Source organism: Ceratotherium simum, chromosome 25, assembly GCF_057802395.1.
Source record: "Ceratotherium simum simum isolate JZ-2026a chromosome 25, ASM5780239v1, whole genome shotgun sequence".
NCBI classification, from domain to species: domain Eukaryota; kingdom Metazoa; phylum Chordata; class Mammalia; order Perissodactyla; family Rhinocerotidae; genus Ceratotherium; species Ceratotherium simum.
This window is the reverse complement of record NC_141924.1, coordinates 36,182,062-36,254,150: the sequence shown is the minus strand read 5'-3', so window position 1 is coordinate 36,254,150 and position 72,089 is coordinate 36,182,062.

Below are 72,089 nucleotides of genomic sequence, written 5' to 3'. Positions count from 1 at the left end.
CTGCTCTCTTAAAAAGAAAACTCCAAACCTTACTGAAGTTTTCCTTAGCGATTGTGGTACACTATTATAATCATCAATTATTGTAACAGATTGAAATACTTTCAGGAATTCTCACTTCTTTGTGGCAAGGTAAATGTTCCAACACCGAATAACATCAATAGCAATTATCTTTGGCTTATTTTGCCGATTATAGATTATAACATACACTCATAAACAAGACATTGGAGATTACAGGAATGAAAGAAACTGAGAAAAAAGTCACTCATCATTCCACTATCTACAGCCATATTTCCTTTCTGATTTTGGTATTCACATGGTTAGAGTAATATTTCTGTAAAATTATACATTCTGTATTTTTCCCACAGCAATATCTTATAAGGACATCTCCATTAAAGGTCTAAAACTTCATTTTAATGAAATAACATCACATTCTATTGTGTTAAGGCACTTATTACTAGGTAATTGGGTGATCTATAGAGTTTTTTTTCTCCTCACTATAACGTGTGCTATATCTCTAGGACAATAAATATAAAAACATTTAGGTATGTCATGTAAATAGTAGTGTAGAGGAAGGAAGTTTACTGATTAAGTGACATCATGCTTCTGTGTCATTTTCTCAGAAATTCTCTTAATCTTTCCCTAATGGTTTCCAGGTGGCTGCAAAATCTCCAGGCTTCATTTTCTTGCACAACTCTATTCAAAGACAGAAAGTATAAGAGGTAACCAGAGAGATAAGAGACTTCTTACTATACCTTTTTCCTTCAGTCATGGAGGAAATAATCTTTCCAAGAGACCACTAGCAACATTCTCATGATTCATTGGCCAGAACTATATCACATGAGAACACTTAACTGCAGGAGAGAGATTGAGAACGAGGGATAAGGAATCAGAATTGGACTAGATTAATTGTGCTGCATCCCCTTGGTCTGGCATGTTGAAGCACTAAGAAAATCAGCTTTTAAATGGCAAAGTAGGCGTGGGTGTCACTGTTGGTTGGGCAAATAACTGTAGATTAAGAAAATCTCTGAATGCCTTGTTCGTTTCCTAAAAGATATTAGCAATTAATATAAGCACTAGTGGTACATGAGAATGTGTAGTTTCACTCTTGTTTAAAAAATATTGGTTAATTTGACAGGAACTTTCACTTTATTTTTTATTGTAATGCTGTAACTTTTTATGGTTCCAACGACTTTTATTTTCTGTTTTGGGAGTTGCTTTGTTCTAGAATTTTAAAACTCTTTTTTGATGTCTTCACCTGTCTCACACAAATTTGAGGTTGGTATATTGGTAGGATAGTAATAATTACACCATGATACAGTCAGCAAAATTGTGAGAACTTTTTCTAAGTTCTGAAGAGCTGAGAATTGAGTTGTCTTGGGGAACCTCCCTCTAGTGGTATTCCTTTTATTGGTTATTATTTGCAGATTCTAACATCTTGAATATTGGAAATCAATATAGGTGATTTTTAAAACTTTGTCTCTTAATTTTTATAATTTTCTAAACTTCTAGTGCTTTTCAGAAATTTTTAAAATATTTACTCTTGCATACTTAAGTATGTCCCATAGTTTTGAAGCTGCTGGGTAGGTAGTGTTTACATAAGGAAGATGCTACCTAGACATTCTGCTTTCTAGAAACAAGGGAGGGAAAACTAAGACAAGTCCATATTGTCCAGTTTCAAGTCCAGGGTTAAGGAATTTAAATGATAATATTAAAATGATAATGAAAACAGAGCCACCAGTGATTAGTGCATCAGACCTCAGGAACCCATGAACATCCTTCTGGAGTTATTATCATTTAAGAAGAGGTACTTCACCAAAAAATGCAGAGAAGGGAAGGTCGTATGGAATATGAGGTTGCATGCTTGATTGTAATGGAACAAATTCTGGCATGATTGGAGAAAAATCCCTCTCTTCAATGACTATAGAGGTTAGAAGGTACATGTAATAGGCCAAGCAGGACTAAAACATTGATGATATGAAGTGTGAGTATATAAAAAATCTTTCACAAAAATTTTAGTCTTATAGACTCATATTAAATACTGTCTGAAACTCTTTCTGATCAAGTTGACCAGAGGCCTAAGTAAGTCTCTACTTGTGCCTTTGGCCCTTTTTTCCCCAATTCTATTGATACTCAATGATAGCCACTTTATCTAAACCCGACCTCGCATTCCTTTGACTAATTTCTAGTTTAGTTTATATTTATAGTGATCTTGGAAATCTACATTTCTTAAGGACAATCATAAAGATTATTTCTCACATAATAAGAGTACTTTTTAAAAAATGTGTAATTTATTTGTATAACCCTGAAGCCTCTTTTCAGTAGGTGTATGCAGATCAATTGATTTGACCATAATTGAAACAATCACAGGTATAAACCAAATGGTGGATAATATTAGAACAGACATATAGAAATGATAAGTTCTAATTGAGGTGAACTACCAATGGTATTTTCAATTAATAATAGCAATGATAATGGTGATATGTTGATGATGATGATGATGGTAGGAGTTTTTGTGCTTACTACATACAGGCCTGGCTCTTAGAGTTATATTATAATTCACTATTAGTAGATGAGAAAATAGGCTATGGAAGCTTAAGGAAATTTGCTAAGACACCCAGCTATTAAGTAAAGGGGATTGTATTCAAACACATATCTGTTTGACCCCAGAATCTGAAGGTTAAACCCTGAAAAGAGAAAGGAAATATCATTAGATCTAAAATGACCAAATATGAAAGCAACTGATAGAAAAGGAAAAAAATTAGAACATAGAAATTTTTAAATTACAGCAAGCTCTACTAAGAATATTTTCTCACCTTTAAATGAATTCAAAATGCCAGATTTAAAAAATAAACTACACTAATTATAGAAACCATTGTTTTTATAAATATTCAACAAAATGTGTGGCTCATGAACTTGTAACACTATAATAATAAATGAATTCAAAATAACTAATTTAGTTATTCAAATATCTCACCACAGACTAATAGTCCATCTAACATTGAAACATTCCCATACCTTCATATTATATCCAACAATAATAATAACATCAGTTTTAAAGCTATTATATCTATTTTATTCCCTGTTTCATCAGAAAGTATAGATTTAGTCATATATACAAATATATACATATTAAATATATATATATATAAAGAGAGAGAGAGAGAGAAGAGAAATGAGATAAATAAGAGATTCCTCTACAACAAATTCCCTCTGCTAGTACCTCCCAGTAATCATTGGCTTTACTATCAACATTGAATCATGAATAGTTAACATGCTTTGGAAACAGTCCTAAGGATCCAAATTTTGGTTATTTTATTTACTATGAAGTCCTGTCAGTAAGCCTGACACCAGAACCTAAAAAATATTAGTACCTCTATGCTCATTTCTTTGAGTAAAGATCTCAACTATATGAAAAATTTGGCTTCCACTGTAAAAGTGGTAAACTAAACATAGCGTATGGTACAAAATGAAACCATGAGATGAAAATCACATACTTAGCCCCCAGATCACTTTAGAATACGGAAAGTAATTCAAACTCCATAAGAGATGTACATATTTTCACTTTGAAACAAAAATGTAATATGCTACTTTAATTGTTCTCATCTCATTCATATAAATATGCATAACAAAATTATAAATCTTGAAGGATATCCTCCTTTCCAAACTGTTTTCCAGTTCTCACTAATTGCCTATGCAGACAAAATTGATTTCACGTGTGCAGGAGATGGCAATTAAATTTTTCAATTTAAGGAGGTCAAAATCATAATGGCAAATGACATTATATTACAAATTGAATTATTCAATATAGAAATATAATGTAGTTTACAGTTGTCACTTTAGGTAGCTCTTTAAATGGATCCAGAAAGTATAAATTTGACCTACACCTAAATTCCAGTTCCTTATGTTTTGTGCCATTTTCTCAATTTCTGCAAATCCCTTCAATATCTGCCTGTGACTCCTTGTCTTCTCTCTCTGTCTTTCTACTCCTGTCTGCATTTGCTGTCCCTTTTCTGCTCTAGATACTTCCTTGGATTGCAAAATCTAGTCCTTTTGTTGACTTTCACAAGAACACTTTCAATCACATATTTCTTAGTAACTTTACTGAAGAACTGGACACTCAGCGAGTCACATAACAGCAATTGTCCTCTGCTCTTTCCACTCTACCTCTCTTCCCATTCTCTCTCGCTCTTGCGCTCTCTCTCTCTCACACACACACACACACACACACATGCACACACACACACAGTATATTCATCGTGTTGTCTCACTGAGATAAATTATTTAACTTGGGAATCTCAGGTCCTACTACCTACAGTTTGTCAAAGAACTCTTTCTTATAAATCCACTGTTATTCTTCAAGGACACACTGGTTTATATACAATATTGCCCATTTTGTTATGGAAATGCTGTATAGACCTTAATGAGATTGTAATATTTTTCTCTGGGCTTGAATCCAGTATGTGCCTATATAGAGAACTGCCCAGACGGAAGATGCCACTAGTGTGTCTAGGCTGGATCGTGCCTCCATTGGCAGTTGTGTTCATTTCTCACATGATGCTTGTATAAAGAAATAGAAGCTGTCAGTCATTAAAATGGAAAGCGTTCAGCTTGGTGCCTGTCTGAGGATAAAATTGGATTTCTCTGTCTGGGTTCTGCTGATTCCTTTGTATTCCACAAAGCAAATTGCTTTTCCAAGGTGTCAGTATTAACGGAAAAAGCCTTTGCTAAGACAGGTAGTACTAAAAGCTTATTAGGAGCAATACTTTGTATTCTCTACTGAGTATCATACCATTGGAAAATAGATTTACAAAATACAAAACTCATTTTCAAAGTCTTGTGCAATTTCACGTGTTTTACTATTTTTTTCTCTTTCATTCCCATTCGCTTCTCGTCTTGTTTGTGTCTAACAGATCACATTTTTCACATTTATTGACAGTACAATATTTCATTTTGGAAGCAACAGACAGCTTTAGCAAATGGCTACATTTGTGATGAAAAAAACGATAGAAATTTTAGCATCAAAAGTAAGATATAATTTTATAGCCTTTGGTGGGAAATTTGAGATGCCATTTCAAGCATGCTAATTTTTTGTGTAACATTTTTTGTAGAATTGATTGCCTTAAGTGTAAACCAGCAGTATTTTCCTATGGAATTACTCTGTTTTTCTAGTATAACATTTATTCAAACAAGGAAAATTACAATGCAGCACATATGTTTCAAACACATATAATTAAATCAAATTTGATTTAAACAAAAAGTTTGAGCACATATTATGTAACTTGATATCTTCATTATTCATGTTCACTGACAACACAGTAATTTCAAAAGGTTTGACGTTAATCAAGTTGAAAGTGAAGTAATTGGATCTTTTTTCCACTTATTTTATTTTTAATACCATTTAGAGGTAAACAATGATTTGCCATTGAGGTGAATGGGAATTAAAGTTTACTATGGCATTAGTAAATACCATAAAGGTATATATATCTCAACAAAAGTCATTCACGGTTCATCTATTCCTGCTGTGAGTCTGATTGACGGTAATTGTATAAAAAGCAAAGATTGGATAGCCAATTGGATTTTTAACTTTTGTAACCCTTGAATTTTATTTGAAGTGTTATTTAGAAATAAGAAATCACATGCCCCTTTTTAATGAATGGAAACAAAATTCCAATTATAAGCATAAAAGCTTCATTGCTTAAAATTATGTTTAAAACTATTTTAAAGATTAGTACTGATTTAGTAAAAATTAATAAACTTTTTTCAAATGTTACCTTGTAACATCATTTGAAAATTTTAACAACATATTGAGTACACAAAATAAATATCTCAACAAAAGTTATTACTGGCTCATCTTTTCCTGCTGACTCCAATTGAAAAAAAATAGGTAATAGTAATGTCTTGGCTAGCATCAAGTATTTCAAAAGAATGTATCTGATAAGGTCAACATAACAATTAATGACATGTCAAAATAATTATAAGTGGTTTGTTTGAAAATATGAAAGAATAACTGTGACAACAGGGCATTTCCAGTTGTCACTGCAATATTATTTTTTTGCTTGTTTCATCACAGCCTCTTTATTTTTATACTACATTTAAGTTAATTCATACATTCAATTTTTTCTTGACTACCTGCAACAGTATCATCCCTTCCTAGCACTTTCCTGTTATCTTAGTCTAATAAATTTCACTGTAATCATGTAAACCTGGTTATCTCCATTATATAAAATGTCTGGAAAAACCTGGAAAATTCAACTGTCAAACACTTCCAAATTTCTGCTAACACCCCATGTAAGAGGGGTCCTTTGTATACGTTACTGAATGTTGTGTTCCTGTTCAGATATAAGCATAGTATGTTATCTTAATTTTACTAGATGTATGCTTCGAATGATTTCTTGCTTTATATTTGTTTATTTTGGTTTTATTTTTAACAGCCTTATTGAGATACAATTGAAACAAAAAATATTCATATTTAAAATGTACAGTTTGAGAAAATTTTGACATAACCATAACCACAATCAAGATAATGGACACATCTATTATCCAAAATTCCTTCTTGTCCCTTTATAATCCCTCTCTTCTTCCTCTCCTTGTCCAACATTTATCCCCCTCACTACATAATCACAAATCTGCATTCCATCACTGTAGATTGGGTTCTAGAATTTTTATAAATGGAATCATACAATATATATTTCTTTTTGTCTGGCTTCTTTCACTTAGTATAATTATTGTGATATTTATCAATGTTTTGTGGGTATCAATAGTTCAATTCTTTTTATTGCTGGTACAGTTCTGTTGTATTGTATGGATATATCACAATTTGCTTATCCAACCTGTTGGTTGACATCTGGCTTATTTAGTTTTGGGCTATTGCAAAGTTGCTAAGAAATTCGTTATGTATTTATATGACATATACTTTCCTTTTTCTTGAGTAAATTCCTAAGAGTGTAATAGCTGGTACATGCAGTACGTTATTAAAAACTTTTTAAGAAAATTCCAAACTGATTTCTAAAATTATTGTACCATTTTGCATTCCCACAATCAGTATAAAAGAATTCCAGTTGCTCTATATCCTTGCAAAAGTGGGTGTGGTTGGTGATTTTAAATTTTAGCCTAACAGGTGTGAGGTAATATCTGGTGGTTTTAATTTGCATTTTCCCTAATGTCTACTCATACTAAGCATTAACATCAACAAAAAGATTTTCTTGTGCTTATTTGCAATTTGTATATCTTCTATGGTGAACTATCTATACCAATCTTCCAGCCATTTTAATTTTTTTTCTATTATTGAGTTTTGGAAATTCTTTATATATTGTGGACATAAGTCCTTTATCAGATACAAAATTGGCTAATATTTTCATTTCTTTTTCTTGCCTACATGTACAGTCTATCACCTCTACAACGATGATGAATAGAAGTGGTGAGGGTGGACATCCTTGTATTTTTCCTGTACTTAGGGGGGAGTATTTAGTTTTTCACTCTTACATATGATATTAGCCCTAGGTTTTTTGAAGAAGCATATATCAGGTAGACAGAATTATCCTCTTTGTCTACTTTTCTTAGAGTTTTTGTCATGAATGGGTGTTGGATGCTATCATTTGCTTTTTCTGCATCTAATGAGATTATTATATGGTTTTCCTCTTTTAGTTTGTTAATATGGTAGACCACGTGACTAGTTTTTGTATGTTAAACAAAGCTTACATTTCTGGGATAAACTCTACTTAGTCATAATGCATTATTCTTTTTATGTATTGTTGGATTTGATTTGCTAAAATTTTGTTTAGAATTTTTTAAATATATATCCAGGGAGGATGTGTATCTGTAGTTTTCATTTCTTATTATATGATTGTCTGATTTTGGTATCAGGATAATGCTATTATTATAGAATAATTTGGGATATATTTACTTCTTTTAAATTTTTGTAAAGAATTTGTGTAAAATTGGTTTTCATTATTTCTAAAATATTTTCACAGAATTCACCAGAACAGATCTGGGCTTGGAGTTTTCTTTGTGGTAATATTTTAAATTAAAATTAAATTGCTTTAATAAATACAGGGTTATTTAGGTTACTTATTTCTTCTTGAATGAGTTTTGGTAGATTATATCTTTCAATAAATTGATACATTTTATCAATATTATTAAATTTGCTGACATAAAGTTGTTCTAATACTTCCTCATTTTCCTTTTACTATCTGTAAAATCAGTAGTGATGTCATCTCTCTCATTCCAGACATTGGTTATTTGTGTTTTATTTATTTTTTTCCATAATCTGTCTATCTAGAGTTAATCAGTTTCATTGATCTTGTCAAAGAGACGTCTTTTGGTTTCATTAAATTTCTCTATTTTTACTCTGTTTTCTTTTTCATTATCTCCACTATGAACATTATTATCTATTTTTTTCATGTCCTTATTTGCTCCTATTTTTTTAGTTTCCTACTGTGAAAATTGAAGTCATTGAATCATGCTTTTCTTCTTTATAACAGAAGTATTTAGTGCTATAAATTTTCCCTAAGCATTACTTTAGTGACATCTGCAAATTTTGATATTCTATGCTTTCATATTCATTCAGTTCAAAACACATTTTATTTCTCATTTGTTTACTCTTTTAACATATGAGTTATTTAGAAGCATATTACCTAGAATAAATATGTATGAATTTTCCAGAGATTTTTCTGTTATTGATTTCTGATTTAATTTCGTTATAGTCAAGGGATGATTTAGTATGACGTTAACTCTTTCAAATTTTTAAGACTTCTTTTTTGGCCAGGAATATAGAATATCTAAGTAAATATTCCATGTGTACTTGAAAATAATGTGTATTCTGCTGTCCTCTGGTAGAATGTCCCATAAATGTCACTGTCAATTTGTAAGTTGATATTTGTTCAAATTTTCTATATTCTTATTTTCTCTTTTCTGGCTCTATAAATTATTCCCAGAGTAGTATATAAATCTCTGTCTATAATTTTAGATAAATTTTATTTTTCCTTGCAATTTTATCATGTTGTGATTCGTATATTCGGGAGCTTTGTCGTTAGGTACATAACAGTTTAGAATTGTTACGCCCTCACAATGAATTGGCCTCTTTATCATTATGAAATGATATTTTTTTTATCTCTGGTCATATTCTTTATTCTGAAATATACTTTGTCTAATATAAACAGCCATTCCAGATTTCTTTTGATTAGTGCTCTCATGGTATATATATTTCTACCCTTTTACTTTTAACATACTTGTGACTTGATAGTTGAAGTTTCTTTCTATAAGCAGCATATATTTGAGTCTTTTTTTGTTGTTCAATCTGAAAATGGATCTTTAGTAAGTGGGTTATTCAGATCATTTACGTTAAATGTGTTTATTGATATTTTACATTAAATAAATCATCTTTCTACTTGCTTGCTATTTGTTCCATGTGTTCTTTATTCCTTTTTTGCCTTTTTTTGTTTTTTTAAAATTATTTGATAATTTCATTATTTCATTTTATCTTCTTTGAAGTCTTACTAAGCATAGCCATTCATTTGCTACTTTAGTGGTTGTTTTAGGGTTATTTTAGTATTTACTTTTAACTTATCACAGTCTAGACGATATATAATATAAAAGGTGTGAATCTAGTTATATTTTTTCATATAAGTAATTGTTCCAGCACTATTTTTTCCCACTGATTTTTTCTCTCTTAAAGGAGTTTTATTATTATTGTGTGAAAGAAATAAAGGATTCCAGTCCTCTCACTTCTAAACTGTCTTTGGGTCTATATGTGAAGTGTCTTTCTTGTAAACAGCATCAGCCAGGTCTTGCTTTCTTATCCAACCTGAGTATCTCCACCCTTTAGTTGGACTGTTATATTTATGTTTAATTTAATTATTTATATGGCAATGTTTGTTTACCATTTTTCTATTTATTTTCTGTTTGTCTAACATGTTCTTTTTTCCTTGTTTCTCCTTTCCTATCTTCTTTTACTTTAATATGCAGTATTTTTGATGTGCTTCTTATTACCTCTATTGCTATGACTTCATATTTTTTACTAGTTGCTAGGAATTACAATATGCACTCTATCATAGCCTATCTTGAATTAATTATATACCACTTAACATTTAATTTAAGAACCATAAAACAGTATAATTTTATTTAGCCCTGTCTATCGTTTATGGTATTTTGTCATATATTTTGTTCTACGTGTTATAACCTTCCCCTAGTAAAATATAATTTTGTTTAAATGGTCAATTTTATTTCAAATAATTTAGGAAAATAAAAAAAAAACTTTTAAATTGACCCACATATTCATCAGTTCTGGTGTTCTTCATTCATTTGTGTACATCCAAATTTCCATGAGGATTTTTCTTCAGTTAAAAACTTCCTTTAACATTTTTTGAAGTGTGAATCTGTGGGTAACAAATTCTCTTAGCTTTGTTTTACATGAAAATTTCTTTTCATTTTCATTTTTGAAAGATATTTTCAATGAATATGGAATTCTTGATTACTTTTTTTCCCCTGACAGTGTACTGATTCATTGACTTTTTTTTTTTTTTCACTGAGGAAGATTCGCCCTGAGCTAACATCTATTGCCAATCTTCCTCTGTTTTTGCTGAGAAAGATTCAGCCAGAGCTAACATCTGTTGCCAGTTTTCCTCTATTTTGTATGTGAGCTCCTGTCACAGCCTGGCCACTGACAGATGAGTGGTGCATGTCTGCACCCAGGACCTGAACCCGGGCCACTGAAGCAGAGTATACGGAACTTAACCACTAGGCCACAGGGGCAAGCCCCAATCCATCAACTTCTACCATACACTTCTAATGAGAAGTCTGCTATAATTCTTATTTTTCTTTATGTAATATGTCTTTTGAGTTACTTGTAATTTTTCCCCTTAACTTTTGCGTTTTACCAGTTTGACTATGATGTATGTTTGATTTGAAATTATTCTTTTTAGATTTTATTGTTTTTCTTTATTGTTAATGTTTTAATTCAAACTCACAAAAAATTCATTCATTATTTCATGAACATTTGTTTCTTTCCCATTCCATCCCTCCTCTCCATCTGGATCTCCAATTATACAAATGGCAAACCACTTTATATTGCCATACATGTCTGAGAGGCTCTTTTAAAATTAAAGTTTTCTTCTTTTTGAATTTCAGCTTGGAAAAAATTTTATTTGATTTCATGTTTACTGGTCCTTTCTTCTGCAGTGTTTAATTTGTTAGTAACATCCAATGAATTTTTAATTTCAGATGTATTTTTCAGCTCTATAATTTCTATTTTTTCCTTTATAGAATTTTCATGTCTCTGCTGAATTCTTCAAATCTTCAGTTATCATATCCATCTTTCCCTATAAATTCTTTCCATGTTAAAATAGTTATTTAAGAGTCTTTATTTGCTGACTCAAACATCTGGGTAATCTATGGTCTGACCCTATTGATCATTTTATCTCTGGATTGTGTGTCCCATGTCCTTACTTTTTTGCATGGCCAGCAATTTTTTATTATAAACCAGATATTGCTGGTAATACATTAGGGTGACTCTCAACTCTGTAATTCGTTTAATGAATGTTGAGTTTAATTCTAGCGTACAGCTACGTTATCGGTAAGTCCTTTTGATCTGATTCAGACTTGGTGTTAGGCTAGTAGGGTGAATGTATTTAGTTTCCCAGGAAATAGAGTTCAAGGGTCTCCACCCATTTCTTTGTAGACACGGATTCATTTATTGCCACCAGAGTTTCATGGTACTGTTACATGCCCTGCTTTTTAGCTTATTAGCATGTCCTGTCTATCCCAAGCCTCAGAGTTGGCAGATTACTCAAGAGGAAACTGTGCCCATTATATCAGACTCTTCCTGTGTTGTTGTCTCTGGAATTCCATTTTTTTCTTTCAAAGCAAGCTGAGGAAGACTAGACTAGACTGTAGCTCTTTATGACCCATGCAGGGAATCAAAAAATGCCCCGAGGAGAAAAAAAAAAAGTGGCCAATATAGGGATCAACTTAACGCGTTTTGTTGTCTCAAGGTTCTTTCCTCCTCAAATCTTATCTCCCTTAGATGCTCTCCAATGCTTCAAACTGCTAAATTTTTATATTTTTTTCAAGTTTTTTATATAATCTCGGTGGGAGGCTTAGTCTGATACCAGTGACTCTGTCATCTCAGAATAAGGAAGTCCTCCCTTCTTCCTATTTTGTGTTTATTACTGCATTGATATGTAGTTGAAAAGATTTATTTATGTATCCAATAATTCATTTATTTCTTTCATCAACCATTCATTCAGCAAATAAAGATTATATATGAGGCATTGTGTTAATTACAGAGAGAACCGTTCAAACTAGCACAACTATAGTTCATAACTTCTTACTGAACACAAACTTCTGTGTTCACATCTATTATTTATTAAATACCTAAGCACTTAAGCACATGAGAGATACACACATGTGCATACACGTGCTTATCATTTTATTGTTATCTTTTGAATTATAAGTAAGTTGAGGCTTGATGTTCACACATTTAATAATGTATCTGTATTTTGGACCCAATCATATGCAACTTCACATAGCATGCACCTTTATTAGATTTTAAGCATAATGACACCAGTGAAAAGAACTGTTTTCAGAGATTTTCATAATACCTAGTACAAAACAGGCATGCTGGAAATAATTGCTTAATTTACAAATGATTTAATATCTAGAATAAAACATTCTACTTATACAGAAACTGAATCTAAAATCTTGGCATTATTTATACAACATTCCTACTAATTAAATGATTGGCTACTTCACGCTCCTCATTTTGCCTGAAAACCCCCTTCTCTCCTTTCCCACATACACGCACCATATTTAACGAGGATAGACCATAATTATTGGAGCTAAATTCAAAGCACTCGAAAATATCCTACCATGCTTATGGAAAGAGTTCCTCATTTGTATTTCATTTGCACCCTGTGATACTTTTATGCTAAAATTTATGAACCAGATTATATATACCATTCTGTGCTTTTTTTGTTGATTAAATATAGAATTATGTGAACCAACTATATATTAAACAATTAGGGATTGATTTTAACCAAAACTAGAGTTACTAGGCTTTAAGAATATATACAGGAATAAAAAACATGCTTTGCCTATAGTGAAGTCTAGAAAAGGAGTCTATCTATAATTTTGGATCACATCCTGATTAATTAGAGGTAAATATTTTGGTTACATTTGCTTTCTCTAACCTTCATGGAACTCTGACTACTTGTACAAATCTATAGTATTGAAATTATTAACTTAACTTTCGTACTACCCAAAATTATATGAACACATCATCCTTTCTGCTCTTTTATTGTGTGTGTGAGGAAGATTAGCCATGAGCTAACACCTGTTGCCAATCTTCCACTTTTGCTGAGGAAGAGTGGCTCTGGGCTAACATCTGTGAACATCTTTCTCTACTCTATACGTGGGATGCCTGCCACAGCATGGCTTGATAAGCGGTGCATAAGTCCACGCCCGGGATCTGAACCCGTGAACCCTGGGATGCTAAAGCAGAGTGCACAATCTTAACTGCTACTCCACTGAGCCGGCCCCTCTGCTCTTTTTATTAGGTAATATATCTCATGATTTTACCATTATTAGCTTTCTACTGAGAGTTTTAACATTATGTAAATTATTCACCTCTTGAGACTGTTGAATTACTTATCTGATTTTTAACATGGAGGAATCTCCAGTATCTAAAGTTCTGGTTTTAAAAATTGTCCTTTTGTATACTGTACTATTATATTTTTTGTTATTTTTTTATATCAATAAAGAGTGTATTTTGATGTAAACATTATTGATGGCTTTAGTTATCTATATTGAAGGAATGGCATTAGGACCAAAGTAGTCTGATGCGACATCACCTCGAGCTGCCGACAGAGAACTGAATTTTTGTCAGAGCCTCAAAGAGAAGATAATGAGCCTTCAAAGAGAATGAACTTTTTTTGGTTTTTAACTAATAGAAAGTAGAGTATGAAAGACCTGATCTGAAGATTTGTAAAGTGTATCAAAACCTGCAAGATGCATCTGCTTTATTTGGTCGTAGTAAGATTTCACTACAGTCAAAGAGCATGCGACACAGCTGGTCTCCAGCTGGTGCTTTGTACTATTTCACTGGAGCGGAATGTTTGTTACACCAAGCTTCACTAAAATTGAATTCCACCTTCACTCTATTTACCACAAAAATTAATACATTTTATAAGCCATAGCTCATGATTCTGCAAAGTATAGAATAAGAATAAATAAAATGGAATATGCTTGGATATCTGTAATTTAATAGAGCAAAGGAAAGGAGTTGGAAGAAATTATGAAAGAACTGTTTAAAACAAAGCCAGCACTTATAGATTAATGATATCTGAAGTTTGAAGAAATTAATCTTCTTGATGCTAAGAGTCCCATAATCAGTCAATCTGGTTAAGTAGTATCTTCAAGATAAAACTGGGGAAGAAGCAACTGAACGTAAACACAATTTATTAAAAAAAAAAAAAAACAGAAATAACATCTGAAAAGAAGTTTATCTAGTAATAGTGAAGTAAACAAATGTAAGTGATGCAAATATTAACTTAAAATCTGAGATTCAGGAAAGGAGAGGCAAATCTTATAAAGTAAAGACAATGAAAGTGGAGAAAAAGAATGAAATAACTTAGAATTTGTTTCCAGCATGACTGGCTTTATATTTGTAGCCATTCAATTTTTGCTGTAAATTAAAGACTACCAATAAAATGATGGCTTACACAATTCAAATATTTGTTACATAAATTAACAAGGAGTTTCATTTCATAGCTAGTGCAGTGACTTAATGATGTCATTAATGACCCATATTTTCTTTATCATTTTGTTCTGTCATGCTCAGTATAAGAATAACATTCATATGATAGTTGCAGTGGATCTAAGCATCAATTAACATGTAACAATGTACCAACAAGAAGGGAAGATGGATTAAAAAAAAATACCGTGTCCTTCCTCTGCTCTCCTTTCCATAAGGGAATAAATTTTTCCTCCAAAAACACCTAGCAAACATCCCCTTGAAGATCAATGATCAGGACACAACCATTGTCCATCAAGAAACAAATCGATGGTAATGTGGACAGAGTTTCCATGGTTGGCTTATATCCATGGATTTAAAAGTATCCCACAGTAAAGTCATTTTTACATCAAAAATCTTACACACACAATTTATATTTATAATAAAAACAGAAATTCTATGAAACTATCATGCACTGTAAAACGGCACTGTGATAGTTTCTTTACAGTCTAAATTGATTTTGACCCACTAAATTGATTTTATGACTCACCATTCAGTCATATTCCATAGCTTGGAAAATACTGACTTACATATATCATAATTTATCTTCTGGGGCTGGCAGATTGCTATATAGGTTTCTGTCAGCCAGGAAGATGAACAAATGGTTATTAGGCACATATTCAACAATATCTCACTACCAGAGTCACAATGTGGATAAGTGGCTTGTCTTTGGCTTCTCTCTGCTCTTCTTTTGGTAACTCTCTCCCACTAGCTGCTTCCATCCTATGGCCCCTGCTATTATAAGGTCCCAAATATGAATGTCATTTGGATGGTGCTCTACCATGAAGTTCAAAGATGCTCTGAAATTACCAACATTCTCCATTCTTGACATGAGAAAACATATGTATTAGCTCAATGTAAGTAAGAGAGCAATTTTTTTATTAATCCATACAATGTGTAAAGGATTATTAGGTCATCTCAACACAGCATTTTAAATATAAGATGATTTCTAACCAAGCAAATATTCATTTGGCATCAAGTAATACAATCAACTAAAGCAAAAACAAAAATCAAGCAAGGTAAGGAAAATGCTTAGTTACAGAAGGGTCTACCACCAAGTAAATGAGCTTTTTCTGGGAGTCTCAGCCTGGGTCTGCCTTCTAGGCAATTCTCCATTTTCACAGGTAAAATTCTTCCTTAGTCTAGACACACTAGAGGTATTTTACTCCAAAATGTATGGAGTATAGAAAAACAGAATGGGAAATAATCACTTTGACCTAATTGTTGACTTTAAAAGCAACATGGCTTTGTAAAGATCAAGTATGTAGATAGCCCGGTATAAGGCATTAATAGTTTACCATCAAGGTCATGGGATTGCCCCTATAGAAATCATCTATTCAACTTCATTTCTTTTCTCTTGATGCTAGATTTTGTAGGTGCAGATGGGCAAATGTTGTGATCACAGGATGGGAGTAACAGGAGAGGCAAAGAAGCAAAGAATCTAATACACAGCCTAGGATATAAAGCTCAGTTCTTTTCTAATTTAAGACAGAGTTACTTTTCAGAGAGGGTCTTCCTATTTGTATGGTCATTGTGTTCTAGGTTTTCTGAGCTTTTCGTATAAATGCTGATTTCATGTAGAGAAAATATTCATGATAATTATTCATTAAATGTATAAATATACACTTTTATATCATTGTAAGATGTTTAAGAGGTGCCATGAATAAATTTTTTAAAAAATATACATTGTCAGGGCTGGCCCAGTGGCATGGTGGTGAAGTTCAGTGTGCTCCATTTTGGCAGCCTGATTTTGTGGCTTTGGATCCCAGGATTGGACCTACACCACTCATCAGCCATGCTGTGGTGGTGACCCACACATAAAGTGGAGAAAGATTGGCACAGATGTTAGCTCAGGGCTAATCTTCTAGAAGCCAAAAAAAAAAAGAGGAAGATTGACAACAGATATTAGCTCAGAGTTAATCTTCCTCAGCAAAAAAACTATATATATACATTGTCAAGCTGCCTTTTAAAACAATAATTAATATTCACGTTGTACTCCTACTCATGTTAGGTATCATTTTGTAGACATGTGGGTCTTTTCGGTAGGTCTTCTTTTTGGACATTTCTTATGTAGTTGTATTCTTGTTTGTTTAATTATGCTTTTGTTTGTTTTTGTCTTTTTTTTTTTTTTTAATTCTAGTCTTTCTGAAAAATCAAGCCTGAAACGTTTTAGGTACAAAATGCTTTTGTTTCAACTTTGTACCAAGAAAAACATTTAGTGAAAGGATGCAATTTTCAACATTAAAACAAAGAGGTATGCACATTTTAAAAGAATTACTTTTTAAGAAAAATAAAGGAATGCAATTATTCCTAAAACACAACAAGATATTTTTGTATGCCATAACTTAAAACTTTGTTCATTTGCTCTTCCTAAAGAGCAGTAAAGCTTTGCTCAATTGAATTACAAGAGTTTGCCAGTTCTGTAATTTGTAGATAGCTCAATAATACTTTTAAACATAAATAGGGCTTGAAAACTTCTTGAGAGTAAAAAGGAATACTATTATTAATTATATAGCAACAATAGGTGTAAACCATACAGTCCAGAACAAAAGGAGCCATAAAGTCACTGTAACTATAAGGGATGTTGCAGAAGCAGTTCTCAGGTTCTTTTTCCTAGAACAAAGTTCCCTTATTCATTAAAAAACAAGGTTCTTTATTATTATTCTGGCATCACTGCCTGCTTTTTGCATGTTTGGGTCCTTTGCTAAATATTTTACATGCATCATTTCATTTTTCTTTTATAGAACCTATGAGGTGGACATTATTATTTTATTTTGCTCGTGAAAAAAACAGAGATGAAGCTCAAACTCTTCATTTTGATGCTCTAGTGTCTCACACTGCTTCAAGCTGTATTACATGCCTCCCTAACTAATCCACTACAGCAGCAGAAGAAATGAAAAACATTATAAATCTGCCTTATTTGGGGGCTTTATAGAGCACTTGCCTCACAACATCTGTGGGAACATTGTGTCAAACAAACTAGAAACCTGTTTTCCAGCAGTAATGATAAAGAAAATAAGGCAGTTTAGATGATGTGGGCAAAACTCATTCATCCATGCAGCAAACGGTTTTAGAGCAACTACCAATTATGAGACACTGCAATAGATAAGATGCAAGAAATCAAGTTCTTAGCTTCAAGGAACCAACATGTAGTGTCAAGATGAGATAGGTGGAATAGCTCCTCCACGTGGCATTATTAGGAGCCCAACAGCAATAAATTTCCATGGATGGAGAATGATGGAGAAGAAGGGCTTTCCAAGTAAAGAAACTGAACTGGACAAAGGAAGAAATGCCCACTTTTCAGGAACAAGCAAGTTGCTTTTATTGGAGAAGGACTACACAGATAAAGACATGCATATGAATTTGTGTTTACTTGTACATTTACATATATACATGTACATACTCACTTAGGTACTCATACATACACATACATAAGCATGCACACACACGCATACACATACATACCCTTAACAGCTATGGGAAATAAAGAAGAGGATACAGGGCAATGAGGATGGCGTGACTTTCTTTTAACTGTAAAAAATCTATGTAGTATTCTTAATTCCAAAACTCATTTTGAATCTGAGATACAAGAACTTTTTTTTGTCCCCAGTATACTTAATCATTAAACTTTCATCATATGGAAATCATATGTATGTTATTCTATAAAAGGAAACATAAAATTCCCTTGATACTTTCCCAAATATTTCACAGGAAATTATTATATTTGTCACTGTATTTTCAGGACATTTTGCAAAGAAGAATAAAGCTGTAAATTATAAGGCTGAGGCTGATGTATATACCCTTTTGAAATAATGAGAGAACCATTCAGGAAGATTCATCTATGGAGAATACGTTTTTCACAAAATGATATGTTTTATAGCTGAGACTCAAAAAGGGAGAGGGGATAAGGCGGGTAAATGTGTGTGTTACTTTATTAAAATGACATTTAGAAGCAAAGTAAGAAAGAAGAAAGAGATCTGGTTTCACATATACTCAGTATTGGAAAATAAAACAGTGTGCATCTGTTTTTCTTAAATTTGACATTTCTTGTTAGTTTTAAGACCTAGCCTCGCTGAAATGAAAAAGACTACAGAGTTCATTATTACATGACTTTATTTATGTTTCTCTAGCCTTTTACAATCTATGGACACCCCTGTGTTATTATCCTTAATGATTTTTAACTGTCCTTAATACATTGGGAAAAAAGTCTACTTGTTGAATTTTTTGTCTTAAAAACTCCCATGAACAAATTTTATTCATAACATACAAAGCTAAATATTATGTTTCTTCTTTTCTTTTCAAATTATTTTATTTGACTGTCAAAAACATTGAAACATCCTTCATTAACCAATTACTTTTTTGAGATGTGGAGGAATATTTGCCTGAGTACAATTTTTTTCAAAGATATACTGCAACATGTGGCATAAATTTTTTTTGCCGAGGAAGATTTGCCCTGAGCTAACATCTGTTGCCAATCTTCCTCGTTTTTTGCTTGAGGAAGATTAGCCCTGAACTAACATCTGTGCCAATCTTCCACTATTTTGTATGTGGGACGCCATCACAGTATGGCTGATGAGTGGTGTAGGTCCACACCCAGGATCTGAACCCGGGAAGCCAAAGCAGAGTGAAATTAACCACCACACAATGGGGCTGGCCCTGGCATAAAAATTTTATTAGCCAGAAAATTAAAATCACATTCAAATTTTGAGAAATGTTTCAATAATACTTGGAAGTCAAATGCATAAAATGATTGGCGTCTTGATTTCTTCCTACCTCTTCTCTTTCCTGTGTTTCTATGTTGGTAGAATTGTTAATTTAGGCAATTAATAACTAGTTATTCTAAGGCACAATGATTTTATAAGACATTATTTTCTGCCCTGTGCCAATAACATCATCCCCTGCATTTTGCATGGTCTGTTATTGTACTTGAAATATTTTAAGCTAATAGAACCCAACTTGCTTTGTTTCCAAAATACGGTCAACATATTTTATATACTATATATTCACTGTTTTCACAATTGTGCACTTAACATATTCAATGATAATGTACTCTAATCGTGATATTATGATTAGAAAAATTTTAAATAAAATAATGGAATGTAAAATGTTTCATCCTTCATGGATTGAAACTATAGAAACATAGATTAATAAAAGTTTCAATGATCCAGTCTAATTTTTCAAATGCTAAAGATAAGTTAAGGAAAGATTTTTTTTTCTAGTGGAATGATGTGAACTTTTTAAAATTTACATTCCCTATTTTCTTCTTTTGTTAATTTGTGGCATGATTATTAGACATTTTAGACTACATTTGTTTATTCCTAGTGTACTGCCTAGGAATATTATTAAAATTGTTCAGCCCAAAATATAACTACTTATATTGGTTATCTAAAAATGTTGTATATTAATTTTCTATTAAAGAACAGAATGGTCAATGTTATTGGCACTAGATGACATACAGTGGGCTTTCGAATGCCTAAGTAGACAAAAACATTACATAGACATTTAGTATTTAAAACAGCATAAATGTGTAATGAAAATAGGGAATTCTATGACTTGCTAGATTTCTCTCTTTTATATTAAGGCCATTCAAATCTGATGCATATATATATATCTACATATGAATTTCTGAATGATTTTAGAATAAATTGCAGATATACCTGTTATAGTATTCCTAAATATTCAGTGTAAGTTTCCTAAGAACAAGAACATTTTCACACATAACCCTAGTACAATAATCAAAATCAGAAAATTCCACCTAATTTAATCTAAATACAATTAATATAAACATTTATTAATTTAAAAACTTTAATCTAATACAGTTATCCAGTTCACAGACCATAAACACTTTGCCAGTTTTCCCAATAACGCCCTTTATATATGAGGTAATTTTCTCTCCTGACCCTTGGTCCAGTTAGGATCACACATTGCACTTAGCTTTCCTACCTCTATAGTCTCCTTAAATCAGGGACGGTTTGTTAGTCATTGTCTCTCATGAATTTGGCATTTTAGAAGAGTGAAGGCCAGTTATTTTGTCGAATGTTCTGCAGTTTGGGTTTGTGTGATATTTCCTTATGATTAGGAATACCACAGAAATGATATTGTGCCCTTCCTTTCCCAAACAGGGTCTTAATCCTCACGTGCCAGACAAGGCAAATCTGTGTGAATCTGGTGACTCTTATGATCAGAGAGAAGAACAAGGGGCAGTCACAGACGCTCCCTCAGTTTTTTGGCCATGCTCTGGACTTGTTCTTTTTAATGTTTAAGTTCACCAGCACAGTTAGAAATCGTCAGATTATTGTAATATCTTTGTATTTCTTATTTTTGCCTGTCGTAGAAGACTCTCAGTCTACCAAAAACTTGTCTTCAATAGGTGTTTTATTTCAGCACCACACGCTAAAGTAACTGTTTTGCCGTAATGTACTATAAAAATACCAGTCTCCGTTTTCTAATGTTCCTGAGGACATTGGCGACTTTCAACTCAGTCAGAAAGATAACCAGTCCCAGACTGCCCTGTCCCTGAGGCTTCTTGTCTGTGACCACTTCTGGTGTCAAATGTTATAGCAGGAGAAAGGGAGCAGCAGAAGGAGCAAACTCTTCCTGTAGCTTTTAGGAATGTCTCCCAAAGCTATCAATCACAGTAGCAGGACACCACATTACCACCGCTTTATCTATAATTCAGAGAACGTTGGCATTGTTGTGGCTTCCGTCAGGAATCACAAGATCAGAAGCCTAGCATATTTGGGAAACTGTGAATGCTCCAGAAGTAGGTGACATCAGCAAAATGGATGCCCCCTCTTCCCTCTTGATGTCCCTAAGTTAGTGACTGATACTTTGCTAACGTTAACAGAGAAAAACAATGGCTTCCGCAATCATGCATGTCCGTAGAAACCACAAAACCAGCGGGAGTTTGAATTCCACTCAACTTCCAGCTTCATTATCCCTCACAAATACATCTGGTTGGCCAAATCTAAATTTTATCTGCAACCAAGTCACAAAGGAGCCTAGAAAATGTAAATTTGAGCTTTTCGGCCTCTATAGTACAAGGAGGCATACCGTACAGGAGTGCTGATCCACCATCTCCTCTATAGGGGCTGTTGCAAAGTCTTCAGAGCCTCACCTTTGGCATCTTCTACCACAGTTTGTTTAACCCAGACTATGGCTTTGCCTCTCCCTGCCAGTAACTTTTTGAGTCCTCTCTATTGCTCTGGCTTCTCCTGGGTAACCTCTTTGTTGGAGTCATGATGTCACTCCAAATGATCCTTTTAGGAAGTTTCTTTTTAACAGACAACTCTAAGCTGGTTCCCCTCTCTGGGACCACATAAAGTGCACAGGAAATAACAAACGTTCTAATTTAGGAGGCGATACAGCCAACTTCCAGGGTAGCCTTCACTCTCGTTGCTCTGCAACAAGGCAGACATTATTAGTAGACAAAATGTATGTGCTTTTCTCTTCCTACAGGATGATATCTATCCTATGAAGGTTCTTATGCAACTCTACTTCTGGGGGCCCCTATCCAATGGCTACAGATGAAACATCCTGGTTATATTCATAAATGGAGTTCACGTGGTTCCCAGTATGCATTATATTATCTCTTTTAATATTCAAAATACTTAGATGTAGACATTTTCCTCTCCTCATTTATACTAAAGAAGAAAGCGAGTGATCAAGATAATAAGCAATTCAACAGAGGTCATACAGCTGCCCAATTCCAAATTCTGAATCTTTTTGTTAAACTCCTCTCTCTTCAGAGCATTCAGAAATTATTCTAAAGATTCAACAAATTCCCAATAAATTCCTTGATATTAATGTACAAAATTTGTGATTTAGTGTTGTGATTCTTATGTTTTCATTTCATATTATTCATGTTTTTCTCTGATTTGAAATCGAAGTAGACACTAGTATCATTTTTCTCTTCAAGATGTGTGAATTTCCTCAAATATATACAATCTATTATTTTGTCAAAGAATGTTTAACATATATAGGCAGCCTGAATGGAGGAAAATATTTTTGTGAGCACTTTAAAAAATGAGAAAAATGAAAGAATTCTACTATTGATCCTTTAAATATTTAAAATAATTTCTGTAGATGAAATGATTTTTCCTGTAGAATATTTTCAAAAACTATTCAACATAGGAGTTGAATTTAATAATAACCTACAGCTGTTATTATTGTTTTGTTTTCCATCACTAATCTGATGACTATCCTTAGATTATTTTCCATTTAAATTTAAGGCATTTCTCTCCACATTTTCCCTGGGCTAGTTTAACTGCCCATTTCTCTGTACCATGTTTACTATACTGAGAGTTATATAAACCCTGACAGGATTAGTAGTTTCACAGAAACAGAGGAGAGATATTATAAGGATTTGGAGATTTTTTCAATCTTTGCTTTCTCTTTATCTGCCAGCCATGTGTACTAAAAGCTTTCACAATTTGCCTCAGCTCACATGGCCAGGGCCTGAAACATGGAGAATGGCTTAATGGCACTTTAGGTGTTATTTTCCCATTTGTGTAAGGTGGGATTTGGAACTAGACTTCTCAATCCATTCCTGGGTATCTGGTGGGATTCAAGGAGAAGTGAGTTAAATTTAGTTTCCTCAGCTCCTAGGAGCACTGGGTTGCAGCTTACCTACCTATCTCTGGGGTGTAGTCAATCTGTTGACTAAATTGCCGGGCATATAATCTCTCTTCAGCTGCCTACGAGGATTTCACTCAGCGCAAGATTCTGGCATGGTCATTTGAGAGTTCTGCTCTCCTCACATAATCTCTGCTAGTACTTCTCCTCGGGGTCAAACTCTGCTTCTGGTATCCTCTGTATCAAACACGGGTTGTCCAACACAATATCTTTCATGAATAATATAAGCCTTTCACTACATTTCCTAGGCTATTTCATCATTGATTCTAGGTTTCATATTGAAAATTGTCTCAGTCTGTATTGATTTTTCTCCTTTTCCTTCTACTTATTTTTTTTTCCTTTGGATTCTCTATTGAAAAGTGTGGATATAATGAATTTTGAGTCTCTAGCTTCCTCTCTGTGTGCCTTCCGTGGCTGTCCACACCTCAGTCCTATGCCTTTCCTTCCTACTCCTCCCTTAGAGACCAGTATTTATTATTTATTCTCTTCTCAAAAATCACTATGAAAAAGAATCCAATAAATTTATTTACACAACAAAAATTTAAGAGATTTGCATTCAAAGACAACAAGGCTTGGGCCAAAGGAAAAAAGATATAAAATTGTAATATGTATTAAGCCATAGTTAATGGATTTGTCCTACAAACCACGCCAAATGCTTTCTATATTGTTGTAGTTTATGACCATCATTGAGGAGAGATATGTTGCTCTCAGGGAATAATTAGTCTTTTATTCCTGGAGGATAATCTGATTTTATGAATTTTTAAAGGAAGAAGGAATATTGACAACGATGGTCCTAGGAAATTTCTTTGGTGGGCTTTTGGCCCGTGTGATCAAGTAAGAAGTCTGTTTTCTTATTTCAATATGCATTCTGACTCAATAGGATCAGTTCTTTACAAGTCCAGAATCTTACATTTAAATAGCTCTTTTGGGGACCAAGATACTTTATTGGTCTCCAATTACTAGTAGCCCAGACCTCAGACTAAATCAGTTCTTTATTTTGGTCCATTATGATATCCACTGGTTTTTCCCAAAAAGAACTTGTAGGTGATAAAACTAATAACTCAAGGGAAAGGACAACTGTGACATTTAACAAGGACAAAATAAATGGTTCAATTTAAGGCCAAATTGCTTTTCAGAATATAAAATGCCCTACCTTTACTAGTCCCCAAAGGCCAACATTTTTCAAAATATCTCTGAAATGCTAAGGGATATTCGATAAGAGACTACAATCTTTATAAAATATATCTTTATATTAAATAGGCCATGACCTCCCATTTAACTCATATCTTTTCAAAGTCTAGAATTCAAGAACACTGAAATCTTTTGCATTCAACTTGCTTATAAAGATGTACTCATTTTTCTAAACATACAAATAAACATCTATTCGTTTCTCTGTAAGATTGCATTATACTCCATGAAGTTCAAACCAATTAATCATATCACTTCATTTGAGTGCTCTAAGTGTTCTTATTTTCATGAAAGTAGAAACCACATCTGAAAGATTTCTTAAGAACTTTGCACACAATAAGATAGTTGCCGATATACTTACCAAAACACAATGGAATCTAACAAGTTAGCCACCCTTAGTATTCTTATTCGTTCACATTAAAAAAAAAAAACTTTAAACATTATTTACTCCAATATTTTTCAATTTGTAGCCCGTTAATAGAAAACAGTCTTTCAAGAAAGATAACTTTAAAAATAAATTTAAATTTCTTATACATCAGCACTGTTAGTGGGAAGAGGTTGTTACTACTTAAAATTTTCCAGGGTATAGCAGAAAACACAAGGATTCAGAGATAGATAGATTGAACTAAATTTAAAATCCAATTATACTGTTATTGGGGAAGTAGCATAATTCTATGATACGGTTTATTTATTTCTTAATGGAAATACCCCAAACTTGTAAAGTTTGTAAGAATAGATACCAGGAAGGGCCTTGGCCTAGGTCTGTAGGAGTAAAATAGGGCTGGAACATGAATTTATGTTTCACCATTTCTTGTAACTATCACTCAGGCTAACAGAGTTCATAGCAGCTACTGGTACCTGGTAGGCAGTCATGTACCCAAAGCTTGAGAGCATAGAAGAGGGTATTAAAACCAAAAACCCCCTTGAGAATGGCAAACAGAGCAACTTAAGGGTCCTTCATCCAACTCAGGGCATTTCCATCAGCATCTGGGAACCACTGTGAGAAAGTGCTCTGTCCCCTAGTCCATGCAGCTATCTACACGATGTACATCCTCTTTCATAAACTGTATTATCCTGTGCCTGTATCTGTTGGTCCATCCCTCACTCATCCTTGGAACAACTGTGTGGATTGTTATGCTGTCATTATTAAAAGTGTATGTAAAATCTATGATACATAACAAATAAACAATAAATGTTATATTCTTGTGCCCTCTTTTTAATATCTACTATATACCAGTTACCATACCTCCCATTTACATATGTATTTCTCTTACATTCCTATAAAACAGCTGAGTGTCACATATAACTATTGTGATTTTGCAGATGGGGAAATTAAACCCCAGTGTAAAAAAAATAATAATGATGATACACCTAGTCATTGACTGAATTGTTTTTGAGCCCCAAACTAACTCAAAGCCTACATTCTTTCCACAGTTCCATAAGCTTTCATTTTCAGCAAAGCATACAAGTGCAAAAAGAAGTTTATTCTTTATACTTAAGGAAGCAGTACACAGTGAAGAAAACTGGCACACTGATTACACTCAAACTGATGTGCGGAGTAGAAGACACGATTAACATATGTGGCTGGAGGAATCTCATATTATTGGTGTAAATAATGATTAATAGTGATAAATCCTGTATGGAAGAATCCCAAATCATTTATGTAGATACCCTGCCCTCAAGTAGGTGAAGCATCACTCCTCACTCCTTAAGTGTGGGCTGCTCACAGTGACTTCCTTCTGAAGTGTACAGACTAGTTCAAGCCAGGTGATCAACCAATGTCAACAGTGATAAGTCGTCTTGGTAGTATGTATCCTTGATATGATGCGATGAAAATGCATTTTAGGGGGCCGGCCTGGTGGCGCAAGCAGTTAAGTGCACGCGCTCCGCTGCAGCGGCCCAGGGTTCACCAGTCGGATCCCGGCGCGCACCAATGCACGGCTTGTCGGGCCATGCTGAGGCGGCGTCCCATATAAAGTGGAGGAAGATGGGCACAGATGTTATCCTAGGGCCAGTCTTCCTCAGCAAAAAAAGAGGAGGATTGGCAGATGTTAGCACAGGGCTGATCTTCCTTCCAAAAAAAAAAAAAAAAAGAAAATGCATTTTATTTATGTGGTCTTCCTCCTAAAAACCCACAACCTTAGTCTAATCATGAAACAAACATCAGACATATCCCAGATGAGGGATATTCTCAAAACATCTGGCCAGTACTCCTTAAAACTATCAAGACATGTCACCAAAAACAAGGAAAGTCTGAGAAACTGTCAAAGTCAAGAGGAGCCTAAGGAAACTTAATGACTAAATGTGATATGGTACTGTACTCTTCAAACAGGAAAAGGATATCAGTTCAATGCGAAGGATATCTGAATAAAGAATGGACTTCAGTTAATAATAATGTATCGATATTGGTTCATTAATTCTGACAAATGTGACATACTAATATAAAATGTTAATAACAGGGGAAACTGGGATCAGAGTATATGAGAACTCTCTGTATCATCTTCACAATTTTTCTGTAAACCTAAAACTGTTCTTAAAAAAAAAAAAAACTGTTTAAAAACAATGTTATATAACTTGTCCCAGATGGTGCATCTAGCATATAGCAAAGCCTGGACTTGCACCCAGGCATTCTGACCCCATGGTCCACTTTACTGTCAAGTAACACTAACTGTGAAGAGAGTGATACATAGTAAAGAATATAAAGAGAAATAAGTTTGAGAAGCACTGGGTTAACAAAACAAAATAAGCTTCTTTATCAAATCAAAAGATTTCTAGGAATCTTCAGTGGGCTAACGTAACTGTGAATACTCGAGAAAAGAATAGCATTCAACAATGGAATCCTTTCTCTCCTCTGGATCTGTTGGTCTTGGAGCACATCCTGGGACTTATACTCCATAAAATATATACTTGAGGGAACAATGACATGCCACTTTCACACAACTAGAGGGTGAATAAAAGATTACTCTGAACTAAACCCTGGGCATTGCAAATAATATTTAGTTTTAGTTTGTATGTTTATTTGTATTCATTTTTAAACAGAAGAAGGAAGACACACTAAAAGACTAGAGTATCTTGCTTATATCATCAGTCCCTATTTTATAGGAAAATTGAGGAGAGGAAAAACACAAAGTAAAATAATATCTATTGTTCATAGTTGGTATATTTCTCTGTCTATTTAATTGAACTAGTTTTTAGAGTAATGATGTATGTTTTTCTATAATTAATCTTAGTTTGTCATTCTATTTTCCTTGGCACCACTGTGTTCTTTTCCTTCTGATTGTATTGCAGTGATCACAGTCCAAATGTGCTGTGAATTATAGAAGAGGAAAGAAAGTCTTTATATGTCTTCCGCTTCCATATTTTAGCAGCAAAAAGTGATTAAGCCAGTTTGGTGGTTTATGAAGCATTTGACTGAGCATTCGCTCTGATTGTTCTTCAGGACCTTTGTCTCCTCTGGTGGCTACTGCTCAGTGCTAGGACAAGATAGAAAACAGTTCATCTTGACTTCTCCTCTTTTCAAATGCAATAGTCTATAAAATTGGAAAACACTATGAATAAATGCCAGCGTGTGAAATTAACACAAGAGATGGAGCTAGTGTCTTCCCTGAATGATTAAGATTGTGAGGGCTAAAATGGCCTAGCTTTACATAATTAAAAAATCTTTATGCTTAGCCTAATAAATGATATACAGGACTTAATCAAATGCAAACTTTTCTATTGTTGTCAAAATAAAATAATAGATATTCTACCCTATAAAGAAATAGGAAATTCATTCGGCAAGCCATCCTAAGTCAAAAACTGAAGCAGTTACTGCTTTCTTCTCTAAATCTAACTTGCAGAGCCAGCCCCGTGCAGTTGGGTGCACTCGCTCCGCTGCTGGCAGCCCGGGTTCGGATCCCGGGCGCACACTGACGCACCGCTTCTCCGGCCATGCTGAGGCTGCGTCCCACATACAGCAACTAGAAGGATGTGCAACTATGACATACAACTATCTACTGGGGCTTTGGGGGAAAAAATGGAGGAGGATTGGCAATAGATGTTAGCTCAGAGCTGGTCTTCCCCAGCAAAAAGAGGAGGATTAGCATGGATGTTAGCTCAGGGCTGATCTTCCTCACCAAAAAAAAAAAAAAAAAAAAACTTAAATCTAACATGCAAACAGTTACAAATATATAGGTAGTTTTTTACGTGAAAGTCAAAGAGAAATCATATTGCAAAATAGTAAATATGTATATTTTCAAACATATTTTATGTGATTCAACTACAGTCTAAATTCCTATTACTTATTTATCCAAATAAACTGTTAACTGTCTTTTTTTCTAAACTTTTAAAGCTATATCATTTACCTCACCTTGTTAAAGCATTGACAATGATGTTATGGTGACTGATAGGTATATCAGTTAATTGAGATTTTTAAATTTTATAAATAAATACAATATAATAAGACATTATATTTCATATACACAAAAACATGTTATTAGTCACCATGTTAATTAGTACAGAAAATATAAATAATCCAATTAAAATACATTGACCCTACAGAAAATGACAAAGTCTAAGTTATATGTTGGTGAAAAGAAATGAGAGAAAAAGTTCTTTAACACGATTTAAATATAATTTACTAGTTTATTAACTCTTTTTATATTTATTAACTTTCAATAATATTCAACCAGAATTATTCTGTCATGACTTTATTAAATAATAAAGCTAAAGACTATTATTAAGGATGATAATAATAATGCCTGTCCTTCTGTGAGTGCCTGTTATGCCCTAGGGATCATCGCTGGCTTCTCTTAGCTCACCTAATAATCACATCATTATCTTGATTGTACAGATTGGAAGATAAAGTTTAAAAAATGTTCATTAAACTTCTCCAAAGTCCTATCACTGTTAAGTGGCAGTCTAATATTCAGGCACAAATGTTTGAATCTAAAGACCATGCATGTTTGTTTACTAGGTTCCTATTTTTTATTTAATTTTAAATAAAATTAAATTTTAAAAATTTTAATTTGCAGATTATCAAGAGCTTTATGCAAACTTTATCCCTTTTTATCCTATCAAAAGCCCTATGAGATGGTATTCTTTTTATTCTTATCTTATGGATAAAGAAACCCAAGTTTTGCAAAGTTACTAAATTTGCCCAAGTTCACAAGATTGAATCAGGTAGCTGTGTTCCTTCTCCTTTCTGGCACCAACGCCATACCTTTTCACTGACGTCTCCCTTTCTTAAGACTAAAATAAAAGAGATTTAATGTTTGTATTAATATATCGAAAACACTTTGAAACACATGGTTGTATTTGTTGTATGCAATTTGGGAAAGTCAATGCGCTTTAAAAAATATTTCCCATTTCATAAATTGATATTCATATGATGTTTTACATTTCCTGGTAGCATGGATGGTATTTAGTAATTTAAAAGCAGTTGATTACTTTTAATTTTTAAACTATAAAAATTTATATAAGATTTTGAAAAATATAAAAGATTGAGATACTCTAAATGGAAGCCCAACAAGCCTACCAACTATTGTTTAATTTCTTTCATTTGAATATGAAGGATCAATACTGTATCAATGGAGTATCAACTTTGAAGCTTTCTTTAAAATTCTGAAATCACTTTACAGAGAAAAGACATACATCTCCAAAGTGATTATTGTAATCAATATTTATTCTGAAGTGTTGAGATATAACAAGAATGGTGAAAGACACTATAGTTATGGTCCTATTAATAAAAACTATAATGATTTATTTACTATGTGTTATATACTGAAGACAATGCTGATTGATTCATTTATTTGTTCATTTAATCCTCACAATGAGATTATGAGATATTTATTATCCCAATAAACACGAGAACTGAGGTTCAAAGACTTGGAATTGCACAAGTAACAAGAAAAATACTGAAGTAAAGAGAAATATGAATAGAAAAAAATAGACGTGCTTATCACCTCTTAATATAATAAAAGTAAATACTTAAAACCCAGAAAAATAAACTGTAAGATTAATTAATCTAAGCATTATTCATTAATAAGCGAGGGACAGAAGGCTCTCTTCACTCAGCAGACTAGCAGGGGCTCTTCACTTGGTGGTGGTTGCAAGGTTCCCAAGAGCTATGAAAGCAAGAAAAATCTTAACCAACAAGCACTTTTAAAGTTTCTCCTTGAATCCTGTTGGTTTTGCCCCATTGGCCAAATCAAGTCACGATCATGCCGGTTATTGTCACACACACACACGGCCAAGAACATAGTCTGTATGGGAAGAGACAACCACAGGTGTGAATATGGGGAGGTAAATTATTGTAACCGTTTTGCAATCTAAAGTTCGAATTGATTTTTCTTATCTCAAGCCTGCACTCTGTTCACCACAGGGTCTACATCTGCCAAACACAAGAAAAAGTAACAACTGGCCCAAGACTATTGGTCCCAGACCTCTCAGGTGTCAAATAAAACCAAATGATTCATCCTTTACCTTATTGGCATCTCCATACTGCTTGGTAAGTACCTCTCTTTTTTCTCCCTATCTTATTTTCTAATATATCTCTCAAACTCCTGCTGAGTCAGTATCTTTTGTCTTCCCACTGCCACCTCCTTTGTTGACACTCATGCAATTTACTTCTAATATGGAGTATATGTGTTAAGAGTATGTGTTCTGGAGTCAAAATACTCCAGTGAGTATTTTGTGAGTAATATATGAGTAACTTTTGGCAAGTTACTTAATCACTCCACTCTATAGTTTGATTTCCTCATCTGTAAAATCAAAAGCATCAAGTACCTACCTGATAGGGATAAAGTGAATCTTAATTAAAATAATGCATATAAATAAAATAGTTATCATTGGCTTAATACTTTATGTGTTTAATAATAAGTAGTTCTCAATATTTTATTTGCCTCCTGCTATATGTCATATACAAATGTTCCTAATTCTTTGAAGACTCGGCTTCGGTTGACTTATCTTTGTTACCCTCCAATTCCCACCATCAAACTGGGTGATATGAGTATCGTTATAGGTGACTCATCTAACACTGCTGAGACCTGAACTTTATTATTTTCAAGAAACTTTCCTTCCAGTTTATCTTGGTAACTAATCTTCTCAGCCATACCTTGAACTCGGTCATTCCCACAAACTTTCCTTTTCTGGAATCACAGTATCACACCTTCCACTCTAATCAAGCCTTCTCAATTACTACATCCCTTGTTCTACAACTTCATTGGGATCTCCAAGCCTTTGATTCCTCCTTTCCTTCTCTACCCAATAGCAGCCTCCTGACTTTCCTCACCTCCTTGTATAGATTCTTTTGTCCAGCAGGTCAAGCTATCCTTTCGTTTCTTTTTCGCCGCTACATCTCAGCTACACTGGGTAAACCCTTTAAAGTCGGTCTTTCCTTCCTGGCATGGTCTTCCTCATACCTACTTGGCTCAAGCTCCAATCCTTATGACCCCCTTCCATCCTCATTCACCTAAATTTACTCCTCAAATCCTCTGGTAGCAGCTTGAATACCATGTTTCAGGTAAGCTTTCCATCTGTTTTCATTGGATAATTTAACCCTCCTACAACTCATCAAAACTATCCTTACCTAAATCATCAAAACTCTACATACTTATTTGTCAAATTACTTATTGTCAGTTGCTCCAATAAGCCCCTTGAGACCAGGAACCACATCTGACTTGCTTGTCATTTTAAATAGTAATCTGCTTTATAAATACTATTGTTATTGATGTCCCAATGGCAGTACAGACATGAATACTCTTTCACCTCTTTTTCTTCACACATACCCCCATCTCCAAACTATTTTCCATTTTCTATGCAAAACAGAACTCTTTTTCTTAGAAATTCTGAGTTTTAAAGATAGTAATATAAACCGGGTTCTGTTAGGTCACTGTATCCAAGTCATCTGTTTTGTATTGGCTAATGTTATTTCTTGCAGATGACAGGAAATGCAATTCAAACTGGCTTAAACAACAACGCAAAAAATTTTATTGCATTATGTAACTGAAATGTCCAGCTGTAAGTTTTCAGGTGCAGCTTGATCCAGAGCCTCAAATACTGTCGACAGGACCTATTTTCTCTATATGTCTTGGCTCTAAATACACTATACTGGCTTTGTTCTCAACCCCCCAGCCTTTTCGATTAAGTTCAACAGGGAAGAGTCTCTGCTTCTCTCTCAGCGGCCCCAGGAAGCATCACATTGTATCTCAATGGCATTATTTGGGTACTCATCACTTAGCCGTCACCGTGTGCAAGAGAACTGTTCTATTTCATTTGGTCAGTCTGTGTCCCACCTTCCTGTCCTAGGGGTAGAATCCCACATGAAGTATCTGGACAGAGACTTTCTCAAAAGGAAGTTTAAGAACCATTTTATATTGCTACTAGATTAAGACTATGTGGTAAACACACATACACACACGTGTGCACACATATTCACTGTAAATCACATAACTAGAAAGGCATTGATGAAATCACATATGATCATATCTATACTCCCTATCCTTAACATTTTGGTCACATAAAAAAGAAAAATATGTTATGCAATGAAACTCAACAAGATCTATTTCTCTAATAGAAGAACGTTTAATCATCTTTATTAGATACGTTCTTTTTTCTCTGAAGACTTGAAGATAAAACCCAAACCGTGAAGTTGTTGATATTTGTTCTTGTCTTACATATTCACATAGGTATGTCAAAGTTCATTGTATATGTTCCAAGTAACCCTTTAATTGAAATATGTTCCATATTCAAATTTTCTTTCTTCCAAAATTAGCAGAGCAAAGAAATAATTAATCTCATGTTCCATGAAACATCAAATATGATTAATTTTTGTAAAAAAACAGCATAATGTAAGGAACCCACAGCTGGCACGATGTGAGTGAAAGTCTACCCCCGTGAGGGAATATAATTATCCAGCCTGCAGGATGAAGATGGGGCATGGAGGAGGTTGGGAGAAAGACCCTGTGTGCACTGTAAGTAATGTGACAAGAATTCAAACCCCGAAGGTCAATTCTTACACTAATTGGAAAAATAACATAACTGGCAGAAGAAGCGGAAATGTGTGGTTGAAGGAAGATTCACAGGGGTGTGGTGAGGGGAGCATTTGAATTGGGCCTGGTTCTACAATTTGCTATCTGACTTTGGTAAGTTATTGAAATTCTCTGAGCTTCCCGTTTTCTTATCCGTGAAATAGGCAGAAGACCTCTCTCTCCGGTAGTGATAACAAATGCATAAAACACGATAATACTGAAGGCAATGATTACTCTACCTTGAAGACAGAGTATTAATTTATAAGGAAGAGGGGGAAGAAGGGATGATCACACAGAAGAAAAAGCTAAAACAAAGGCAGCTAGGCACAAAAGTAAGTGCACTATAAAACTACGAAATTTGTTCTTATGCACTCTTTCTCCAAATCTTAGATTTTAAAACTCAAGAAATGAAATCTTGACTCATTTTCGTGGGTGTCATCCTTCCTACTTCACTTAATTCTGTCAATGATTTTTTTTTAATCTAAGTTGAAATCTCAAGTGTGCCTGCCAACAGGATCTACTCTAAGAACGTCAATAACTTTCCCACCTGGACGCATGGAAGAACACTCACGTTACTCACTCCAACAGCCATCTAATGTCCTTCAGTGTTCCAGCTTTCAAATCATGTCTAAATTGTTGGCTGTATTTGGACAGGCAAAAGTTTCAAGAAAAGGAACAGATGCAATCTGGCCATCCCAGCAGCATAGAAGAGAATGGCAGCCTTGATTTCTCTATTCTTATTATAAATTATTTTACGAATTATTAATATCTTTCTCTCACCTCCCTTGAGACAACTTTGAACATGTTCACATTATCAATTATTAATTGGTTAACACATCAGTAAAGATTTATTGAGAGTACAATTCTCTAAGCTTTTTGAAAAATCAGTTGGATTCAAAATTGAAGCTGGACCGTTCTTGGCAGATGTACAGATTAATTACTAGGTCAGAACGTTTTATCAATGTGTATTATGATTACTGAAGCACTGGAAAAATAATTTGACAACTCATGCCGTTTTTATAAGGACATCTAATTCTCTCTTTAGGAGTAGAGTCTCTTTGCCTCATAACCACAAAGGCTGAGAAGGCATCCTGTTTTTATTCCCAACTCTCTCAAACTAGGAACTGTTTTGTGAGTGTGGTTTGTAAAACTGTACATGTGTTTAACTTGGTTTTTGACTTCACAATCCAACAATCTAGGCAGTGATTGATAAACAAATAAAATAATATAATATAATACCATCCTGGGGTTTATATACAAAAAAATACAAAGAATTTCTGGAATATACAGAAAGAATACATCCACACATTCACATCAATCCTCCATGTGTTCTTGTACAATGTCCTATGCCCCGCACACACTCACTTCAAAGCTTTTTCTCTTCATAAGTAAGATAGTGAGGCTCAAAGTCTCAAAGTGTTCCTTCTGTCACTACTTCCATTAATCCAAATATTCTGTCCTTCCCAGTCAGACAATATTTCTCCTTTGTCTACTTTCAATTATTCCCAATAGTTTTATATCTGAGATTTCTAAATGCTTTAACATTGAGTTTGAGTGTAACTTTTATAAATGGTACTATTATAAATTTCATTGGTTTTACACATTTGGTAACTGACTCTTACAAACTTAGCTTGATAAAATGAGTGAATTAACATTTGGATGAAAACACAACTAATAATTTTGTCAGAAGTTCCAAAAAGTACGATCACAATGAATCATGAGATAGTCAATATTGAGGTGGTTTCATGAGTTTCCAATGAGAAAATATCACCTCATTTTATATTCCCATACAATTTTGAACCTCTTTTATAACTCTTCTCCTTCAACTTATTTGTTTAATTCCTGTTTTTATGACTATATTATGGGCTTTTCAAGGGCTAGAATCATATCCTCCTTTTCACTGCAGCATGAAGTGTCTGACATATACTAGGTACTTACTAAATATTGGTTGATCAATGAATATATTTTAAAAATTTGCAAACAAAGAGAACTTGTGATTTTAACATCCCATCTCTCTAAAAGATTCATATTTGATAACAAAAGTTCTTCCTAACACAGAGATTGGATTATTTCATGCCCCTGCTTATACATAATGAGTTATTCCTTTATCCTAACTTGCAGAATAATACCAGATCATTTAAAATCTTCCTTTATACCAGTCTTCTTCCTCTAGAATATTCTTCCCCACACTTCTTTGCCTCTATTTCTGCCATTATTACCATGGCTTACAATGTTATCCTGCTACTTCTAGAACTTACAAAACTTTAATACGTGGTACAGCTTATATCCCTGCCAGCTCAGAACTGCATCCTTGGATTGTGAATAAAACAACACCGCTGTGAGATGTGCTGACCATGTTAGGATCTGGAGACTAACTGAGGAGGACACCTGCTCGAAGAACAGCCCTCCATTCAGTTGTCTAAATTATAAAGAAGACATTTACAGTGACTTTTGTTCAAGCATAGAGGCTAGAAAACACTGTTATGTCCCTATGAAATACAGGTCTGTGCAAATAGGGGAGCTGATGATAATGGCTGAGGTTGAGTTTTGACATGAAGTTGTGCTACTGCATGGATTACCTGAATGAAGATCTGATTCCTGATACATACATAGAACTAGTCAAGTGTTGGACAAAATTATTCACAATTGATCAACCTTCGTGACTAAGGCCATGGCTTCTGAATTGTAAAGGCAATACCTAAGCTACTCAGTTATCACCTCATTATTTGTTCATTTCGTTCTTAATTGAGCTACTTTTCATCTTTTTACTTCTCTTTTTCTGTTCTTTCCAGCTTCTTTAAATCTTCTACTTTCTTCTTGGAAAATTTTTCCTACCACGTTGATCTATTCTGAGCCCTCCCTCACTGAAATCCTATCACATCTATATTTAGAATATGAAAAAAAGACGACAAAATAGCTCAAGAGTCACAAAATTCAGTGGTTTTGTAGTCATACGGACCTTGCCATAAATATCAGCATTGCCATTTTCCTGCTGTGTGATCATGGATGAATTGCTTAATCTCTCTGAGTCCCGGTTTCCTCCACAGAAAACTGAGGATAGTAACTGTACATACCTTAGAGCTTTCTTGGCAAAAGCTAAGGCTAACGCTCGGCACGTAATAGGAACTCGTTAGCTATCCTCCACCAGGATATTATTCAGGTTCGTTGGGGCAGGAACATGGCTATGCCCCTAGCAACACGACTTTGAAAAGGTCAATTACCCTCTTTGATAATCAACACCATCAATTCTAAATTGGAGATAAAATTATACATTTCAGTCTGGTTCATATAGTTCTTGTGAAGATTAGTAAAGATCAAAAGCCAATCATTTAATCCCAACATTATTATGATTGCACATTTATATTATTTTTAATTCTAATAATTTGTTAATTCAGATGCTGTTATGGACTGAATGTTTGTGTCCCCCTAAAACTCATATGTTAAAATTCAATCCCCAATGTGATGGTATTTGGAGATGGGGCCTTTGGGAGGTAATTAGGTCATGAAGGTAGAGCTCTCATGATGGGATTAGTGTCCTTATAAGAAGAGATAAGAAAGAGCTTGCTTCCTCTCTCTCTGCCGTGTGAGAAAACAGCCACCCTGTGAACCAGGAAAAAGGCCTTCACCAGAACCTGACCACGTTGGCACCCTGATCTTTGGCTTCCTAGTCTTGAGAACCACGAGGAATAGATTTCTGTTGTTTAAGCCACCCAGCCTATGGTAATTTGTTATGGCAGCCTGAATGAACTAAGACAGATATGTTAGTGAGGGCATAGAATGGAAAAAGATGAGGTCTTTGGAGAGAGGGTTTTCATATGCCACTCTCTCAAACACAGTGGGGGGAACAAATAATAAGTGTTTAGCAAAGAGTTAGTGATCAGGAAATAATAAACCAAAATCCAGTGTGTGGCCTCTGGGGGTAATAGGTATACGAGAAAAGACAGGAGCAGGATGGTAGGGACAGCAGTATCTTGGGATGACTGGCTTGTGTTAGGTAGTCAGTCCACAGGGATTCATTTTACTATCCTACTTCATAATTTACATGTATATTACATACATTCTCCTTTAAGTTTCAAATATTACATAAAATTCTAAAAACTATACTGATTAAATATTTTATCTTATTTTTTATTTTTTATTGCAATAACATTGGTTTATAACATTATATAAATTTCAGATATACATCATTATATTTCAATTTCTGTGTAGATTACATCATGTTCACCACCCAAAGACTAATTACAATCCATCATTATACACACGTACCTAATCATTCCTTTCACCCTCCTCTCTCCCCCCTACCCCTCTGGTAAACACCAATCCAATCTCTGTCTCTATGTGTATTTTTGTTGTTTTTTTTTCTTCTACTTATGAGTAAGATCACATGGTATTTGACTTTCTCCCTCTGACTCACTTCACTTAGCATAATACACTCAAGATCCATCCATGTTGTCACAAATGGCCAGATTTCATCCTTTTTTATAGCTGAGTAGTATTCCAGTGTATATATATACACCATCTTCTTTATCCATTCGTCCCTTGATAGGCATCTAGGTTGCTCCCAAGTCTCGGCTATTGCAAATAATGCTGCAATGAACATAGGGGTGCATATATCTTTATGCATTCATGTTTTCATGTTCTTTGGATAAATACTCAGCAGTGGAATAGCTGAATCATATGGTAGTTCTATTCTTAATTTTTTGAGGAATGCCCATACTTTTTTCCATAGTGGCTGCACCAGTTTGCGCTCCCACCAGCAGTTTATGAGTTGCCTTTTCTCCACATCCTCTCCAACACTCATTATTTCTTGTCTTGTTAATTTAAGTATTATTTTCTAATTACTATGTATATGTGAAATATATGAGGTGGGTTGTTTTTTTCTTTTTTTTTTTGCTGTGGAAGATTTGCCCTGAGTTAACATCTGTTGCCAGTATTCCTCCTTTTGCTGAGGATGATTCACCCTGAGCTAACATCTATTGCCAATCTTCCTCTATTTTGTGTGTGAGCCACCACCACAGCATGGTCGTTGAAGAGTGGTGGTGTAGGTCTGTCCCTGGGAACCGAACCCAGGCCACTGAAGCAGAGTGTGCCGAACTTAAACACTAGGCCACTGGGGCTGGGCCAAGATATTTTATATTTGAAGAAAAAAAACACAAATCTTGATCTCAAGAAATATTTTTCCTTGAAAGACCTTACCTGAAACACATGTTTACAGAAGTTTTAAAAAATTACTATGATAATATCACTATGTGATAAAATCCATAACACCGTCACTCTCCTCTTCTTTCCACTTACATCTGAACCTGAGCTTCCTAACCACTCTCCACCATGTATTTATTCTCATCACTGAGTTTTACCCAGATGTTTATTCTCTTATTCATTCCCAGGGACATAATTATACTTTTATTTCATTTAACACTCAGTAACATAGTGAGGAATTACCCAAGAAGCAAAGTAACTTTATGAACCTCAAGTCTATTTTTTTTTTGCCGCAACATGTTACACTTTTGGTTTAAATGTAAAACTTGGCACACACAAGCAAACAAAGAACAAAGAAGTATGTTATTGGAATCAGGGTGCTTTGGCCTCTAAGGATGGACTTTGAGGTATAAGCTTATTGACGTTCTTTCTAGCTGGAAGTTGTCTGCATTCCCTCCTGCTGTTTTATCCGCTGTACTTGCTTATGCGCTGGAATCGTCATGGGGTTCTATTCACAGAAATTCAATTGAGCTATTAAGCTCAAACCATGACTCTTTCATATTTGAAATGTTGGATTTTTTTCCATGATAAGCTACTTACATCAAAATCTATAAAATAAAAAAGTATTTTAAAGGTTTTAAATGACTCAATATAATAGGAATTCTGAACTACATTAAACTGTAACAACTTGGTCAAATTTACATCTTCCTCCTCATCTCAGTGACATGCTTCTGCACAGAGTGTCTCTGAAGAACAGAAAGACACCAAATAAACAGATGTGAGAAAGTGTGAGTTTGGCCAGAATGAACACATATCAAAAGAAATACGGGCAAGATGCCCAGAATTCTTCAGAGACACCTGAACTCTGGTTTCTTTGCAGTATGTAAAGTTTCCATCTCCAGTCGATTCCCTTATGATTTAAACTTAATTACATAAAATATAAGATATGTTCCAGTAGGTTTGATGGTTTCCTTTTGTGTCTGTAAACTTCATAAGGTCAAAAACTATATTAGTCAGGTTTTCCTCAGTCATTTTGTTATAACAAATAACCCCATAATTTCACTGGCTTAAAAAACAAAGGTTTGTGTTTGTTCACATTATATATTAGCTGTGGCTCTGCTCCACATATATTCATTCTGGAATCCAGACTGAAGAAGCAGCCACTATCTGAGACATGTCAGTCTCATGACACAGAGAAAAGAATAGTGGTAGAAAACTACATGGCTCTTAAAATCTCTTCTTGGCAATGGCGTACATCACTTTTGCTTACATGCCATTGGTCATGGCCAATAGTGTGGTCAACCTTGATGTCAACTTAACAGGAAATGGTATCTTCCTACTTGGATGTACACTGCAAGTCATACGACAAGGAGTAAGAATTATTGCCCTCTAAGAGGGAAGGCATCAAATAATTGGGAACAATAATACAATCTACCACAAGAACTTAGTCTGACATTCACCACTACACAACTTGTACAGTAATCTCCCCTTATCTGTGGTTTCACGTTCCAAGGTTTCAGTTACTCGTGGTCAACCGTTGTCTGAAAATGTTAAATAGAAAATTCCAGAAATAAATAATTCATAAGTTTTAAATTGCAGTGCCATTCTGAGTAGAGTAATGAAATCTTGTGCCATCCCACTCTATCCTTTCTGGAATCATCCCTATTTCCAGGGTATTTACACTGTATATGATACCCACTGGTTAGTCACTTAGTAGCCGTCTTGGTTATCAGATCATCTGCCTTGGTATCGCTGGGTTTGTGTTCAAGTAACCCTTATTTTACTTAATAATGGCCTCAAAATGCAAGAGTAGTGATTCTGGAAATTTGGATATGCCAAAGAGAAGCCATACAGTGCTTCCTGTAAATGAAAAGATCAAAGTTCTTGACTTAATAAGGGAAAAAAAAATTGCATGCTGAGTTTGCTAAGATCTATGGTAACTTTTATTAGAGTATATCATTATAATTGTTCTATTTTATTATTAGTTACTGTTAATCTCTTACTGTGCCTAATTTATAAATTAAACTTTATCATAGGTATGTATGTACAGGAAAAAACATAGTATATATAGGGTTCGGTACTATCTATGGTTTCAGGCATCCACTGGGGGTGTTGGAACATATCCCCTAAGGATTAGAGGGGACGACTGTACCTAGGGCAGTTTTGGTCATTTAGTAGTACTTATTCATTCAATGGTTATTCAAACATTCATTTATTAATTTACTACTACCGTCATGGGCCACAAAACGATGTTTCAGTCAATGATGGACATATACAATGGTGGTTCCATAAGATTAGTATCATATAGCCTAGTAGGCTATACCATCTAGGTTTGTGTAAATATACTCTATGATGTTTGCACAATGAGGAAATCACCTAACAATGCATTTCTCAGACTGTATCCCTGTCGTTAAGCGATGCATGACTATATGTGCCTGAAACACACTAGATGCTTGGGATACTGTAGTGAACAAACAAAAAACAATTCCTGTAATCATAGAGCTTCTATTCTAATGATAGAGAATAGACAGTAAGCAAAGTAAGTTAAATGTACAGCAGCTAAATGATGATAATTTCTATGAAAACAGTTAGAGTTAAGGTCTGCAGTTTTAAATAGAGCGATCAAGAAAGGTCTCACCTGGAGAGTTATAGAAAGACCAAAAGGAATGAGGGAGAACAATGTGGAGATCTGGCTGCAAGAGTGTTACAGGAAGAGAAAATATCAAGTGAAAAGTCCCTGAATGTGGATGTGCCCAGGGAGTTTGAGGAACAGCAAGAAGACGAGAGCTCCTAGAACAGCAAGTAGCTAGAGCTGATGCAGATAGAGGGGATATGGTAGGAGATGGGTTCAAAAAGATATGGGGCACCAAAATTTATACAGGATATGGGCCTTTTCACATATTCAGCTTTCCCATGAGTAGAAAATCATTGGAGGGCTTTTAGGAGTGACATGATCTGATTTATATTTTAAAGGATCATTCTGGCTGTAACATTGAGAACAGATTGATGTTGGGTTGGGTGGGAGAAGAAAGACTAGTTATGAGCTTATAACAAACTAGATGAGAGATGACAATGATTCACACCAGGGGGAAGCAGTGCTGGTGGTAAGAAATGGTTGGGTTCTGGATATATTTTTATGGCAAAACCTGTAGGATTTCCTTCTGGATTAGATGTGGGGTATGAGACAAAGAGGCGCCAAGGATGATCCTAAGATTTTTGCCTGAGTAAATAAAGAATTGACAAGGCGAATTAACTGCACCAATGGATCCAATTTGTTCTCACCTTCCTCTATCCACATATTTTGAGTACAAGGATAATTCTTTAAATACTCTTATGCTGAATCATAAGTCACATGTGACCACGTGACTTGCTTTAGCCAATATAATGGTAATATGTAAGACTTAAAAAGTGCTTGCATATAGGGGCTTGCCCTCTTGCTCACCTGGAACCCTGAGCTTCCATGAAAGCAATCCCAAACAGGAATCCAGATGATGAGAAACTTGGAGCCCAATCACCCTTGTTGTCTCTGATAATAACCAGTCATTCCCTCAGTGCAGGACCAATTCAGCTGATCAGTAGCTAACCTCAGATGCATGAGTGAGCCCAGCTGAGTGCAGTAGAATAATTACCCAGCTGATCCCATCCAAAATGCCAACACACATAAATGTTAGCTAAATCGTTGATTTCTGTTTTTAACCACTACATTGGGGGGTGGGGTGGGGAGTTAGTTACACAGCAAAAGCTACCTGATACAATGAAGTTACTATTAACTTTGATGGGAATGATTTTTTGAGGTTCACTTTTAAAGATGAAGACTAGAAGCTTATTTTTGGACATCTCAAATGTGCGATGCCTATTACATATCCAAGTAGAAGAAATGAACAAGGGAAATACCATACAATAGGCAGGCAGCCTCAAGGGCTCCACTAAGTTGAGTAACCAGTTATCATGTTTGTGTGCTTTTCTCCACTTGTGTGGATATAGAAGAGGAGGAAGCAGAGAGCTGGACTTACTAGATATCTGGTAGATGTTGAGAAGCTGAATGTTGGCAGGTCAAAGTAAATGAAAATCAATTAGAGCAAGTAAACAAAAAATCTTCAGAGTTTTTCGGTGTATTCCCTACATTTTAAATTTCTTAGCCAAGCACTAATTAGAACCTACAAATCAATGCTTGGTGCTGTGGGATATAAAAAATAAAAATAAATATAATTTTCATTTATTTGGAAAAGAGATGAACATATATGAAACCAAGTGAAATGGATTAAGTGAAAAACTGTATGATACTAACTATAAGATTAGAAGAAATAACAGAAGATAGTAAAAACCATAAATTAAAGCAGGTGGGAAAAATTTCTGGCAAATGATAAGTAGGATTTTCATTGGGGTGGAAGGGGAAAAGTAAGAAAGAGCATTCACAGAGGCACGGAAGAAATAAGGACAGAATTAAATTAGGAGCTGGATGGATGAGGCAATTAAAGTTGATTAATAAACAGACTTTGGTCACTCTTACCGGTCACAGACTCTCAAGGCCAGAGGTATGCTGGTAAATATGTAACAACTGGCTTTTCAAAGGTTGGGGAGGCTGGTTATCTGTAACATTTGTTGTTTTTCATGATGTCAGTTCTGCCACCATTGCCAATTTCAAGCTGCCAATACGGGTCACCTGACTTGCAAAATTCCTGAAATTAAACAATCGTGTCTTGCAGGCCACTAAATGCCAGGTCCTACACATCACTGCTAGATGTCCTGACAATAAGGCAGAAATATCTTTGTCACTTTGGGAATACTGCAATTTAGGATATTAATTGCTCTAGATCACCTGGAAAATGGTTAGTTTTTTTTCAATCCAGGGACATTTTTAATGAGCTAAAATGACTTAGGTACTCAATTAAATGTGATTGATGTTATTTTTCTCACTGTTATGAGGCAGAACTCAACTTGAAATATTAATGTTTTTTGTGGAGACTGATTAGATGGAGTGTTCTGGCCTGTCCTGGTCATGCTGAATACTTCATGATGCTCCTGTCCTGTTAAGTATCTGAGCTATCACTTGTCCTCCCTAACGGACATCTTTATGCCGTTTTAAGCAAATTGCAATCAAACAACACACTTTTCTTTCACAGTGAAATTATTTTTTGTCTTTGATCTTACTACCCTTCAGAATATTTTTAATAACATTTAAACCTCTTAAGGATCTGGTTTCTTACTACCTTTTCCACCTCAATTCCAACTACTCTGCTTCTCATCCTCTGCCCTCTGTTAATATGAGACCTCGTTCAGATCTTGTATCAATTGAGGTGAAAGCTAAGCTAGGGTAATTATAACAAAGAGACTCAGATCAGTGCATTTCTTCTCCTGTAACAGTCCAACTAATTTAGGCTAGTGAGGCAGCTGTGCCCCATGAAGTCACTCCAGGATCCAGGTGCCTTCCGTCATTTGCTCTGCCGTTCATTAGACATAGTGCTCTTCTGCATGGTCCAAGCTGAGATGCAAAAATCATCTGCATTGCAGTCTTGAGGAAGAGAAAAATGACATGAAATCCAAGACAGCAGTTTATCTTGGCTCCAGTGAGGAAGCTGCACATGTCACTCTTGCTAACCTGGCCACTCACAGCTACAAGGGAGCCTGGGACTAGAACAGGAAGCTGGGAGGCTATCTCCTCAGCAAGAAGAGGAAAACAGATTTGGGAGTACAATCAGCAGTTTGTCAGAGAAGCCACTCATCTTACGGAAACTTGAAGTTGCCTAAACAAACAGAATCAATTACTTTATTTTCTTTACGTTGAACATGAGAATGTTATTGCACTTGTCTCATCGTATTATGTAATTCAATGTCTACCTCAAGAGCCTGCAAAACCCTTAAAATAAGGGTAGAAATTTCTTCATTTATGTAGTTCTTAAACCTTGCACATGGTAGATGATCACTTCACGTTACTGAGTTGATTTGAATAGAATGCATTGCTGTGACAGCTAATTAGGTACAGAAATTATAAAAACCTCCATTTCATAGATGGGGATCCTGATGCTCTAACAAAATCAAATGACTTTCCCAAAATCTAGTTTATGATGAAACTAGGATTAGAGCTACCCTTTTGATTTCTGGTTTAATTTTATTAAAGTAAGCCAAGCAACGCTGTGGGTCTGCTCTGGCATGGAAATCATTAATTTAAAAACTAAATACTAGCCATTTGAATGACATTGTGTTTATTGTACGTGGTGTTTTTTTTTTTTAATGTCAACAGTCAAAGACATTCTTCTGCATCCTCATGCGTTTTGACAATACACATAACTTAATCCTTTCCTTAATTTAGCATCATCATACAATGTCCAATTGGCCTCTTTCCAGTGAATATCTCTATCCTCAAACATCACGTTGGTTCTCCATAGTCTTAAAATTGAGATTGTTGCTATATTATTGCATGAAAAGAACTACAAAAATAAAGACTATCTGGCTTTTAATTAATAAGATGAATTTATTAGAAAAACAATTTTGCATGCTGATTGTGGGGTGAGGGGTGTGGAGCTGATGCTGAAATTTATCAGAAAAAAATCTTGGAAACTCAGTGGTGACTGACTACCTTATAAATAGGTTCTAGAATCAGACACACTTTAGTGACATCCTGGCTCTACTATTTAGTAGCTCCACAACTTGTGGAAAGTCACTCTTGTTTTGTAACAGCCTCAACAGCCACACTCCTAAAATAAGAGTAATTCCTTAAGACCAGCTTTATAGAATAATTGACATAACACTCTTCTTGGAATAGATTAAGCAAATAATAAATGATAGCTTTTATTACTAACTATCACTATAGACCTAAGTGCCCTATAAGACATCTCTGTAACTAATATAAGATATTGAAATAACTTATATTATATTTGTTTAAATTAGCTAATAATTTTTAAATGATCAGTAAAAATAATTGTTTCTCTAAATTCTAGGCATTAGCATTCATATTAAGTTTTCCATTTTTTGCTAACATATAAAGAAAAATGACATCATTTTTGAATTAGTCTACATTATGCTTAAGGCAGTAGAGCAAAGCATAAAAATCCAGCACACTCCAGTGGGAAAACAAGCAATTGTCAGAGGGGGGTAATCACACAAAAAAAATGCAGAGATTGGCAAACGCCTTAAACTGCTAGAAAACAAACACATATGAGATGGCTATTTTTCTTTTTTTTTTTCTATTTTTTTTTTTTGTGAGGAAGATCAGCCCTGAGCTAACATCCATGCTAATCCTCTTTTTTTTTTTTGCTGAGGAAGACCGGTTCTGAGCTAACATCTATTGCCAATCCTCCTCCTTTTTTTCCTCAAAGCCCCAGTAGACAGCTGTATGTCATAGTTGCACATCCTTCTAGTTGTTGTATGTGGGACGTGGCCTCAGCATGGCCGGAGAAGCGGTGCGTCGGTGCACACACGGGATCCAAACCCGGGCTGCCAGTAGCGGAGCGCGAGCACTTAACCACTAAGCCACAGGGTCGGCCCATGGCTACTTGTCAGAGAGAGAAAAATGAAAATATTTTCATAGCCACAATTTAAAGAATAAAATAAATTTAAAAGAAGAAAGAGAAAATAGTTTTCACTTGTATATCTCTGAAAGCAAAGCATTTTTTTCATCTACTTTCATTACCAAGCTCACATCAACACTTGAGCGCCAGACTCCCTACCAAAACAATGGCCTGGAAGAGACTTTGAGTTAGACAGAGGACAAGTTCCTCCAGTGAGCTTTGAAACTTATTACTGATCAAGTTTTTTGATGGAATAATGTTATTTCTGCAATCAGTTGAGGTAAATGGAAAATTATGCCTCTATTTGCACCGCCACAGAATTACAGGAGTTAACGCTGATTAATCTTGTCATCAATTTGTGCTTTAGGGTTTAAAGGAAGGACCTCCAATGAGTTCATTGTGAATATTTTATTGAAATATTATAAGAACATAGTTTGGAATTACAGATTCAATATGACATTGAGAAGGCTGGATCAAAAGTTAAAAAAGAAGTGCATATATGAAACCCCTGTAAATATTGGTTCACAAAACTCTAATTGCATTTTATGCCATTTTATTCTATCATTTGAATGTCTCTGTGATTACACGTTTGTCTTATTTACATAAGGATGAAGTAAGGTGAATTTAATTCATTTTCATGTTGCACTTGTGATTTTTGAAGAAAATCTAAAACGATACACATACCAGAACTGGGTTTCACCAAACTAAAAGAATTGTTTTTAAAATATACTTGAATCTACTAACATTCAGTTCTGTCTAGAATAGAAAAACATTTTAGTAAAAGTAAATATAAATTAAGGGTTAATTGTTCTGGGTTTCAGTGAAACCATTTATTTCATTCAAACAGAGGGGATTGTGGTCACAGAAAATCTTCTGTAAGTTTTTATAGATTTCTATTTATTTTTATCTTATATTACTAAGGAGTTATTGCTAAGTTGTTCAAGTGCAAATCTTTGAGACATTATGAAAAGAGATCTAATAATATGATTCAAGCTCTTAGAATTCAGAACCTAAAAGATCAATTATACGAACACTATACAATTAATTAATTTGTTCACACTTTAACCCTCAAAAAATTTAAGGTAGATCTTGAAAATATTTTAAATAGTTTTTTTTATTGATTATTTAAGGCCACAACAATCATGCATAACACATGGCCACAAAGCTCCTGTGAAATACTACAATAGGTGTATATTGCTCGCTCATCTGCAGTTATCAGGTAGGTAGTGCTATTGACCTCTGATGAGCCTACTCATGCTTTTGCATGTTAGAAAGCTGTTGAAATCTGCCAAAGTGACTGGGATGAGTCAGCTCTGCTCCACGTGTCTCTCCTCCTTCAGCAGGCTGGCCTGGCCATGTTCTCATGGTGGCAATGGTAGAGACACAAGAGAGTCAACAAAACCACGCACAGCCTTTGAAGTATAGAATGGGAATCCACTCCAGAGCACCCATGTCCACAACATACTATCGGCCAAACAAATTACAAGGTCAGGTCAACTTCACAGTGTAGGAAAAGCCCTGCCTTTATAGTTATGAGGACAACAAAGTCATATCACAAAGGGTGTAGATAAGAGAGGGGTAAAGGATTGTGACTCTTTCTAGAATCTATTTTTTTCATATTTTATAATAAATTTCTTTTACACTCATTAGCCAACCAAATCATCTATATGCAGGAATTATGCTATAACTATTAAGTAGTGTATTTATCTGCTTCATATTTTTGAACTATGAGGCAACTATACATGCTATTTTCTAACAGAAAAAAATTTTCGTTTTGATCATTTTGACCACATTTTACCAGTGCTGGGACTATAAGTTGAGCATCAACAAATTAAACGTTGATGACCTATTGGATCCTGTACAGTTCTTACCAATTCAAACAATGTAGGATTGTCCAGTAACATAGTAAGGATCTTTCCATTTAGACAGCCACCTTTCTGATGGGAAATAGAGTCACAGACATAAGTGGGTGATAATATGCATTTGTTTCCATGGGAATTCATAAAAATTATGAAAACAAGAATGTGAAGTGCAAGTAGATATTAAAATCTACTTCTATTCAATACAGTTCTACAGAGCACAATTATGAATTCTTTAAAGATGTGTAGGAAATTTTCTCCCCTTAATATCAAATCTAGAAAGAAGAATAATTCTACCACATAGGCAAGAAAATTGTCATGATATTAATATTTCAATTTATTAATAGTATTTTCTATTCAGTATCTCAAATTGGTTTAATAAAGATCTATGTTTTCAGAATCAAGCCTGTATAATTCACACATCTTGAATTGGACAGTTTCTGCCCTAAACCTATTTCTTGAATATCCTTAAAGCCATGGCTTCTTCTCAGATGCATTACTCAATAAGTGACTTAATGATTCCAAAAGTAACCATTGGCATTTAACAGAGGTAACTTTAAACTTTGTCTATAAAATATCAATAATTCAAAAGAAAAGTTAAAAGAAAAATGATATTTTTTGTTTGGAATTTACAATACTGTTTTAATACTGAATTTTTAGAATAATGGTCAACTTGGGCTGTTGACGCTCCACAGGGCAGAAAATTTGTTTTGTTCACTGCTAGGTTGCCAAAGCCTGGAACAGAGCCTGGTACAGAGTATGGGCTCAATAAATAAATGTTTTTTGAATAAAATATTTGTTGCTTGAATGAATGATGTTATTATGTAATTGAATAACATTGTTCCTAGATGACTTGGGAGTAATCAGCAGAGGATTTTCCACAATCCACGTAACTGGAAAATAATAAAGACATGCTCTAAGGGCTATCAGATCTTTCATAAATTTCTTGAGAGTGACATGAATAATCCTAAAATGAAAATCAGAGCTAAAGACTCCACGTAATTTTCCACTTTTGTACATTTTTCAGATTTCTTTTTAGATCCATGGCTCTTTGAACTCTTCACTGTCAAATCAGAATTATTCTTTTGAGTTACTTTGGCAGCCAAAACAGAACACATTGGTAGATTAAAAATCTAAGACTATAGTTAACCTCAATCAGTTTATACACTCAGGAACTTGTACAATTTGGAGGGAAATGTTATTTGCACTAAACTAGGAACTGCATGCCTATTAAATTTACGAAAGAATATTCATAAGCAATATTACTTAGAAAAGTAATAAATTTTCTGATATTTCAAACTTTTCTATTTATGATATTTACCAAGGTCAACAGAAAGTCACTGTTTCATTATGCTATTATAAAACCCAGAGTTTGATTCAATATGTAGGGGAAGATTAACCCTGGATTTTCTATTATTTTAAAAAAATTTTTTCGGATAAATAAAAATTACTTTAGATGTATTTTTATTTAAGGTAAATTCACTGCTTTCTGTCTTTTTCTATCTACTATATGATAGTTTGTTCTAAGATATATTATAATAAAAATTATAAATTTTACTGTTTTCTTAGGCAAAATCAATTTGGAAAATCATTTAGATCTCTGGGAGAGAGGAGGTAGAAGAAAGAATGAAGGAAGGGACTGATCAGTAGAGTCAAATTCCTGTAAATTTTCTAGTTCTTAGGTTGACTACATAGTTCATGAGTAATAGTTATATTACTGTACTTAGTATTACGCTTATAACATATCTTACATATCTTTTATGCAAGTAACAAAAATTAGTAAGTGAAGGCATTTTCAGAGACAAATTGTAGTCAAAACCACTTATAAATGCTAATTATGTTGAATTATTTCCAATTCTAAAAGCATTTTGCTAGAAGCACAGCAGGAGATACATTTTTCAGGTTTGTGTCCTGAGGAAAAATAAAATCTTAATCTTTGTATAGGAGCTTTCTACATATTATCTCATCAAGGTATGAACAACATTGTTTCCTGCCAACTTGGGAGAAATCAGTGGAGGATTTTCTACAGCCTTCATAAGTGGAAAACGATAACAATATGCTGTTAATTTATTTTGACTGAAAGAAAATGTCCCTTTATTTTGTTTGTAGTTAAATTTAAGGGAATTTAAAGTTAAGAAGAATGCATTTATTTAAGAAACAATGTATTTATTATTTATGACAATCTTTGTCTCTAAGTATGGGGTTAAGAAAGTGTACATGTAAACATTTTTTTAATGGGTAGGTACAACATTATGCCAAAGGGAAATTAAAAGTAATAAGTAGTGTTCAATTTAGGTGACTAAATAAACTCAATAGTTTACATAGGTTACCAAGAAATTACAACTATAAAATTCAATATATAATTTAGTGCAATTGTTAAGATATCATAAAGCTATGCATACATAAAATACAGAGTTAATGTTGAGACAAAAATAATACTGAATTGATAAAAATATAATTGGGTGAAAAGATAGGAAAGAATCATTTTTAGATATCTAGAAAATTCAGCTTTCTAATGCAAAAAGCCAGTGATATGAAATTGTTAACATACAATGTATTTTAAAAATAAAATTAATTTTGACAAATTGCAGTACGTAGTTATATAAAAATTACATTTCATTATGCTAGACATAACATTGGAAAATATAAATGATGCATGGATTCCCAAAAATTGTTCTATATTGTCATGCGTGTTTTCTTTATTCTTATTTCAGAGAATAAATTGGCATTTTTCCATCCCTCGTCATTTCTTCCTCACCTTAGACAGATGTTTACTGGTTGCAAGCAAGAAAAATCCAACTCACATTATTTGAAACAAAAAAGAAAAGAACATTTACTAACTCATATAATAAGTAAGCCAAGAGGGGTATTTGATTTTAGATACTGCTGGATCCAGTAACTAACAGTCTCGGAAGGGCATCAGTCTCCCTGTCGCTTGATTCAGCTTTACTCTGTTCAGGGAAGTATCAGTAGGCTGTCTCTACCTACAGAGTGAAGATGATGACCGTAGGCAGATGGGTAGATCCAGGCTTATATTCTCTCTGCTCAGTGAATTTGATAAAAAGTGAAGGTATTCTATCCAATACTTCTGGAGAAGTTCCCAGAACTGATTTCCATTGGCCTTTAGTCACATGTATGTATATCCCTGAAAAATGGTTCTCAAAAGGAAAATCAAGTACAACAACCAAAATAAAGATAAATGGATTCTAGGCACAAAAGCAACAACAAAAAACGTGCTTATATAGTCCTTAGCACCTAATACTCAAACACACACTTTTTTGCACAAGTATAATTTTAAAAATGGCCCTGCTTTAATATAATGTGCTCATCCCATCTATAATATTTCTGTCAACACAAAGCTTTCTTTTTTACATCAAGAAGTTATCCTTCCATAATACAGATTTGTACATATCACTAACTATCTCAAATACTAGTTTTATTATTACATACAGAAAACAAAAAGCCTTTTATTCAAAAATATTTATTCGGGGCCTACTAAGTGTTAGACAATGGTATTTACACAGGGGCTGCCATAATGGATAAATTGGATCAGGTCTCTGTCCTCAGGAATTTTTAAGTCCAGGAAAGGACACAATTTACCATGTAATTAGAGCGAAAATGTAGACGTTTCCATGAAAGGAGACCAGAGAGTGCTCTGCTAGCTCAGGGTTCGAGTCAATATACAGGCAGAGAGTGAGAGGGAATGTTAGAAGCAGCTTCCTAGAGAAAGTGACATCTAAATCGCACCTAGATTGATGACAAGGAATTATGTTGGTGTCTGTGAGAAGAAAGTGTTCCAGGTAAAGGAAACAGCAGTTCTAAACACTCAGAACTAAGCATAAAACGAGTCGCTTGAGAAATTGGAAGACATTCAATATAGCAGGATCATGGAAGTAAAATATAAGAGAATGACGCCAGAGAGTTAAAGAGAATGGGTTATAAAAGGACATGTAAATACTTTGTAATATTACTTTTTGTGCATGTCGGTTCGAAACTCATTTCTCATTACACCTCAGAGTACTCTCTTTTTTTTTTCCAGTATCATAAACATCAGAAAATCTGATACACTGGAAATAATTCTGAAGGGTTCAATTTTCTGATGTATGAAACTAAGATACTGAGAGTGTCTACCTTGCAGGGTTGATGTGGATTCGCTGGGTTAACACGTAGAATCTGTTTAGGGCAGCTCCTGCTTCATATTTGATTAGTTATCACTGGTATTGTTACACCAGAAGTCTGTCTTACATTTCTCCTTTTCTTTACCTTTGACCCAGTTAGTTTATTTGCCAGGAATTCTTTTCTTCCCTATATCTAAAGTCCATCTCAACATCATTACCTCTGAGAATACTTCTCATGTCTTGCAATCCCGTGGCTCATTTTTGGCCTCTATTAGACATAACATTTAATGCATACTGCCCTGGGTTAAAGTCACGTGCACGGATGTCTTTCTGCTTATGTATCCTTTGGCCCCTTGCAGGTCGTCTTCGTCTGTGTTCTCCACGGCATCTAGCCTAGTACTGTGTTATGATGAATGCACGAGCTTCATTTTTTAATTTGAACTGAATCAGAGGTAAATTAACAAGAAATTTAAAGTCATCACACATACACACAATACTGAAAATCAGTATTTAAAAAAACTTCACTCATTTCAACCTCTATAAATATGTGGAGTTCATAGAATATATAGATAGAAATATATATGTGCAAATAATTTTAACTAAAGGCGACCTGTGTTAAGTGCTATATAAAATAGAGGCCAACACCGATGACTGAAGATTTGAGAAGTCTTCTTATATTCTGATAGATTGGGCTAAAATTTATATTTGTATGGTGTATAATCAAATGATTACTGTTGAAATCCATAGAGTAAACTAGATATAAGAGGTAACATTAAGAATGATTAAAGAATCAAATGCTTTTAAGCACTTTGGAAATGCAGTTACAATCAAAGATAGCAGAGCCAAGTAGTGCTTAGGATCCTACTTTGCTATGCTTATTTCAATTAACTGCTATCTAATCATTAAAACAGAATTTTGGTTCAAGGAGGTATATAAAATTGAAAAATATCAATTGCCGTTTCTCTAAGTACCATAAATAACTTATGTCATTAATTCAGAGTTCCCTACTCCCTAAATATTTAATAAACACTTGTATACTGGTGTTCAAGTACTGATCTAAACTCCTTAGGTGAATAATTTCATATCATCCTCAAAACACCACTTCCACTATTATTACCATTTTAAAGGTGAGGAAATTGGGCCACAGGGAAGTTAAGCAACTCGCTGAAGCTCATGCCACCAGTAAAAGGCAGAGCCAAGATTCTACCCAGACAGCTTGGCCCAGAGTACAAACTAAAACACCACGGTGTGCTGCTTCTCATGTTTAAGAATATACCTAACTTAGAAAATGGAGGGAAAAAACTAGGAAAAAAAAAGATGAATACCCAAATTAATAAATTTAGTTCAACCAGATTATGCCATTACTATGTAGACATTTAAGTACATCATTTGAGGTTAGAACTACTGTCCCTGCCTATGACAAATCTGCTATTTGATTTGATCTGACAAATTAGGAATTGCTTTGACATCCACTTTTCAGGTTATAAACTATTTCATCATATCTTTATAAATATTGATTGTTTTTTAAATGTTAGCTCCTACTATGGACTGTTACAACTTTAAGTACTAGATGTGATTCTTATATGTGGTGGTAGTGGTCACTATAATGCATTAAATGTATTAAAGACAGTACATAGAAAAAACTCTTTCATGGGCACACAAGTTATATCAAGTTGTGTATTAGTGGGTTTATTTTTCTGTGTCACTGAAAACAATGGATGTATTCAGATGCATGTACTTATAGTGAGCATATTTCAAGCCAAATTTCCTGAACATTATCTTCCAAATAAGACAAATTTCTTCTGTTCACAATTTCCAAAACCAAGCACTTTACTTCAAAACAATAAATTATAGAATCAGTACTTTCATTTCTTTGTTTTTCTATCATCGTTTATTGTTGTCTTTCTACTTGCTCACTTTTAAGTCTATTTTTAAGTTCTCCTCCTTTAATATTTTCACATGCACACTTAAAAGAAGTGTGTACAGTACAAGCATTACAAGTACTGGTTCTTAAATTAAGACAGAGTTGAAAATGGCTTGTAACCCATAGCACACAAAGTTCTTGCTGCCTTTCCTTTTATTAGTTGATGCTCCTGACTAGAAGGTAAAGGAAAAAAGTTTTGTGTGTGTTTCATGTTGAAAGATAAACTGAGGCATATTAAAAATTTTGAGTTTAGTTGAACAAAAATCTATTTGAATTGGACAGCATTCAACCTAGCAGATAGAAGGGAGCTCTGAGGAGCTGTACAAAATGAAAGACTTTTATAGGCAGAATGGTGCGGGAACAAGGAAGTTACACTAGGCAAAAAAGTGGGTTGGTTATTACAAAGTTACTTTCCTTTAGGGGATAGAAGGGGTCTATCAGGCAGATTATCTAACTAGTGCTGTTAGGCGAGTCCTGAATGACTGGTTTAGGATTCCGTTTCTGGGAGAGCTGAAACTGTAGTTAAGGTAAGTCTTGGTTTGGTGATGTGGAGCTTAGCAAAAGTGACTCCATTTGGGGCCTGTTGTCTTATTTTTAACACTCACAAGAAGCTATTTAAGAGTGAATATCAACTTGCTGAGAGGAAGAAGCACAATGGATAAAGAAGAAAAAGACTACAAAAAGAAAGAGGTAAGGAAAAAACTGTTTATTAAAAATGTGTCATTGACTTAAAAATGCGTGTTTTTAAGCACATTACCAAAACTATAAAATAAAAACACATATATTCTGGTTCTGAATGTTAGACATCCGGCCAATAGAGGGTCAGTGTTTCTCAGCCCTAAAAATGGTAGATTGTTGAGCATTCAATGACATTATAACACATTGATGTGATTATATCAAGATGGTTGGAAAAGTTACTATTATAGATCAATGAAAAACTCTATTAAAAATCTGTTTGGCAATTACAACTTCAGAAAAGAGAAGGTTAGTTATAAGAAGGGATTGGAAAGGTTCATGTAAAATATCCTAAGACACTGATGTTCAAAGACGTATTCCTTACTAGGGAAATATGATACAATTGTCACTTTAAAAAATAATATTACAATCTTCTTTTTTCAAAGTTAACATTTACAATGATGTAGTAATCCTATTATTGTCCCTGTGTTTTTCTTAAATGATTTAAAAATTATGATAATTACTCCCTCAAAAGTCGTGCAAGGTAAAATATTGAGTACATTTTATCTTAGGCTATTTTAGTGCCCTCTAGTGTGCAGACATTAACAATAGCATTTCATTTTCTAAATGATAAAATTGTTTTTAAAATGCAGGATTTTAAAAATGGCAACTTTGGACCAGTATGAAGTGGGTAAAAAATATTCAGCTTGGAAAGCAAATTAGAGCCAGATGTTAGTTCACCTAAATATAAAACTCAACAAAATGCAACTGTTTTTTGATTTTTATTCATCTCAAATTAAACAGCCCTGCCTCCCCTTCTCTTTGACTGCTAGGCAGGATGTCTCATTTGCATAAATTCATCTCCAGATTTCAGAGGTTCAGGCAATCTGGACTGTTGGCTACCCTTTTAAATACTTGAGTCCCACGTTTTCTCCTGGGTGCACGTGTGAAACCAGGTATGCACATTGCTAAAATGGGTGCCTTCTCGGAATCTACTAGTCTCTGACACACTGAAGTATTTGATTTGCAATTAGGGCCTTTCGTCAGTGGTCAGTGGCAAGTAAAAGGAGCCTAATCTAAAGCCTCTTGCCACTCCCACAGACAGAGTTTTTTTTTTTTTTTAATACAAGGAAAGGGTATTAAGGAGATGCAACTATTAAAAATGAATTCAGGGTCTGTGAAGGATCAACAGAAGGGATTAAGCCAAAAAAGCATCGCTTGTGGGGAGACTTTTTGAAATTTAACTTTAAATCCAATGATAGATCCATCAATACGGTTGAGGATAATTATTCTTTATCTACCAATGGTCAACATCAACCAGCAGAACTTTTACATTGAAAAGATATGAAAGAAGATACCTCCCAGCATTGTTTTAGTTTTCTATGGTGAACTCATGACTTCTAAATCAGAATGCATTCAGATGGAGACTGTAGCCCAGTTCATACTATGAGAAAATCTGTGACTGCCTCTCAGAACTGACTTGCATCACCTTCTTTATCATGTTTTCACTGAAAAGTGAACAACAGCAAAATTGAGTGATTACAAGTTGCTTTATGGTTTGTAACGTCAGAAAAGGAACACTAAAGATCAAGAATCCTTGTCGAATATTCAGAGGACATCCAAAATGCCAGATAATGATATTTTATTTGGCAATGCTGTATTCTTAATGTGATCCAAATTGTATGAACAATCATCTCTGTAAAAGATCACAGGGAATTATTTTTTCTCTGTGTTTTGGCAAGTCTCCTGTATGTCTCCTATGTGTAGTTTTGGGATGAAATCATAAAGTTTAGGGGATTGTAGCATCAGAGGAAAACTAAACATTTCCATACATTTTAGAATTTAAATGAAATTTGAGTTGATCTTTTTAATGTTTTAAGATAAAATATTTATAAGCGTTATTCAGTTGATTTTCTAATTAACTGCAGTCAACCTAACACTCTATATTTTGGTGTACATTTTATAATAAACTAGTTAGAATAGAGTGAATTTCCCTGATTTATACAAAATTCATAGAAATGGTTTGAGGGTTACCAAGTGACTTAAACATCCTAGTTATTTCACTCAACAGCTTGGACAGTGAGGAATTACAGCTATACCCACTGTTAGAATTAATAGCAGTAAAGGTAGCATCAGTATTCACTTCCACGAATTCCCTGGGCAGATCTCATTTACTCTTATATTTGTTTACATATACCATTTCTCCCACTCCCAGATTATTGGGCATATGAGAAATGTGAACAGCCTTGAATGTAACCATCTTTTTTAGACCCCAAGCATAAGAGAGAGAGATTCGCGTTAGCTGAGTGTTTACCGTGCGCCAGGGACCCTGTCTGTGCTTTTTCGGTCTTATCTCTTTTACTTCTCATAATAGTCATTTGATACAGACAACATTATCTTTATTTTAAAGATGAAAAAACAAAGTTTCAGAAAAAAAAATTAACACTAATATCTCTCATGTATTGCGCTTTTTCTAGTTGCCAGATACTGTTCTAAAATCTTTCCATACGTAGTTATTTTTAATCTTGACGGTAACACAAAGATGTAGGTTTTATGTCTCCAATGTTACAGGTGAAACAAACCTTAAAGAAGTTACTAGCTTGACTTCATGTATACAGCTTTCAAGTAGTAAAACTGAGACTTTATCTTAGATCAGTCTGATTCTAAATTTTGTTCTCCCACTAGTGTTAACAGAGTGAGTTAGTAAGAACTATTGGAGGGTGTCGGCATCGATGCCCTCACCCTCATCTCCAGGAAAAGGACAGCATTTCTTTTCTTTCTTTACCCAAAGGCAGATTGAAGGTGGATACCAAACAGACAGCCCAGGTTGTGGAAGCCAGAGTTTACACAGGAATCCTTTGTATAATGCTGAACACTAGGACTAGGGCTTCCAGACTTGGCAAAGACCCATGTGCCCAAATTTGGCATGAAATTATAATGTCATCTAGTTTAAAAGGAACTACTGATTAATGAGGAAATGCTAAGTGAGTGCTTCCAGAAGAGTCAGACCAATGTAAAGAGAAAAAGACTAAAGATGAAGAGTGAGGAGTAAGGAGGGGAGGCTACAGAAATCTTGCTTCCACTGCTGTCCAGACCACTTCCAAACTCCTATTCTACTTTCCATTCACGCTCTATTATTTTCACTTTCTGGACAGAGCAATGTTCTCTCCTGCCTCTGACACTTGAGTTACGGTGCACCTTTACATGGAATCCATTTCCTCACAATTTTTCCCCCACTTTGCCTTGCTAATTCCTACTCATTTTTCAGATTTTTAATTTATAATTATTTTCCCCCCCAAAGCCTTCTCTTACCCTATGTCCATATTAGGTCCCACCTCTTAAATTTCCTAGAACACCTGGACTTCCCCTCCCATGACTCTAATTACCTAGTAGCATAATTTTCTCTTTACGTAGCTGCCTCCTGACCACACCAGAAACTCCCTGAAGACAGGTTCTATATATGTCTGATTCATTAATATTTCCTGCATTTGGCACACAGTTGAATAGATGAATGAATGTTAAAGGGCAGCTTCCACTTTCACAGTGGATCACAATCACAATTTCAATATGAATAGAAGTTCTTACGAATTTAGGAACTTCTCATGAGGATACAGAAGAAAGATAAGCTAGAGGGCATTTTTCTTTAAACGTTCAGAGTCTAATTACAGAAATAAAATAAATATCTATGAAAATATGGAATGAAAGTGAATAGATAGTTTTGTCCAGACTGTATGTGAGTGCTGGATTGCTCCTATGTCACTTTTTTTTTTAACTAAATAATAACAGAAAGCAGTTCTAATGCATCGTTTGGGTCCCATTAATATTTTTAAAATAAAAAACAATTTTTCTTACCCTTTATTTTCTCCTAGTGGTCAAAAAAATATTATAGCCCTTAACTCATTCAAATACATAGTATCAACATCTACATGCAACATGTACATACAAACTAAAAGGCTGACATTGAGCAAATGAAACGTGTGTACTTATGAAATCTTTCGTGCTGGACTAACGTTGATAAAATTTGCATACACTCTTCAAAGACACTCTAAGTTATACACAATGAAATACATCAGATAAAATAAAATAACCATACACTTTCCATAATGAGAGGGTAACTGTAATTGAAGATATGCTAGACAAGTTTGAGTGGTTTTGCAGTAGCTACATATTCAAACAGTTTGGCAAGAAAAAAATAGTTCCAAGGATATATTTTCTTGACTTTGGAGCTCTCAAAATACTTTAACAGCTATGACTGTCAAAAACAAAAAAAAATTCTGTGCCTATTTTAGTCTGCCATGGAGAAATGATCTAACCTAATTTATTCTGCATGAAAGCAATTTTGCAAAATGTATTCAACATCTATTTATATTTATAAATCATCAGCCACAAAGTGAAATAAAATTGATTGTATTACTTTGCATTTTAAGCTTCTTGTCTATATTTTGTTCTTCCTACGTATCCAAGTCATTCAAGCAAATTCAGTCAGGCTTTCCTCTACCATCTGATAGATGCAGGTAATATTTGTGAGACTGAGTCAAAATAAATCCTCCTCTGAACTGACAGTGAATGATATGAATATCAGATCTTAATAATAGGAAGCTCGGATATTCAATAGACTAACTAGATGGATAGAAACATCAATGATAGAGAAAATATTATAAGGAGTTAAACAGATAAGGGTTTATTTTTCTGTGTAACAAGAACTTCACATGCAAGCAGTCCTGTGATTGTACAGCTGTTCAAGAAAGTCAAAAAAACACCTGTGCTCTTTCTTTCTCTCTGCTACACAATCTTTACTGTCTAGCTTTTGTCCTCAAGTTTGCAATCTGGCTGCATACCTAGAGGCATCGTTACTATATTCCTCAAGAAGAAGAAGGAAATTCAGTGTGCAAAAGTGACAGACTTTCTCCCAATCTGGCTTTTTCTTTAGGAACAGTTGTCCTCCCATGAACTGTCACTTATATATCATTAATTTGATGTATGTAACATCCCACCACTATGTGAAAAAAATGCTCAAGTCAAGGTGCTTTGTTTTTGTTTTTAACATTTTCAGCCTTACAGTCTCTACCATAGAGTTAGGCAATGAAGAGGGGACTTGAATATTAAGGTCTCATTGGCTAAACTTCAGTGTCGGCCACAAGTTTGTCCATTCTCTGTCTCTCTCTCACTACCATCTCCGTCTCTATCTCTATATCTATTTACCTCTCTCTTTCTCATATGCACACATCTTCAGGTGCTGAGGACTGAGTTAACCACTTTCATCAAACTCTACAACATTCCTCGTTTATTCTCTCTATTTCCTATTACCCTCTTACTTCACTCCCAGGCCCCTATTCTCCCACAGGCAACCATGCTGGCCTGTTTAATATGTGCACCTTTCTGTTTGTATGTGTTCTTATGAGATGTTTATTTTTGGTTTTATGTGTAAAAAAAATTTATGGACATAATAGTCGGCTATATATCTCGTTCCTCATCTTATTCTTACCTAAAGCACGATGTTCTTAGGTGAACATTGTACAAAATAAAATTTTAAATGTAAATGTAGAATTCTTAATGAATGTCTGGTGATATGGGTCATTAAAGTTGGGTTATTTATTCAATGTATATTTATTGAATGCCTACTATGTATCAGGAACTGTTCTAAATACCATGGATAGATCTTGGAGTCAAGATGGCGGGGTAGCTGGACTCTGAACTCACCTCCTCCCGTGGACACAGCCAATTTACAACTACTCGTGGAAAAATTACCCCTGAGACAGAACTGAAAACTGGATAAGAGGAACTCCTGCAACAACGGACAATCCTAACTGAGGTGGAAGAGGCAGAGACTCCCTTCTGGAGAGGAAAAACGCCACCTTCACAAACCGCCAGCGTCACGGCCGCCGGGAGCAGCGCACAGGTACGCAGCCTCCCTGGAGGCGCAGGGCCCTGAGCCGGGGAGCGCCCCCGCTGTGGGCATTTTGTGGACCCAGCACAATCGAGACGAGTGGCAGAATATGTGACTTTGCCTGCTGCTAAAACATTGGGGAGTACCCGCAGAAAAGCTGGTTCACAAAGAAATTAAAACCACTCTTAAAGGGCCCACGCACAAACTCACCCGTTTCAGAAAGCAACCTAAAATCACCAAAAAGAAAGGTGCACAGTGCTTTGGTGAAAAGAGACTCACCTGATAGGCCCTGAATGCATCTTGGTGAGAGGTGAGACCTCTCCAGGGACTGGGACATTGGCAGCGGCCATTGTTGTGGCCTGGTGTGGGTGGGCTGACACAGACGCCATTGGAGTTCTCCCTGGGTCCTGCTAGCCCAGGGTCTGCCCCACCCACTAGAGCAACTATTTAATCCAGCTCAGCCAGGGCAGGCAGCTCACCCTAGAGACTGGCCCCACCCAACAACAAGCCCTCAGGCAACATGTGGGCCTGCACAGATTGGTGACTGGATTCTCTGCAGCCTGGCAACCAAGCCAGCTTCAGTGGGGCAGGGAGTACACAAAGAGCGGGTAGAGAGCGTGGGGCAGTGGTGGAGTGTGTGGGGCTCCCACCGTGGAGAGACTGGGTCCGCTTCACGAGGTCGGGGCACACACACAGGGCAGGACTGTGTTGACTGTGTGTGTGGACCTGTGGGTGGCAGGGCTTGTCAGCTGCAGAAAGACTTGTGCTTCTCAAAGACACACATAGGGGGTTTGCCCCACCTTCCAACGCCTGAAACAATTGGGTGCTTCCATGCCTGAGGCCAGCCCCACCCAGCTGCAATCCTCAGAGAGCTGACAAGAGACTTAAAGGCTGGAGGCTTATAGCAATTGTAAGCCCCTGAGCCTAACAACCTGCCATGCCGGGGGCCTACTCACTTAAAAGATTTACTGCACAGCAAATGTGGTATTAGAACTTGCAGCCAAATGTGCTGGGACTCCCCACATCTGATAAAGAGACTGAACGGCCCACAACAACTACAAACAGCTGAGCATTACAACAGCTAACCAGGAGCATAACTCGGCCTACCTGGGCGCATACAGGGAGAGCAAACAGGCCACAACAGAAGGACACACGAGCCCACATCAGGGTCACCCCTGGAACATTGAGAACGGAGGGAAGCACACTGCAGGACTCCTAAGGAATCACTTGTGTAAGGTCACCTATCCAAGAGCAGGAGACATAGCTGACCTACCTAATATGTGGACGCAGGCACAGGGAAAGAGGCAAAATGAGGAGGCAAAGGAATACATTCCATGTAAAGGAAAAAGACAAAACTCCAGAAAAGGAACTAAGTGAAACAGAAATGAGCAACCTACCCGACAGAGAGTTCAACTAAGAGTGTTAAGGATGCTCACTGATCTGGGGAGAAGAATAGATGAACTCAGTGAGAATGTCAACAAAGAAATGGAAGATATAAAAAAGAACCAATCAGAAATGAAGAATACAATACTGGAAATGAAAAATTCACCAGAAGGACACAAAAGCAGAGTAGAGGATACAGAAGAACGGATCTGCGAGCTGGATGAAAGACTAGAAGAATTTACCCAAGCTGAACAGGTAAAAGAGAAAAGAATTAAAAAGAGTGAGGACAGTCTAAGGGACCTCTGGGACAACATCAAGCGCACTAACATCCGTGTTATAGGTATCCCGGAAGGAGAAGAGCGAGACATGGGGGCAGAGAATCTATTTCAAGAAATAATAGATGAAAACTTCCCTAACCTAAGGAAGGAAACAGACATCCAGGTACAGGAAGCATAGAGAGCCCCAAACAAGATAAACCCAAAGAGGCCCACACCAAGACACATCATAATCAAAATGTCCAGAATTAAACATAAAGAGAGAATCCTAAAAGCCACAGGACAAAGACAAGTTACATACAAAGGAAGCCCCATAAGGCTATCAGCTGACTTCTCAGCAGAAACCTTACAGGCTAGAAGAGAGTGGCACGATATATTTAAAGTGCGAAAAGGAAAAAACTTACAGCCAGGAATACTCTACCCAGCAAGATTATCATTCAAAATGGAAGGAGAGATCAAAAATTTCCCAGACAAGCAAAAATTAAAGGAGTTTGTCACCAAGAAACCAGTGCTACAAGAAATGTTAAATGGACTGATTTAAGGGGAAAAGAGAAGACCACAAATAGGAAAAAATATCTATATCCATGATAAGAATGTAATGGATACAAATGCACAAAAAAGAGGTTAGATATGATATCAAAAACGTAAAATGAGGGAGGAGGGGAGTTAAAGAGTACAGCTTTCAGACAGAGGTCAAACTAAAGTGACCATCAATTCTGTACAGAAGAAGAAAGGAACAGAGAAGGACTACTAAAACACTGAGAAAAAAAAAAAGTTAAAAAATGGCAGTAAGTACATACTTATCAATAGCTACTTTAAACATCAATGGACTAAATGCTCCAATTAAAAGGCATAGGGTGGCTGACTGGATAAAAAAACAAGACCCATATATATGCTGCATACAAGAGACACACTTCAGACCTAAAGACAATCAAAAACAGAAAGTGAAGGGATGGAAAAAGATACTCCACACAAATGGCAATGAAAAGAAAGCTGGAGTAGCCATACTCATATCAGACAAAATAGACTTATTAAAATAAAAACTGTAAAAAGAGACAAAGAAGGGCATTACATAATGATCAAGGGAACAATCCAACAAGAGGATATAACACTTGTAAATATCTACTCACCCAAAGTAGGTGCACCCAAATATTAACAGACATAAAAAGAGAAATAGACAGTAAGACAATAATAGTAGGGGAATTTAACACTCCATTTACACCAACAGATAGATCATCCAAACAGAAGATCAATAAGGAAACATTGGCCTTAAATGAGACACTAAAACAGATGGACCTGGTAGATATATGCAGAGGATTCCATGCAAAAACCAAAGAATACACTTTCTTTTCAAATGCACATGGAACTTTCTCCAGGATTGATCACATATTAGGCCACAAAACAAGTCTCCACAAATTTAAGAAGATTGAAATAATACCAAGCATCTTTTCTGACCACAACAGTGTGAAACTGGAAATCAACTACAGGGAGAAAATCAGAAAAGCCACAAATACGTGGAGATTAAACAAAATGCTACTGAACAATGACTGGGTCAATGAAGAAATCAAAGAAGAAATCAAAAAATACCTGGAGACAAATGAAAATGAAAATACGACATGCCAAAATTTATGGGATACAGCAAAAGCGGTTCTGAGAGGGAAGTTTATAGCAATACAGGCCTATCTCAACAAACAAGAAAAATCTCAAATAAACAATCTAACAATGCACTTAAAGGAACTGGAAAAAGAAGAACAAACCAAGCCCAAAATCAGTAGAAGAAGGGAAATAATAAAAATTAGAGCAGAAATAAATGAAATAAAGACCAGAAAAATAATAGAAAAAATTGGTAAAACCCAGAGCTGGTTCTTTGAAAAGATAAACAAAATTGACAAACCTTTAGCTAGACTCACCAAGAAAAAAAGAGAGAAGGCACAAATAAGGAAAATCAGAAATGAAAGAGGAGGAAGTTACAACAGACACTTCAGAAATACAAAAGATTATAAGAGAATACTATGAAAAGCTATATGCCAACCAATTCGACAATCTGGAGGAAATGGATAAATTCTTAGAATCGTACAACCTTCCAAAACTGGATCAAGAAGAAGTAGAGAATTTGAATAGACCAATGACCAGTAAGGAGATCTAAACAGTAATCAAAAACCTCCCCAAAAACAAAAGTCCAGGACCAGATGGCTTCCCTGGTGAATTCTACCAAACATTCAAAGAAGACTGAATACCTATCCTTCTCAAACTCTTCCAAACAATTGAGGAGGGGGGGAAGCTCTCTAACTCATTCTACAAAGCCAACATTAGCCTGATACCAAAACCAGACAAGGATAAAACAAAAAAAAGAAAATTACAGGCCAATATCACTGATGAACATCGATGCAAAAATCCTCAACAAAATACTACCAAATCGCATACAACAATACGTTAAAAAGATCATACACCATGATCAAGTGGGATTTATTCCAGGTATGCAGGTATGGTTCAACATTCGCAAATCAATCAACGGAATACACCACGTTAATAAAATGAAGAATAAATATCACATGATCATCTCAATAGATGCAGAGAAAGCATTTGACAAGATACAGCATCCATTTATGATAAAAACTGAATAAAATGGGTATAGAAGGAAAGTACCTCAACATAATAAAGGCCATATATCACAGCTAATATCATCCTCAATGGTGAAAAACTGAAAGCTATCCCTCTAAGAACAGGAACCAGACAAGGATGCCCGCTGTCACCACTCCTATTTAACATAGTACTGGAAGTCCTAGCCAGAGCAATCAGGTAAGAAAAAGAAATAAAAGGGATCCAAAGTGGAAAGGAAGAAGTGAAACTGTCACTATTTGCAGATGACATGATTTTATATATAGAAAACCCTAAAGAATCCACCAGAAAACTTTTAGAAGTAATAAACGAATATGGTAAGTTGCAGGATACAAAATCAACATACAAAAATCAGTTGCATTTCTGTACACTAACAACGAAGTAGCAGAAAGAGGAATTAAGAATACAACCACATTTACAATTGCAACAAAAAGAATAAAATACCTAGGAATAAACTTAACCAAAGAGGTGAAAGATCTGTACACCAAAAACTATAAAACATTGCTGAAAGAAATTGAAGAAGACACAAAGAAATGGAAAGATATTCCATGCTCTTGGATTGGAAGAATTAACATAGTTAAGATGTCCATACTTCCTAAAACAATCTGTAGATTCACTGCAATCCCTATCAAAGTTCCAACAACATTTTTCACAGAAATAAAAGAAAGAATCCTAAAATTTATATGGAACAACAAAAGACCCCGAATAGCTAAAGGAATCCTGAGAAAAAAGAACAAAGCTGGAGAGATCACATTCCCTGATTTCAAAATATACTACAAAGCTATAGTAACCAAAACAGCATGGTACTGGCACAAAAACAGATACACTGATCAATGGAATAGAATTGAAAGCCCAGAAATAAACCCACACATCTTTGGACAGCTAATCTTCGACAAAGAAGCCAAGAACATACAGTGGAGAAAAGAAAGTCTCTTCAACAAATGGTGTTGGGAAAACTGGATAGCCACGTGCACAAAAATGAAAGTAGACCCTTACCTTACAACATACACAAAAATTAACTCCAAATGGATTAAAGACTTGAATGTAAGACCTGAAACTATGAAACTTCTAGAAGAAAACATAGACAGCACGCTCTTCGACATCGGTCTTAGCAACATCCTTTCAAACACCATGTCTGACTGGGCGAGAGAAACAATAGAAAAAATAAACAAATGGGACTACATAAAACTAAAAAGCTTCTGCACGGCAAAGGAAACCATCAACAAGACAAAAAGACAACCTAACTATTGGGAGAAGATATTTGCAAAGCATACATCTGATAAGGGGTTAATCTCCAAAATATATAAAGAACTCATGCATCTCAACAACAAAAAAACTACCAACCCAATTAAAAAATGGGCAAAAGACATGAACAGACATTTCTCCAAAGAAGATATACAGATGGCCAACAGACACATGAAAAGGTGTTCAAAATCATTAACTATCAGGGAAATGCAAATCAAAACTATGAAGAGGTATCACCTCACGCCCGTCAGAATGGCCATAATTAACAAGACAGGAAACAACAGGTGTTGGAGAGGATGTGGAGAGAAGGGAGCTCTCATACACTGCTAGTGGGAGTGCAAACTGGTGCAGCCACTATGGAAAACAGTATGGAGATTCCTCAAAAAAGCAAGGATAGAACTACCATATGATCCACCTATTCCACGGCTGGGTATTTATCCAAAGAACTTGAAAACACCAATGTGTAAAGATACATGCACCCCAGTGTTCATTGCAGCGTTATTCACAATAGCCAAGACTTGGAAGCAACCTAAGTGCCCATCAAGGGACAAATGGATAAAGAAGATGTGGTATATACACAATGGAATACTACTCAGCCATAAGAAACGATGAAATCCAGCCATTTGTGACAACATGGATGGACATTGAGGGTATAATGCAAAGTGAAATAAGTCAGAGGGAGAAGGTCAAATATCGTATGATTTCCTTCATTAAGTAGTAGATAATAACAACAATAAACAAACACACAGAGACAGAGATTGGATTGGTGGTTACGGTGGGGGAGGCGCGAAAGGGATAATTCGACACATATGTGTGGTGACGGGTTGTAATTGGTATTTGAGTGGTGAACATGATGTAATCTATGCAGAAATAGAAGTATAATGATGTACACCTGAAATTTATACAATGTTATAAACCAATGTTACTGCAATAAAGAAAAATTTAAAAAATAAATAAATAAATACTATGGATACAATACTGAACAACAAAAGATATTTTTTAAAAAAAAGTTCACTGAAGCTTACATTCTAGTGAAGAAAGTAGAGAAAAAAAGTTATTATTAAATTATATAGTATTCTAGATAGTAATAAGCACAACTGAAAACAAATTAAAGCCAGAATTAGGGATAGGAAGGGTTTCAGGCAGGGATAGGACAAGGGGCAGAATAGTGAGATTAACTTTAGACACGGGTGGAGGCAGCCAGGGAAGATGGCAGAGAAGGTGCCATGTGAGTAAAGATCTGAGATGTGGCTGCAAGTTGCATTGATATCCGGGGAAGAGGTTTCCAGGCAGAAGGACTACTAAGTATATAGGCATTCAGGAAGGAGCATGACCAGCCTGCTCAAAGAACAGAAAGGCAACCAGTGTTGCTGTAGCAAATGGAGGGAAGAGGGGAGGATAGGAAGTGGACATATAAGACAATATAAGAGCTAATATAAGAGATAATAAATTATGTAAGGACTGGTAGGTCATCATGAGCACCATGACTTTCACTTTGAGTGAGGCAACAAGCTCTTGGAGACTTTGAGCTGAGGAGTAAAAATGATCAGGCTAATATTTTACAGGATAATTCTGCTACCAGGTTAAGAACAGATCAAAGTTGGGCAACACCCGAAACAGGGGGATACGTTGAGAAGCTATTAAAATAAAGCAGTCACACATGATAGCTACTTGAGAGAAGATGGTAGCAGAGAAGCGGTGAAATTTTTTAAATTCTAGATATATTTTGAAGAGTAAAGCTAGGCAGAATTTGTCAGTGAATTAAATGTGGAGAATGAGGATTAAAAAGGTGTCACAAATGATTCCAAGCTTTATGGTCTGAGCCAAAGAATAATGAGATTGCCATTTATAGAAACAGGAAAGTCTGAGAGAAAGCAAAAATGAGGGATAGTATCTGGAAGTCATTTTGGACTTGTTAGATTTGATTTCCCTGTTTGGAATCCAAGTAGACATTTCATCCAGACAGGTGTATAAACAGGTCAGTTTACTCTTAGCTATGTAATACGTGGCTAGGCTCTGGATCTCTGACTCCATCAGTATCTTTTCATCAATTACTGTGCAGTAAGTCCCAAAGTGGACACTCTAAGGCAGTGTTCAGGAGCAATTGGTTTTACCATATACATCTCACAGGTATGTCACAAGGTCATTATTAATGTGCGATGCATCATTCATTGCTACACTGAGGATGGATTACATATGGCCCTATCTCTAAGGTAGACCATGGAGCTGGAGAAGAATGCTACATTTCGTAGAGTAAATTTAACTTGCCTAACAATGCAGCAAAGCCTAACGATAAGCCAGGCAGCACTAAGGATCAAGAGTTCACTGGAATATTGTACGGGTGGAACATACACCATTCGTGCCTCACAGATCAGGAGTACTTTTTGACTGTTTGCCCTGGATAATTCATTCTGCATCTGGAAAAATAATTACAGACTGATAAACTGTCACTCAGAAAGCATGATTTGGACCATTTCTCTCCCAAGATATAATTTTTATGTTACGTAGGAGGGAAGGATCTTCATCCAGGCATACTCTAAGTCTTTATATCCTGCTATCGTACTACTTACTAAGTGGTGATCTTTCTATTTGAAAATGGAGTACACAAATAAAAAAGGAAATGCTGTGAATTAATAATGTCATTATTGTCAATCTTCTCTGTTACAAAAGAGCAAGTAAGTCAACGTGCTGGGGGGATGGACATGGTTGGGTTCACAGAGAATGACTATGGATAAAATCTCTCCTTTGTCTGCCCTTGTTAACATAAAAGAAAGGAGGAAACTCTTCAATTCTCTACAGCTTTTGAAACAATTCGAGGAAATGACCTCACCATTGAAGTGCTCAGACACCAGTGTGAGTAATTATCCGATTACAAAAAGGCAGCATCTTTTCCAAGGGAATGAGATGGGCAGCTTTTGGGAAAATGCCTTTAATTCCTACACGTTGTAGAGTGTGCCCAATACTTTCAAAACAATAATAATATTTACAATAATTATACCTCCTAAAAAGCCACCAATTTGCTGTGATCTCCCTCTCTTCAGAAGAGCTATTTTTAGTTTTAGCTACTGTGTTCCCAGGGGGGAGCAAAGGATAACAGAACCATTTAGATGAGTATATACTGGGCAAAATTCCATTCACAAATGAAGTGCCTTGTTAGCTCTCACCCATCTCTCAGACAATACCTGCAAATATGTACAAATTGTTACATGACTCACATCGAGGTCAGTTCATAAATGTTGACACTGCACACTGAAGACTTGCTTACAAAGGGTGTCCTAAATGGTATTTCTATTAAAGATAACCACAATAAAACATGACTAGAATGTGATGTAGGCATTGCTCAGGGTTGGGAATGCGAAGAAGAATAAGATAGAGCCCCAGGTATAGGACAAACATTTATAAAATTTCAAATGAAATTCTGCCATATTGTTTTTAAATATTGTCTGCACCAAAAACTGAGATAGAGAAAGATTTTAACCTTCTTTTAGGGCGCTCATGGTTCTTTAGCATCTGGATCCAAGGCAGCCTTATCTCCTGTCATCCCTTTCATTCCTGTTCACTCTCTGCCATGTGGCCTCTGCAGCCCATGACCCCTAAGCTCGCATTGATATCGCAACTCTCATCCTGAAATAGCGTATCTTCTCTATCTGAAAATGATCTGCTTATATTTTTGAGTCTCTGTCAAATATTATACACTTGGGGGAAAAAATTTCCTAATTCCAACAAGCAAGCTAGTGGCATTGTTTAAGGTGCCCATGTAAAACTCTGATAACATTCATTATATTGTACTTTGCATTGTAATATGTGTTTACTGGTCTGTCTTTTCCAATGGAGTGTGAAGGACTCATTAACGAGACCACGTCTTTTTAATCTTTGTAGGCACAGTGCCCACTCAAAGGGTTATCTATTTGAATGAATGAATCAATCAATGAATCACTCAATCAATTAAGAGTGTCTGCTGTATTACATTGCAATACACCTGTGACTTCCATGAGGGCAAAGATCATATCTCTTTTGTTCATCACTGTTTACCTCAGCTGAGAGTGCTTGCTCTGTGACATAACATTGATATCTTAATGTATAAACAAATTCCTTATAACTATTCTTTATCTTTGCATAATTTTTTACACTATGTCTAAATTGTGACATAGTTTTTGCTTTATAAGGTATACATATACCTTTCTTCAAAGGTATACATAAAGTTTATAATAACTTAAATTTTTTTATTATCTACAACTATTTATGATCTATTTCCCTCACAATTGCCTTATAGAAAAATCTTAATATGCTATGTTGGTCTATACATCCAGGAAGATCCTAGTAAAAGTTCCTGGAATAAGAGATAGAAACAATATACAAGTGAGGTAATCAAAAATATTGTCAGCTTAAAAGTAGTGTGGCAAAGTGATTTTCTGCTTTGAATAGTTTGAAATTTTCAAATCACCTAAAGGGAAGAATGTATTTCCTAGAAGCTAGCAATGAAAGCAAAATAGAATTCCCCAAAGTAGGAATCCTAATTGTTTGAATAAATAACAGACATTGGGTTCTTGCTTAAAATCTCTAGCTTCAAGGATACCCTGGACAGACTTTGTACCATGCAAAATAGAAGTTATTCTTTAAATTCTATACCTGAAGATGATAACGAAATAACAATGAAACAGCCACAAACAGGTTCTTTTTATCCTTTGCCATCAGGAACAAAAAACTGAGTTTATTTAAATATCTTGAAGCTATTTTCTTGAGTGGCATTATTGGCTAAACTTTTTTTTTCACTTAGTTTTACAGGTTGCAAAAATGTCTTCCTAATGAGAAAACTACCCTCATTTCTCAGGCTTTGTGACCACAAGAAAATAGATTGCTGTAACATAATGTGCTAATGTTATGTTAAGCTTTCCTTTCGTGTCAGAACGCTCTAAACTTGAAGCTATTATCAAGTGCAATAAGAGAAATAAACAAAACTCTCAAAAAGTATAGTTGATTCTCTGCATCAACTGTGGGTTTGGATAATGTTCTTTTACAACAGCTAAACAAAATTGTAATGTTTCTGATAATGATTCTGGAAATTGTGACCTATTTATAAATGTCCTTTTCTTCTAGAATTTTGCTTTCATTTAACAGAATGTAAATTGTTGGTATTCTGGTTACTTCTATTTCTGTTTGTTAGGGGGAGAAGAGAATATGCCTTTGATTCATTTAGTATACAGACTCATCTGTAAGGGCTAACACTGTGTAACTCTGGCAATTTAAGTAATATAGAGAGGGCCTACTGTTTTATTTGTTAAAGGCGTCCAAAGCTCCTGGAAATGCAGTAAATGGAAAAGACATGTATAAAATTATTCACCATTTAGTGCTTCAACAAAATAATATGGTTCCAAGTAATGAAAGGTCCTAGGAAGGAAGAAAAAAAATCTGTTCAAATAGCTGCCTGTTTCTATCAGTAGGTAAAGCCAAGATGATAATGGCCTTGAGAACTTAAATAATGTACTTTATCTTACTCTGCTGGAATGCTCTCAAAACATAGTCTAAAGACTTTCCTAACGGTCCCCATGAGTAAGAATGTAACTAAAAAATTTAAGATGTTTTCTGTGTGTTTCATCTAAGAGCGGGACTACTAAAACTGAACATGATTTAACTAAACAAATGGCATACCAGCCACTCTTGTTATGTCCAATTTTTTTCTTTTCTTTCTCCCACCAATTTCACATTTCTCCATGACTTAATTAGATTTGTATGCACTCTTTTGAAAAGGGTTTACATTTTGAAGGCTTAAATTAAACCACGG